Here is a 55567-nt window from a genome sequence, read left to right as displayed (position 1 = left end):
TGACTGACATCAGCATACCATTCTGGAACTTTGAGTGTTCATGACAAAGCCCCTCTAGGTCAATAAGATCTATTTGTATCTCATACAAAAAGTCAGCTGCAGCCCGAGACTGTCGGCGCGGGTTTAGCTCAGTGGTTATGACAAAGCCTAGACAAGCCTAGACGAACCACGGGCGCTGTCCAGCGTATGCAAAAGGTTTCCAAAACGGATGTTGATTAACTACTAATTCAGAAATGACTTGACATCGAATTGCAATGAGTTGAACTCACCTGTACGGAAATGCTTGCAAGGGGAAAATGTGTAACCTAGGCCTACTGTTAGATTCAGGCTACACAACCTTTTTTAACTTCATTATCGTGAATGGTGCTTAAAAGTGAGCTATTTTTTTATGCTGCTACCTGTGTAGTCTGCTGTTGATAGGCAACCGGTAGACTTTGTTATTTTACAACTAGCCTACGCCATAAGAGTAAAGGCCCATTGTAAGGTCACACCGTGGTTGTGCAGGTGTAGAATAGGCCTACTTCCCGTGCCAGTTTAGCTGAGTGGTTTCTTCTTATGGACATACACCTTGAGGCGTCAAACCGCAGGTGCTGCCGGGCGTTTTTTCTCCATCTCTTTTAATGTGACATACATTCGCTTTCAGTCCACTATTGACAACCACTATGTAATCTATGGGATGTATAGTAGCCGAGAACTCGTTTTTAAAGATTTGTATTATTCTTATTATTCGTGGAAAACGCTATGCCACAAATAGAAACAAAGATTCCAGAAATAATTTATGATTGATTGATTGATTGATTGATTGAGTCGTTCATTCATTAAGACTGTAGGCCTTGGTGCACGTTTTGTGCACACTAAAAGGACTTTCATTAGGCGAACGAACATACAGTGGGGTCTATCATTATTGACACCCTTGATAAAGATGAGCAAAAATTACTATATCAAATAAATCGTTCAAATACTGAGCTATATATTCTTTATGCAAAAAAAAAGAGAAGAAGTTTCAATCATATTATCTGAGCTCTATTTTAATGTCACCTGACCAATGCACCAGTTCCAATGTCATTTAGCAAACTCCAGGAGTCTACATTTGTTAGATGACATTAAACAGAGCTTTTTGGCCACGCAAACCAGTGGTGGGTTTGGCGTAGAAATAAGAATGCACGAGCAGAAGAAAAAAAATCACATGCCTACTGTAAAATATGGTGGTGGAGCTTTGATGTTAAGGGGCTATTTTGCTTCCACTGATCCTGGGTCCCTTGTTAAGGTCAACAGCATCGTGAACTTTACCCAGTACCAGGATATTTGAACCCAAAACCTGGTTGCCTCTGCCAGGAGGCTGAAACGTGGCTGCAAGTGGATCTTCCAGCAAGACAAAGAACCAAGCACACATCAAAATCCACAACGAAATTGCTAACTTAGTCCCCGGACTTGAAACCCATTGCAAATCTGTGGTTTGAATTGAAGAGGGCAGTCCAAGAGTGCAAACAAAGGATATCAAGGATCTGGATGGATTCTGGATGGAGGACTGGTCTAAGGTTCCTCCCAATGTGTTCTCCACACTCGTTACACTCATAAGGTGAGATATTGAAAACGGGGGTGTTTTGGCCCATACCTTTTCGAGGATGAAAAGGATTGCTTGTTTAAACAATCTTTCTCTGATCAATTGTATTAGTACAAAATAGAATTTCCTCAAATGTTTTAGTATACAATATTGCTCAGTATTTAAGGTATTTATTTTGCACAGTAATTATAAAAAATAAAATAAAAATGTTTTATCAAGGGTGTCAATAATTTGACCCCACTGTATCTAGGCTTACCCTGAATGTTTTTACAGGTCACCGGATGAAGGTACGGTTGCAGTTGATAGTGACAAATGCACATGCTGGATCGTACTCACATTCCCGTGGTGTGGTGCTGCAATATACCGTATCCCTAGTGTTCTCTGGGCTGTAGAGCTTTTGATAACGGTGCACCAGCTCAGCGCAACGGTTACTATTTACTCCAAAGTTGCGACTCCTTGTCGGTTCGCCGGCTGAGGGCTCGAAATGTGGGCGGTTCTTTTATTTTTTATAGATTTTTCTGTTACACATTATTACATCAGTTATTTTTCTTCAGTTAGGATATCCTTTAATTAGGAAATATATTAGCCTGGTTTTATTATGAGGGTGGTGTTGTCTTGTTAACTTTGTCTTTTTACACAGTGACCATCCCTGTCACTCTAATGGCACACTAGTCCCTTTAATAATGTTTACATACGCCTTAAAAAAAAAATACAAAATTTATCTGGGCACTTTAATCATTTCATATTTTCATACTGTACTTACATTTTATACTGTATTTCTTAATTCCATTATTTCACTTTTAGATGTGTGAATTGTTAGATACAACTGCACTGTTGGCGCTAGGGACACAAGCATTTCGCTACATCTGCTAAATGTGTATGTGACCAATAAAATTTGGTTTAGTACTAGGCCTATCAGAAATAAAAGTCTTAAACATGAGCAGGCTATTTAACCCACAGTTGTGTGCCTTTGCTTACCTGAAATGCCCAGAATCTCCATGTGCATTGCCCCTGTGTGTGCTACCTGAATTACCTGCATGTACCAGCAGGGGTTGCTCTGAGACCATGGAATATCAGATAATAATCATGAACAATTCCGTCTAGAATGACTTCCTGCAGGTGGCTTTCAGGCACATTTTAAACCATTTCAAATTAGAGGCCAAATTAAACCACCTTTAACAATATAGGGCCTAGTAATGATGAAAACAACTAATTATAATGGTCATATAAATAGAAACTTCCCTTTTCAGGGCACTGTCTTTCAAAGATCATTTGTAAAAATCCAAATAACTTCACAGATCTTCATTGTAAAGCGTTTAAACACTGTTTGCCATGCTTGTTCAATGAACCATAAACAATTAATGAACATGCACCTGTGGAACGGTCGTTAAGACACTAACAGCTTACAGATGGTAGGCAATTAAGGTCACAATTATGAAAACTTAGGACACTAAAGAGACATTTCTACTGACTCAAAACACAAAGAAAGATGCCCAGGGTCCCTGCTCATCTGTGTGAATGTGCCTTAAGCATGCTGCAAGGAGGCATGAGGACTGCAGATGTGACCAGGGCAATACATTGCGATGTGAGACGCTTAAGACGGTGCTACAAGGAGACAGGACAGACAGCTGATCATCCTCACAGTGGCAGACCACGTGATGGTCGGATTCGCCTTGATCATCAAAGGAATGATCGTTACACCGAGGCCTGTACTCTGGAGCGCGATTGATTTGGAGGTGGAGGGTCTCTTAAGGTCTGGGGCAGTGTGTCACATCATTGGACTGAGCTTGCTGTCATTGCAGGCAATCTCAATGCTGTGCATTACAGGGAAAACATCCTCCTCCCTCATGTGGTACCCTTCCTGCAGGCTCATCCTGACTTGATCCTCCAGCATGACAATGCCACCAGCCATTCTGCTCGTTCTGTGCGTGATTTCCTGCAAGACAGGAATGTCAGTGTTCTGCCATGGCCAGCGAAGAGCCCGGATCTTAATACCATTGAGCACGTCTGGGACCTATTGGATCTGAGGGCCCAGAAAAATCCAGGAACTTGCAGGTTCCTCGGTGGAAGAGTAGGGTACCATCGCACAGCAACAACTGGCAAATATGGTGCAGTCCATGACGAGGAGCTGCACTGCAGTACTTAATGCAGCTGGTGGCCACACCAGATACTGACTGTTACTGTTACTTTGGATTTTGACCCCTCCCCCTTTGTTCAGGGACACATTATTCCATTTCTGTTAGTCACATGTCTGTGGAACTTGTTCAGTTTGAGTCTTGTCACGTTCATACATATATTTACACGTTAGGTTTGCTGAAAGTAAACGCAGTTGACAGAACATTTTTTTTTTGTTGCTGAGTTTATATCTTGAATTATGTCTGCAGCCTATTTATGCCTAAGTGATTTAGTAGGAACTTGGCTAACAACACACTTGGTTAAACATGTTGGTATTTTGACCTCAATTAATGTTTATAAGCCTGTTCATGTATAATCTCACTGGTTGCACAATGCACATCCAGCCTATATATAGATGTTTTTCTTCCTGGTTAACTGTGCCAGCATAGCTCAGTGGTTACTTCTGAATGTTCTCAGTTTGCAATCTCTCAGTCTGTGGACTGAGAAGTTCAAACCCAAAGCTACTGTCTGGTGTTCTTTTTTATTTCAATATAATTTGGTTCACAAAAGTTAGCCTATAAATCAAGAAAAATTGGTTATTGATCAAATGTATCTTCTTAAGCCGTATCCACTATAATAAACTATAGCCTAGGAAACGAATCTGCAACACCTAGTCAGTTCATTATGACTTGAAATGCATACTCAATCATTTATTTATTTATTTCACCTTTATTTAACCAGGTAGGCTAGTTGAGAACAAGTTATCATTTGCAACTGCGACCTGGCCAAGATAAAGCAAAGCAGTTCGACACATACAACAACACAGGGAATAAAGAAACATACAATCAATAATACAGTTGAAAAATAAAAATATATACAGTGTGTGCAAATGAGGTTAGATAAGAGAGGTAAGGTAATAAATAGGCCATGGTGACAAAGTAATTACAATATAGCAAATAAACACTGGAATGGTAGGATGTGCAGAGGATGAATGTTCGTTCCAGTCATTGGTAGCAGAGAACTGGAAGGAGAGGCAGCCAAAGGAAGAATTGGCTTTGGGGGTGACCAGTGAGATATACAGTACCTGCTGGAGCGTGTGCTACTATGGTGACCAGTAAGCTGAAATAAGGCAGGGCTTTACTTAGCAGAGACTTGTAGATGACCTGGAGCCAGTGGGTTTGGCGACGAGTATGAAGCGAGGGCCAGCAAACGAGCACATGCAGGTCGGGGTGTTGGGTAGTATATGGGGTTTTGGTGACAAAATGGATGGCACTGTGATAGACTGCATCCAATTTGTTGAGTAGAGTGTTGGAGGCTATTTTGTAAATGACATCGCCGAAGTCGAGGATCGGTAGGATGGTCAGTTTTACAAGGATATGTTTGGCAGCATGAGTGAAGGATGCTTTGTTGTGAAATAGGAAGCCAATTCTAGATTTACTTTTGTACCTATCCAAAATCCCTAGTTTTGCAGTCTATGAACGTAAGCTTTATATCAGGTAGATGGCGCTCTAGAATCACGAATGAGAGAAGTGAATGCTTTGTTTTGAAAATAGTGTGGCCTGTATGCTAACTCTGAAGCAATTTTAATGGATCCTTCAATTCTTTGCAAAACCGTCTAAACTAATAAAACGAAAACGAAACCTGGCAGGGGGCATAAAAAAATGATTTAGGTCTACCAAATTATCTTAATAATCTAACAATTATCAATTTTTTTACCAAAATATTTTCTGACTCACTCACTGGTAACCTGCAGTTCCGTCTTGAATTTTGTTTGTATTTGTTAATCTTTATTTTTACTAGGCAAGTCAGTTAAGAAAAAATCTTATTTCACAATGAAGACCTATCACGAATAGGTATAACCGCCTCCCCTAACCCGGACGACGCTGGGCTAATTGTGCGCCGCCCTACATAGGTTAAAAGGAAGACTTGTGCAATACAATGAGTAACGTAGCCTAGATCATAGCAGAGGTCTTAAATCGTCCTGCAGCCTCGCCTTCTCGGCGCAGGGTTAGCTCCGAGGTTACTTCAGCTGTCTAACTATCTAATGTACCCCAGGTACGAAAACATAGCGTTTTTGGAAAAAATAATCAAAATACAAAAATGAGTTTTTTTTCCTTATTGATGAATGAGGGTTCAACAATTAGGATACCTTCCCTATTGAGAGTTTACATGTTGAACTTTCATTCTTATATTGTAGCCTACAATGAGGCTTTAAAAAAAAAAATCATCAATAAAACATATTATTTAAATTAATGGGTATAATTGTGTGCTGAATTAAAGTAGTTTGTAAATCAGCTTATAGGCTACCATTTGTAGGCTTCAGGTAGCCTTTGCCTTGACATTTCGCAAACATTTGACAAATTAAAATGTAGTCTTTGGTTTGAGTATATAGTTTAATATTGAACTAGTTTTATTGTTGCAATGTAAAAAAAAAAAAAAAAAAGGATAATGTTTGTAGGCTACAGTATTGCAGTCCTATCTGCCCGGTCATTTCTTCACCTTAAATTATACGCTAGATGGCGCTCTAGGATCATGAATAAAATAAGGATTTTCAGTAGGCCCATAGATAATCAACTGGGTTCCCAAACTTCCCACACGGCTTAAGGTCCAGTCCCTTTCAATTCAATTGGAAGAATAGGTTATGACAATAACAACATGTTTTGTTATAGAACATGTTTTTGCAAAGTTATCTTCGGCTTCATGTCATGTTAAAAAAAAAGTATAGTTGCTCTCATGAAATTGTATTAGTTGAACACTAGGCCCACTCTTTGATGGCATGCACATCTTGCCGCTGTCCACATAGAAAATAACAAACGCTGCGGCCCAAATTCACAAAACCTTTCTTTAAGGAGAAATGTAACATGTTTTAAAACATTAATCTTAGTAATAAATATTTTTACGTGATTACCATTGCTAGCTAGATATCTATCTAAAACGGCTGCCTAGCAACAAACATCTTAAGAAGATTTCAAATCAAATTTCATTTGTCACATTTGTCACATACACATATTTAGCAGATGTTATTGCAGGTGGTTGATGTCCTTGGTGATCTTTTTGACCTTTTCTGTGACATTGGATGCTGTAAATGTCTTGGAGGGCAGGTAGTTAGCCCCTGGTGATGCATTGACGCACCACCCTCTGGAAAGCCCTGGGGTTGCGAGCGGTGCAATGGCCGTACCAGGCGGTGATACAGCCCAACAGATGCTCTCAATTGTGCATCTGTAGAAGTTTGAGGGACCAAGGACCAAGCTAAATTTCTTCCGCCTCTTGAGGTTGAAGAGGCGCTATTGCGCCTTCTTTACACACTGTCTGTGTGGGTGGACCATTTCAGATCATAACTGATGTGTTCACCGAGGAACTGTGCTCCCTCTGCTGTTTCCTGAAGTCCATGATCAGCTCCTTTGTTTTGTTGACGTTGAGTGATAGGTTATTTTTCTGGCATCTCTCTCCCAGGGCCCTCACCTCCTCCCTGTAGGCTGTCTCATCATTGTTGGTAATCAGGCCTACTACTGTTGGGTCGTCTGCAAACTTGATGATTGACTTGGAGGCGTGCATGGCCACGCAGTCATGGGTGAACAAGGAGTACAGGAGGAGGCTGAGCATGCACCCTTGTGGGGCCCCTGTGTTGAGGATCAGCAAAGTGGAGGTGTTGTTTCCTACCTTCACCACCTGGGGGTGGCCCGTCAGGAAGTCCAGGACCCAGTTGTACAGGGCGGGGTTCAGACCCAGGGCCCCGAGTTTAATGATGAGTTGGAGGGTGAGCTATAGTCAATTAACAGCATTCTTACGTAGGTATTCCTCTTGTCCAGATGGAATAGGGCAGTGTGCAGTGCGATGGCGATTACATTGTCTGTGGATCTATTGGGGCGGTAAGAAAATATAAGTGGTTCTAGGGTGTAAGGTGGAGGTGATATGACCCTTAACTAGCCTCTAAAAGCACTTCATGATGACAGAAGTGAGTGCTACGGGTCAGTAAATTTAGTTCAGTTACCTTTGCTTTCTTGGGTACATGAACAATGGTGGATATATTGAAGAAAGTGGGGACAGCAGACTGTAATAGGGAGAGATTGAATATGTCCGTAGGTTGCGACTACGGATGCCATCTGGGCCGGCAGCCTTGCGAGGGTTAACACGCTTAAATGTGTTACTCACGTCGGCCATGGAAATGGAGAGCCCACAGTCCTTGGGAGCGGGTTGCGTCGGTGGCACTGTGTTATCCTCAAAGTGGGCGAAGAAGGTGTTTAGCTTGTCCAGGAGCAAGACTTGGGTGTCAGCGATGTGGCTGGTTTCCCCTTTGTAGTCCGTGATTGTCTGTAGACCCTGCCATAGAAGATATTCAAATTATTTTCATATGAACTGCAAACTTAAGGAATTGCAGTTATGAACCACTTAGGAACTTCTTTTTTTTTTTTCTTAAAAAAGCTTCTTAAGTTTTTGCGTAAGAAGTGCTTTGTGAATCTGGGCCCAGCTCCGCCATTCAACCGGTTAGCAGGGCACTGTGCAGGACGAGACCCCCCCCCCCCCCATGTCTCTCGCTCTCCTCTTTCTCTCTCTCTGCGTGTGAGGGAGAGAAATGACCGCTGTGTGTGCTCGGCCGGGTCAGTCAGGTGATTGTTGGTGAGTGTGAGCAAGGTGAATTTGCCCTCGGACAATGCAGTGGGGGTGCAAGGAAATGCGGGGGGCGGATGAAACGATCGTAATGCTCCGTGTAATGCATGTTAATGTAACAGGCACCGAGGGACTGTCGGTACATCCAACTGAGTGCTTAGGGATTATTTATCACAAAACATTTGTATTATGTTGGGGAACGGTTGATCCCGGATAGCTACACACTAATCCTCCACTCCGTTAATTAAAAAGACGATGAAACCAATGGAAATTGTGTTTTTTCAGAAATGTAATCATTTCTGGAGAAGCTTAACCATCTGCTGGAGGTTAAGTCTGTGAGCAGATTGTGTTTTCTGGTTATTTAAACCTGCGGATTTAACTTTTTTTTCTAGAAGAAGGGCGGGTGAAGGGTTTCTGTGGGTGAGGGGGAAGGAGGAGGGAAGAAGGGGGTCGTCGCTAAGGAAGGGTGTCCAACAAGCTCTCACAGTTTCATGACAGAATTAGACCTTCATGTTTCTCAAATATCACATTTCGAAGATGTTCCAAACGTCAAATTTCGAAGTGTTTGGTTACTTAAATTGTATCGTTAAATTAAGCATTACCTCCGAATTTGGACGTCGAAGACAGATTTGTATCATGGTGATCTGCCTGGGGTTTCGGGAAGATAATTTGGTGTCAGTGGCTGTGTTGTCAGCTCAAGTGGAGAAATTTGAGCTTGAGCCACGGCGTTTAATTGGAATGCGACTCGAGTCTGTCGAGAGAGGAGGCCTAGCGCGCGGAGGGATTCTATAAACCTAGTGTGTCTGCGTGTGTGCGCGCACGTGGTTGATATCTGACTGACTGGCCAGGATTAAAGGGGAAACGATTAGATGTGCGCAAACATGTACCGCACTCTTAACAGACCCGGGCCGTCCTCTTGGTTTTATCATAGCCAGACCTGCCAGCTCCATCATCTAGTCAAGTTATTCCATCCTGTTGACATCTGTTCATATGACTTGGGCTAACATTTAGCCTTGTCTGTACAAATAACCTCTGTCTTTTGTCATGCTTTTATGTTATCTAGGGTAACCTAGTGGTTACAGCGTTGGACTAGTAACCGGAAACCCCCGAGCTGACAAGGTACAAATCTGTCGTTCTGCCCCTGAACAGGCAGTTCAGTTAACCCACTGTTCCTAGGCCGTCATTGAAAATAATAATTTGTTCTTAACTGACTTGCCTGGTTAAATAAAGGTAAAATTAAAAAAGGACCGCAATTATCCCTTCAAATTATAATGTAAAATGTAATTTTGATATAATCCGAACAGTAATACCTTAATGTGATTAAAGGGCGTGATTGTGGTTTTATGAAGTTGCTTTTATGATGATTGTGTTGATACATGTTCAGGTCTGCTTACACGGAGAGAGGAGTTGTAATGCGTGTTTGTACCAGAGTATCAGTTCCTCTTTGAACGATTGTCATTATTTTTTAGATGGGAAAATAGATGCTCACAAACAACTTTTAAAATTGAATAACCCATTAAGGATAATTTTTTTGTAAACCCCAAATTCTCTATGCTGATTTAATCATCAATGTGGTCATTTGGGTTTTCATTTTCTAGGAAGCTATTGGAGGCACAGTTTCATATACTGGCCAGTAGCTATATGAAACAAGAAGAGCCTTTTTTAGTGTCTTTTATTTCCAACTCTGTGTCTATGTAAAGTGTTGTCTTTAAAGGCCTGAAGGACACTTTGCAGTGCGAGATCTCTGAAACCTCCGTCAGCTGCGCAGCGCAGTAACTAGAAAACGACACCCTCGATGAAAAGCAATTAGCTATTAATCCAGATCAGCCCCTGATGTCTCGACTGAAAGCTACGCTGCTTTCGCGTCTCTAATCGCTCCGAGGAGCTGCACCAGAGAAAGGGTTAACCGTGCTACTGTAATTAGAGTCCCTGCTCTCGTGTCTTCGTTCTCCAATACAGTGCTGCTCGCAACTACGGAACCCCTCCCTCTCCTTACACACACACACACACACACACACACACCCTCCTCCCCACCAGCCCGATTGTCTAATAAACTGGAAATTCAGAGCGCGAGCCTCCCGCGCTCACACACTGCCGGTATTGCGCGCGGGGAGCACAACACATAGAGACGCTCAACTCCTCTCCTCCCCTCCAAGTTTACATTCTTGTTTTTATTATTCTAAAGAGTACTACTTTGATGAAAGTAGGTTACATTGTAAGTGCGTAAAGGAGCAACACGCTCTGAAGTGTTTGCTTGTTTGTTTTCTACAACAACTGGAAACGAATCCACGAATCATTTTACAAAGCGCATAATGTCAGTTACGGGTAAACTCATTCTGTGCTGTTTTCACGGTTGATGATTTTCTTGGGAAGCATTGAGATGGAGCACAGGCTCACGAGCACGCGGTGGACACCGTTAACCGGGCTGGTGGTGTGCCTGCTGGTGTGCGCGTGTGTGGTGGACCTGGTTCTGGCACAGATTCGGTACTCCATCCCCGAGGAGTTGGACCACGGGGCTTTTGTCGGTAACATCGCTGAGGACCTCGGTTTGGACGTGGCCAAACTGTCCGCCCGTCGCTTCCGGATAGTCTCCGGTGCCAAGAAACAGTACTTAGAGGTGAATCTGGAAAACGGTATTTTATTTGTTAACGAGAAGATCGACCGCGAGGAGCTGTGTGAACGGAGCCCGACCTGCTTCTTACACTTGCAAGTGGTGATCGAGAATCCGTTAGAACTGTACAGAGTGGAGGTGGAGATTTTGGATGTGAACGACAACTCTCCCAGCTTCCCGTGGAGCGAGTTCAATCTGGAGATTACAGAGTCAGCGGCGCCCGGGTCCCGGTTCCCGTTGGAGAGCGCGCAGGACCAGGACGTGGGCACCAACTCGCTCCGATCCTACCAGCTGAGCTCCAACGAGCACTTTGTACTAAACATCCAGACACGTAATGACGGGAGCAAGTTTGCCGAGCTCGTGCTGGGGACCCCGCTGGACAGGGAGCAGCAGAAGACGCACGAGATGGTGCTCACAGCCGTGGACGGGGGGTCGCCAGAGCGTTCGGGCACGGCTCTCATCACCATCACGGTGCTGGATGCCAACGACAACGTGCCAGTTTTCGACCGGTCTGTTTACCGGGCGAGCCTGGTAGAAAACGCACCGAGAGGGACTTTAGTGCTGAAGCTAAATGCCACTGATTTGGACGAGGGTGCGAACGGAGAGGTCTCATACGCGTTCAGTGGGCACGCACCGCTCAAAGTGCGCGAGCTATTCAGCGTGGACCAGTATACGGGTGAGATCCGAGTGAAGGGGATTGTGGACTATGAGAAAGCGAGTGTTTATGAGCTGTACGTGCAGGCTAAAGACAGGGGTCCCTCCGCAGTGGCCGTGCACAGTAAGGTACTGGTGGATGTCTTAGATGTGAATGACAACGCGCCGGAAGTCATCCTCACCTCCGTGTCCACACCTGTCCAGGAAGACGCGCCACCGGGCACGGTGATAGCCGTTATAAGTGTCATGGACCGGGACTCGGGAGAGAACGGGAATGTGGACTGCCAGATCTCCAGCAACGTCCCCTTCCAGCTCCACTCCTCCTTTAAGAACTACTACACTCTGGTGACTAGCGAGTTTCTCGACAGAGAAGCCGTCTCCGAGTACAACATCACCCTCACGGCCCGGGACCTGGGCTCCCCGTCTCTCTCCACGAGGAAAACCATCCTCGTCCAAGTGTCTGATATTAATGATAACCCCCCGCGCTTCGCACAGCCATCATACACAGTTTATGTGACCGAGAATAATGCCCCGGGCGCATTCATTTGCTCAGTCACTGCTTTCGACCCTGATTCTAATCAGAACGCCTATCTGTCCTACTCGATTCTAGAGGGTCAGATCCAAGGCATGCCCGTGTCCACTTACGTCTCCATCAACTCGGACAACGGAAACATTTATGCGCTGCGATCCTTTGACTACGAACAGCTAAGGAACTTTCAGATACGGGTGCAGGCGCAGGACGCCGGTTTCCCTCCGCTCAGCAGCAATGTCACGGTAAATGTGTTCGTTTTGGACCAGAATGATAATGCTCCGGTTATCGTGTCCCCATTGCCCAAGAACGGGACCGTGGCGACAGAGGTAGTCCCGAGGTCAGTGGATGCGGGGCACTTAGTCGCCAAGATCACTGCGCTAGATGCGGACGCAGGACAGAACTCGCGCCTCTCCTACCAGGTGCTCCAGGCTACGGACCCGGGGCTGGTCAGTGTCGCCCTCTACACGGGAGAAATAAGGACGATTCGCCGGTTCGTGGATAAGGACGCTACGAGGCAGAGAGTCGTCATTCTGGTCAAGGACAACGGGCAGCCGCCTCTCTCCGCCACCGTCTCTATCCTCCTCTCCGTGGTTGACAATGTGCCGGAGTCCCTGTCTGATTTCGGCGACCTCACTCTGAGCCCCCAGCCCCCCTCCAACCTCGCCCTCTACTTGATCGTGTCACTGAGCACCATCTCGCTAATCTTCCTGGTGGCTATTATCGTCCTGGCTGCGGTCAAGTGTTACAAGGACAGAGAGACCATCAGTGGGTATAACCTCCCCCCCTTCGCCTGCTGCTGTTGCGGGGGCTTCCAACCAGAGCCGCCCCCGGAGGTGTTCAAGAAATCTAACCTAAACCTGCAGATCTCCACCGGGGCGAAGGTGCCCACCAACTGCATGGAGGTAAATGGCAACGGTACTCTGTCCCAAGCCTACTGTTATAAAGTATGTCTGACCCCCGAGTCAGCTAAGAGTGACTTTATGTTCCTGAAGCCATGCAGCCCCATTAGCACCCCGAGGAACAACGAGGCAAAGGGGGCTGATAACTTGGCTTGGAGCGCGCACCACCGGAGCTCATCGGTGAATAACCATTCCGGAGCCACCACTCCAAATGAGGTAACGTGAGAGTAAATGTGTTGGCTTTCAAATAATTGATTTTGATAATCATCAAGTACACGACATTCCACCTAATGAAGGTCAAATCATACAAGCGAAAGTGTAATATGTTTGCCTGGACTTGAACGATATTCATATCAACGTAAAAATAAATCTGACTTGGTAAACTTTCTCCTAATGCAACCAACACGTATTTAGTTTACATTTCTGTTGGTGTTTATATTTGACAAACCACAACCTTGATTATACAGTAATGGCATGTGAGTAAATGAAAAGGAAGTGAAATAATTAGAGAGTGGATATTCTATTCACAAAGGCTATGACAGAAAGCGGAACACGCCACAGTATATTTTACGCTGAGCATGTGTTGTGGAGCGCATTTCTCTCCTCTCGCACACAGAACTGAACAGTCTGCCAGAGATCTCCGTTTCACAGAGCAACGGAGAGGAATAAACCTCAGTCATGTTTTCATCGATGCTTGTATTTCGATCCCCGATCCACGTCTTGTTTCTCATCTATAATCCTCATTTGCCCATTGTTTGTTTATTTGTAAACATGTTTGGAAAAATAGGGGGTTTTGAGAAATCCCATAACGTTTGTATGATTGAGTATTGTGGGTACAATGTCATTGTCTGTTCTGTCTGCTGCTATGTGATACGAGAGAGAGACAGACATTCAGTCTATACTTTCCTATAAAGAAAACACCAGTTTGAATTGATTTCTTGTAGCGTCTGCGAATTTTTACCGGGCTACAAGGTGAACGGCTGACAGACACGTAATGACGGGAGCAAGTTTGAAATAGAACCTCGCTTGTCTGGGCTGTAGTATTCTATCAACGACCGTTCTGAAGAAGTCTGCACCTCTACTCATTTTCATTCTAACGGTTTTGGGCCAATAACCCCACTAACTATGCCTCAAGGGCACAGACACGGCCGAGACATTATACGACCCACAATGCCGTGCATACGAAAGGGGTCGCGTCCATTATTGATGAAAAATGCAAAGAGATCATTTTGGGGGACGGGTGAAGGGGTCCAAGTACCAGGCTGGGACGTGGCGCGCCTGTAGAGTGCCCTGGCGTTGTCCTCGCGGAATGAGAGAGGAGAGAGCTGTGGATCCTGTAACCCGGACTCAGGGGCAGACATAACATAGTAAATGTAAATCAGGGACACTCCAACTAGTATAATATCTACAGTTTCGTACGGTGTGTATTAATTTGTGATGTCCACCATCCATCTTGTATGATATGTTAGAAATTACATTTTGTACGATATGTTAGAAATTACATTTTGTATGATATGTTAGAAATTACATTTTGTATGATATGTTACGAATTATATTTTGTATGATATGTTACGAATTTAAATTCGTACAAAATGTTACAAATTCAGAAAAACGTATGATATGTTACGAATCACAATTTGTTGTGGGAATCGTTAGCTAGGTGGCTAACGTTAGCTTGGCTAGGGTTTAGGGTTTAGGGTTAAGGTTAGTAATTAGGTTAAAGGGTTAGGGTTATGCTAAGTAGTTGCTAATTAGCACGTGATGAGATCCGAACACGCAACCTTAGGATTGCTAAATGTTTCGTTATACACCTGCACCATCTACCCTGACCAGGCCCTTTATCTACTTCCCCAGAGTCAGATGAACTTGTGGATAACATTTGCATGTCAATGTGTTCAGTATGAAGGAAGCTCAAGGTAGTTTTCCAAGCCAATGCTAAATAGCGCTAGCAAAATGACTGGAAGTCTATTGGAATTTGCTAGCATGTAACCATACCAAACGTAACATATCATACTAATTTGACTGTCCCAGATTTACCTTTACAATGTTACGTCTAGTCTATGAGACCAGGCTGGTAAAACCCGTGTTCTGAGCAACTGTGAAGGATGGGGGAGGGAGAGAGAGGGGGAGGCGATGTCGACACCGCTGTTGCCGGAGTCACTAGATGGGACCGGCAGACCGTGAATGTGATGTGTGCGTATTGCCTTTTGTCATCTCTATAATCTGGTACAATGTAGGCAGACAGTGTGACGGATAAAGGGACACACTTTTTCCCTGGAACATCTCCATCTCCGTGTAGACGAAGACTAAAAATGTCAGTCCCGTTCATAGCAAGAACACCTCTGGCCATATAAAGAACTTGATTCTAGGTCATGATGATTGTTCTGCTAGCAGCTATGTCCCTCCAGGGGCTTGGTGTCCTTGATGACGTTAATTGGTACCCTTAAATCACCCCTGTGTTCCCCGAGAGTCATGTCGCGGATGAAAGCAGAAAACCTCAAAGACTTACCAATGAAACAGTGGGATGGTTATATAGCCTAGTTGTCAGCCATAACAATGTTGTATGTAGGCCTGCGTGTAGTGTAATTTCAGCAGGGTGATACAAAAAAAAAATACAGAAATTGAGAAGGTGAAAAAGTGGAGTGGTCTGTGAAACAGAGATGACCTACAGTGTGTAAAGCTGCAAGGACTGCACAACTTTTCCCGCTTCTCAGCAAGACAGTAATTCAAAGCATGTTCTCAGAGCATCAGAGTAATAGGAACATTAAAAAATGATGCATAAAACCCACAAAACAATTACTTGTGTCATTTTCTTAATTTCCTGAGTGGCACGGTGTTCTTTGAAGATTAAAATCGTGTTTTCGTTTCATCCCGGTGGGGTTCTAATTGAGTTTTGTGTATTACTCCCGATGAATGTATTTTGAATACCGATTCCAATAATAGCTTACGTCGCATTCTTCTTGTTAACAGCTCTTAGTCAATTAATAGAGCGTGGAATCCATAGGCTACTATGAGATTTATACCCGGAATAAATATCACTCCGCGGTGTCGGTCCCCTCCCCTGCTGTGCTGCGGTGGATGAAAGCGAAATAATTGACAGGCAAGTCATTGCTTATGGCACGGCGCACTTCCTCACTGCGTTCTGAAATAAGGCCACAGGGTGGCAGTCAAGCTCCATGGAAAAAGATATCCGGATATGATGAAGCCTAGAATATGGAAATGAAAAATGTATACAATTGGATATGTATCCCTACTCTTCGGCAAAGTCGTTGAACCAGTAGGCTATATTACTGCTGGGTGATTTCAGAACGGTTGTTTGGTGGTTTGTAAGACAGGACATGTTTTAAGATAGTATTTTCTCTCCTTTATCTATAGCTCAAGCAACCAAACACAGACTGGACCCTCACAAAGAACCAGAACTCCTCTTTGAAAAGGTAACCATTGCTTTTGACATTACACTTACCTCAGCATACCGGTCTTTTGATATGTATGTTATTCATTTTTGGCCGGTGTGTGTTCATGCCATAAAGCATTATGTGATCATTTATGGTATGAATCTTTATCCTCTGCAGCTGTAACTCTATCAACATGGATGGCACTCTGATGAGGAAGGCCATGCATGCAGACCCAGAGAACTACATGACACCCATGACTGGCCAGTACTGGACCTGGGGCACCCACATGAGGGGTAGGTGAAGGCCTGGGCCTGAAACACACAGGCATGCACGCACGCACGCACGCACACACACACACACACACACACACACACACACACACACACACACACACACACACACACACACACACACACATCTAATGCCTCTCCCTGGATAATAGAAAACAGCCAATGAACAGGTGGCTAATGAGCACATAGGTGTACCACTTCTACGACGTACGCGTGTGTGTTTTGTGATATCCGTCTCTCCTTGATTTCAGTCACGCAGTATGTTCATTGACATAATCGCTCTACTTCCACAGACTACAAGATGTCTCCTCCTGCCACTGGGCCTCCTCCTCGCTCTTGGACCCCCCGGTGCACCCCTCCACCCCAGCAACAGCCCCAACCCCAGCAGCCTCCACTCCCGCCACACCCCCACCCCCACCCTCACCCTCACCCCCACCCACCTCCAGACTACCAGCATAACGTGTACATCCCGGGCACGCCGTCGGCTCTGTGCACCCTGAGGCCAGCAGCCACCCACCACCGCAGCGAGCTGGACGTCCACAACTCCTTCTCTACCTTTGGCAAGAAGAGACGCTTCATCCACAACTACGAGCCCCAGACAGACGCAGCAGCAGCTGTCATCAACAATGACCTGTATAATGATTAATAATGGGCTCCTGAGAGGGAATGAGTGAGTGAGTAGCCTCTATGGTATGAATGAGCCCTATGTCTGCTAACATAGTAAACAGACTAAGGATGAAAGGAATAAATTAAATAAGTGTACAAATGCCGGAATGAATGAATTAACTTTCGACCTCTATAATAAAGGAACGAGGGAGATGGGCTAATGTTGAGGAGATGAATCTAAGAAGAGTGATCTCATTTTTACATCTGCCACTGTTGGCCATTGCTATTTTTGACACATTACTGCCACATGTTTCCCACAGTCTGTTTTTCAATGGATTTGAGTCATTTACCGGACGCTCTTATCCAAAGCGATTTAAAGGAGCAATTAGGGTTAAGTGCCTTGCTCAATGGAACATCGACAGATTTTTCACCTAGTCGGCTTGGAGATTTGAACCAGCGACATTTTGGTTACTGGCCCAATGCTCTTAACTGTTAGGCTACCTGTAGCCCAGTATGATAAATCATCATTATTAATTATTAGTATTATGATCATTAGCATTATTATTTTGACAATCAGCGTGGATCAACAGTTTGACGAGAAACATACAAATAGCCTAAGATTGGACAGCGCTTTGCACATTGTTATAAATATGAATTCTATTTTTGAATGTTTAAGAAAAGGAAAATAAATACAAATAACCAGGTTGCATTCATTCACCTGAAATGTTTTAAAATGTGGGGGTCTGTCAAGCAGATCTTGTGTGAATATATATGAATATAGCCTACTTGTAGATGCAAACTGCAATTGTGATGCAGGTGATCCACAAAGACTTAAACAGTCAACTACCCAACACATATACTGTATATACATTTCTGGGAATAAAGTATTTTTTCTCATATATGGTTTTCTTTCTTATATTATGGAGCCTATTACGCATTCTCTTGTCATCACCAGCTTTCCCCAAACAGGCCTAGAGGCAGTAAAGGTTTAATTCTAAGGATGGATTAAATTGAGTGAGACACGTATTCAATGTTTAATCAGCTTGAGTCACCCATCCACTTTAAAGTTGGGAAATTGTTTTAGGGTAAAAAAGTTCCACGGCACACTAACTCCGGGGCAGGCTTTCTGCCACGGTAAGCTGTTTTCCGTGGCAAGGAATAAACATAGTAAAATGCTAACATATGCTAATTAGGGTGCTCGCATTTCCATTCGCCCGTAGAGAATAGTCGAGGTTCATTAACTGAACAAACAGAATCTCTCCTCGAAATATAATTTAATTAAAGACGGTGGGACTTGGACACAAGCCGCGGGCTAGCAGCTTCCGTTCCAAATGCCACACACCTGGATGCGATATGCCGAACCTTCTGCCCACTCTCTCCATGCCCTTTTCCTTTTAATATCCCGGGGAATGAGTTCCGAATGTCAACAGATGAGTAGTCTATCGGCCGGATTCACGGGGGTAATTAGGTCGGCGCATGCCTCAGATTGAAAATAATTTTGTTAATAAGGAAACGGTCTCCATGGAGGCAAGACGCTTCTCGAACTGGAGTGTAACCTTCTCTCTTCCTGGGGAGGAGGAGGAGGAGGAGGAGGAGAGCCATGGGGACGGTACAGCAGGGCTAGAGTTCGTTAGTTCAGCTAAACATCACTTAAATAAAGGTGATATAGTACGTAGAGCTATTGAATCGGCTTAAAAATGGAGGCATACAATTTTTCACATGTCATAAAATATGAAGTTGTGTCTATGAATATTAACCATAGCCTGTTATAACATTGTATAGAGTTTGGTACACTTAATCTGCAGCAGTGTTGTGTTCCATAGGATCCCTGACCAAAAACGTTAATATCATCACCATAATTACTATAGTGCAGGGTTCCCTAATTGGTGGTTTTAATTGCACCTCCAAGTTTTCTGAGCAAAAAAAAATATTTATGTATTTCTTATTTTTATTTGTTATTATTGGACATAAAAGACTGTAACAAAAAAAAAACAGGAGATCAGCTCCAAGTGATTTTAATTTGAGATATCTGTTCCCAAATACTCTCCACGCATAAGAGACACGTGATCGTATGCAAATGAAAGCAAGGTTTGAAATGAGTATGTGTTCGTCGAATACTATATCTGTTTGGGATTCTTGCGGTCAATTTGCCATCGGATGATTTGTCATTATGTTCGGACTTCAGCTGAATCTAGTTGATACCTGCTATAGAGGCTGTTATGCCCTTTCCCTTCAGTATCCAGTGTAGACGCCAGTGCTCCCATATAAGCCTTCTCCCACTGCCTCCGACCTTTGACCTTATTGAAGCCTAGTAAAGGCTCTATATCCTAACCTCAGATGACCATGTGTGTACCCCATGCAGCTCTGTGACCCATGGGGCTTATTCTGCAGGCTTATCCCTATACTCATCTCTTACCTCCCTCTCTAATCCCATACATTTTCCTCCAAGTCGGCTTCTCCCTTTCGCTAGATCAATGAAACACAGGGAGGGACACATTAGTTAGGTAAGCAAAATACTTATAGAATGTCAGTGTAAATGAATAAACACTCTTAAAAAGCGTGGCCAGAACACCATGGCCTAGATATGTATAATAATGAGATGGTACAGAGATAACGGAGACCCTTAGAGAACTGAATGAAACACCAGCCCTATCACAGTGCATGACCGATGTGACCAGGCATGGCCTAGTATAGATCTACTTACCAAGGTTACTATCTGTAAAGACTGTAGATCTGTAGTACATGTAGTCTGCCTGCTGGATCTCCACCAGGGGGCACCATTAAGTCACAAACAGAGGGAGAGCGGTGGAAAAGCTTTGCATTTCAAAACAAATTTCTAATCAAGTAAAGTACTCACTTAACAAAACTATTTCACAGTGCTACACGTTCAACATGATGGAATAGATCACATTAAAAAAGGGCACTAACACTCAGAAAGCATGCATGGAAGAAGCAGACAAGAAAGCACATGAGGCTTAGTTGTGTTTTAGAAATGACCGCTAGTTTAGTTGATATTAGCACAATCGTGTTGGCATTGGTTTGAGAGAAGAGATATCAGTTTGGAGATTAAGTGGCTTCCTGGTCATCTGTAGAGGTCATACGTTGGCTCTGGTTCATCAGTGGCTTCCTGGTCATCTGTAGAGGTCGTGCGTGGGCTCTGGTTCCTCAGCATGTGACCTGTGATGAAAAAAAGAACACAGAATACACCAAAGTCCCGCCTACTTCCTGGTGCAAGTAGAAAATAAAAATTTAAAATAAAAGTATAAGGGGATATGGGTGAACATATGCCGTGGTCAAGTCGACGACGGCTCCAGTGCAATGAGTCGAGCTTACTCAGGTGTTCAAAAGCGCACTTCTTACCAAGAGCCTAATGCTTCCTTAGGTAGTTCTTTATGAGTTTTAGTTTTAGAAAACGATTTCCCCGCAGAAGTGACAGTTACAGGGATGGTAAAAACAGCTTGAATATCATAACAACATCAGGGAAACGGGGCAGAACGGAACGGTGAATGAAATACAGCAGTTTTTCAACATCTTAAATTGAGCCTCTCATTCTCCTTAATGCAAAATTCCACCCCAAAACGATTCGTTTGTATTTGTTCTCATTAGTCCATTGTTGACGTAATCCCTAAAAATGTTTTGCTTGTCAGCGATCACGTTTTCAATATATGTAACTTTGAACATACAGAAATCCTCCCCATATGGTGCCCTTTGTGTCACGGGAAAATGTCTGTATTTGATTTTATTTGATTTAATGAAATGTCCCTTGAATATTGCATCTCATTTGTGAAGGCTATTAGCCAGACAAAACCCTCTGAGTTTGAATTTAGTCTCAAGCCGACTACTTTTTCCCTCAATGTTAGGCTGTTTTTTAAGTAATGTTAATTACTAGTTTATAAATAGCAACTAAATACGGTTAAATAATATATAAATAGTACATTGCATAATGAAAAAATCCCTACTAAATTAGTGTTTGGAGGGTGGACTGACTGTGTTATTTGTCCTTAATAGTCTGGTTTTACGCACAACTTTGTATCCAAGCTGGGAGAGAGCGCGTACAATCTGCAATGTTTGAATTTCCAACTTTATTTACTGAACAAGTAATGACATGATTGCCACTAGCCAGCAGTCTAAATGGCAGCATTGCAACACCTTGTATAGCTTGGTGAAATGTTAGGCTTAACATGAGACAATTACGACCAAATAGACCTACCAATAAAAATGTATACATTAGCAGAAGCAAAGATATACACAACCTGGCACCAAAGAAAGCCTATCATCGATTCGGTGGGCATGCAGCCGTATAGACATGGTTTTAGCACCATGGACAGCGATCGTTATGGTCTCTACTTTGTGAGTGGCTGTCTGGCTGTCACATTCGATTTTACTTATGAAGGTGGGGGACGGGGGACGGGGGGGGACGGGGGCGGGGGGACGAACACCAACCTTGCAGGGGTCCAGAGAAACTGCAATGATATTCTTATTCGCGGATTAATGTACCTTTACCCTATGCCTTTTTATGAAGGTTTTCTATTACCAATTTTTTTTGGAATCGAAAACCTTCATCAAAGGGTAGAAGTAAATTAATCCACGAATACTAATTTAATTTGACAAATATCTTAGATGAACACGTCTTCATGAATTTGATTATGTAAACTAGAAGCCTATTCAAAAACAGTATGGGATTTACACCAGGAATTAGGCGGGATTTTCATAGTATACAGAGGCAGTTCGGAATGTAAGAGACAGATGCATACACAACATTACAGTCAAGACTATTCATTAATTGTATGTTAAAATAAACTGTTAGTAATTTTACTGTTTTTCAACCATTCAGGCCTGCTATCCTTGGCCTTCTAAAGGTTTAGATTGAAATTAATAAACACGCTAGGTTAAAGTGATATTCAGGCGCTGTCCACTGGCGAGGTGCTGAAATCCCTGCCAACGGTCTATTGTTGTGTCAAGTTAGGTTTGTAGACAGCAAAACTGTATTTTATTCCTATTTTTCGCGGGTGATGTTATAATCATTGAGTAGAGGTCAGAGAATTCTAATAGGTGGACTTGGCGCTACATTTGATTCACTGCTAGCCCATGTGTGTACATGCCCTTCATACTTAGTAATGTGAATATCAATAGCATACTTAGCAGAATCACATCAACCAGTGTGGCCTCTCTCCCAGCCTGACTCTCCTCCTGCGTTAACCACGCGGTGTCACTGTTCACCAGTAAATGTCTCAGCTCTGTTCAGAGGGAGCCAGGACACTCACGTCCAGCCCTGCTGCAGAACAGACCTGTTTCAGCTTCAACAAACATGCCTCTTTATTTTATAACAACGATAATTCTCTGAACAACTGGCTGCTACACGGGATTTTTGTACACTCATTAATAGCATCCGAGTGTATAAGGAGTCTATGTCTGGCTGGAATTCAACGTTCAGAATGCATCGGGAAAAAAGGTGTTTCTCGGCTGTCTTTGTTTTTTGTGCGTTATGGAGCAGCACTTTGTCCGTGACTCGGTACTCCATACCCGAGGAGATGGAGAGGGGGTCCGTCGTGGCCAATTTAGCCGCAGATTTGGGTCTGGAGGTTGGAGTTCTGGCTCATCGCGAGGTAAAACTTGAAATGTTCCAAGAAAGCAATAAATATCTGGATGTCAACAAAAAGACAGGGGAGCTCTACATTGTTGAAAAGATGGACAGAGAATACCTCTGCCCATCGAAAACCGCAACAACATGTTTTGTTAAACTAGACGTTATCATTGAAAGTCCCTTGCGCATTTTCAATATCGAGTTAGAAATCAAAGATATCAATGATAATGCTCCTCATTTTCGTAGAGACAGGGTAGAGCTTGATGTTTCAGAATCGGCTACCCCGGGTGAGAGATTCTCCTTGCCAAATGCCGTGGACCCAGATGGTGGTATAAACACTGTAAAAATGTACAAACTCAGTGAAAGCGAACATTTCACAATCGAAATTCAGACTGGGAGTGATGGTACTAAATACGTTGACATGGTTTTGACAAAGGCTTTAGATCGAGAGGAGCACGCCGTTCATCATCTAATATTGACCGCTGTAGATGGCGGGGTCCCTGCGCGCTCGGGTACAGCTAATATCATTGTTAGGGTGTTAGATACCAACGACAACGCCCCTCGATTCGACCACCCGGTTTATTCCGTTAATATGACAGAGAACTCACCGATTGGAACGCTAGTAATGAAGCTTAACGCCACAGATTTAGATGAGGGCCCAAATGCAGAAATAAACTATTCATTCACACTTTACACATCAGAGAAAACACAAGACGTCTTTGCACTAAATCCAAACACAGGAGAGATAACAGTGAAGGGCACTATTGATTATGAAGACATGAAGTTTTACGAGATGCATGTTGAGGCTAAGGACAAAGGACAGCATCCCCTATTGGGGCAGTGTAAAGTTGTAGTGCGCGTTACAGATATGAACGACAACTATCCCGATATCACCGTTAAATCCTATAAGAGCACAGTTAATGAGAATATTCCCGTGGGGACAGTCATAGCCATCGTAGGGATAAGCGATAGGGACACAGGTGACAATGGCAAAGTCAGCCTATCTATAAACCAAAACCTGCCATTTGTTTTGAACAAGTCCTCTGACGTCCTTTATGAGCTCAAAGTCTCAGAGCCATTAGACCGTGAGCGAGTGCCAGAATATGACATCACACTCGTTGTGACCGATGGAGGAACGCCGCCCTTGTCTGATAATGAAACGATAACTTTACATCTATTGGATGTCAATGATAACGGGCCACTCTTCCCTCAGTCGTTCTACACTATACCCGTTATAGAGAATAATGCACCCGGGGCCTTGCTAAGTTCCCTCACTGCGTTTGATCCAGACCTCCATGAAAACCAGTATCTAGTTTATTTCATCATAGAGAAGGAGATAGTGAACACCTCCATGTCCATGCTGTTCTCCATCAATCCGGAGAACGGTAATCTTTACGCACTAAAGACGTTTGACTATGAGATAGAGAAGGAGTTCCTTTTCCACATTGAGGCCAGAGACTCTGGTGTTCCTCCGCTCAGCAGTAACGTGACTGTCCACATCATTATTGTGGACCAGAACGACAACACCCCGGTCATAGTGTCTCCGTGGCGCGCACACGGCTCCGTGGTGGAGGAGAAGATCCCCAGATCCACCGATAAAGGATCCCTGGTCTCCAAGGTGATAGCCATAGACACGGACTCGGTCCAGAACTCTCGGATTACATACCAGTTTCTACAGGTTACTGACGCCACCTTATTCAGTCTGGACCAATACAACGGAGAGATACGTACTATGAGAATGTTCAGTTACAGAGATCCGCGTCATCAACGGCTGGTTGTCATCGCCAAGGACAACGGGGATCCTGCTCTCTCTGCTACAGTTACCATAAAGCTCTCCACAGTGGAGACTGCCGTTAAAGCCTACTCTGACATGACTGAAGTGCCTCTAGAATATGACATCTTTTCAGATTTAAACCTGTATTTGGTGATTGGCCTGGGCTCAGTGTCCTTTTTGTTATTGATCACCATATTGGTCACCTGTGTGCTGAAGTGTCAGAAACCAATGCCAAGTAAAGCGGCCCCTCCCAGTAGGAACAGCGTGATCAGCGAGAGGAATTCGACTATCGCGGATTCCACCCTGGTCTCCAACGATGCCTACTGGTACAGTCTGTTTCTAGCGGAGACGAGGAAAGGAAAGCTGGTAGTCAGACAGCCTGTGCCAAAGGCAGGTTCCAGATACATCGTGTCCAGTCTACCAAGGAGCACTGGCCTGACAGAGACCAGTGACTCAGCGGCCTCTACTTTGCAGGTAATACTAAACTCTTAATTTCAGATATTTAAACAGCTGTTTTAATGTAATCTTTTGTCCGTGTCCGTGACTCTTTACGAATTCACCTTGTGCGTAAACGTCTTTACATGTATTTTATTATTAAATGGAAGATACTTCAGTGCTTATAAAATAATACTCAATCTCTATACCAAAGGTCTACGAAAACCTCTAAAAGATAAATACATGTGGCAAAATCAAATAAATCACATAAAGGCTACCTTGATCTTGCTCTATTCTTAAGGTCCATCACAATCTTTCAGGCAACAATGCTCCACACTTTTGCGTCCTTGTATGTTGCTTTAGTCAGATGTACAACCTTGTTTTATGCACAAAGTGTCGCTGTTTACCAGCGAAACACACTATGTTGCGACGCAATCGTCGCCATGACATTTCGTCATAAAGAAGACAGTGTACAATCGTGGTGGACAGCTCCCAGTGCTGAATCCGTCAAAAAATGAGATTATTCTGCCCTGATCGCCCTTAAACACCAAAGGAATTGTGCTATGCTGTTTTAAAGATCTTATTCAGTTGTATCACATTTTGTTTGACCTGACTGCTTTGTCAACAAAGCTCACAAAGATAACAATGGAGGCACGTATCAGCGCACAGCACTGGAGAAGGTACGTCTCGGTCTTCCTTATTTTCTCTGCCGCCCTGAACACGGCATATGCCGTTACTCACTATTCTATTCCTGAAGAAATGGAGGAGAGCTCGGTTGTGGCTAATCTTGCAGCTGATTTAGGTTTGGATGTGAAAACATTGAGTAGACGTAAGATGCGGTTAGACATTATCTCGAATAAAAAATATCTGGATGTGAACAAAGAAACGGGGGAGCTGTACATTGTAGAGAAGATGGACAGGGAATATCTTTGCCCTGCTAAGACATCATGTTTTCTTAAAATGGAAGCTATTATTGAAAATCCACAGCGGATCTTTTACATCGAAATAGAGATAATGGACATCAATGATAACGCCCCCCATTTCCGAAGGGACACCATTAACTTGGATATTTCCGAAGCAACACAGGGTGGTGAACGATTTTCTGTTAACAATGCAGTGGATCCTGACGTTGGCTCGAACTCAGTGAAAACATACCTATTGAGCGAAAATGAGCACTTTACCATCGAAATTCAGACAGGAAGAGACGGGTCAAAATTCGCTGATTTGATACTGAAAAGGGTGTTAGACCGAGAGCAGCAGGCGGTTCATAATCTAATACTCACCGCTGAAGACGGTGGAGTCCCTGCGCGCTCTGGTACAGCCAGTATAGTTGTTCGCGTTTTAGATACGAACGACAACGCCCCTAAGTTTGACAAAGACAACTACAAAATCGATATAATGGAAAACTCCCCTATTGGAAGCCTTGTTGTTAAATTGAATGCAACAGACTTAGATGAGGGCACCAATTCGGAAATATTATATTCTTATAGCCTGTATACATCAGAGAAAACACAACAAACGTTCCATTTAAACCCTAACAACGGGGAGATCACGGTAAAGGAAATGGTCAATTATGAGGATTTCAGGATCTATGATATGGAAGTAATTGCAACGGATAAGGGGTCCAATTCATTGACAGGTCAGTGTAAATTAACCGTTTTAGTCACAGATATGAATGATAATCATCCCGAAATATCAATCAAATCATTTCAAAGTCCAGTCAAGGAGGACATAGCAGTAGACACGGTGATAGCAGTAGTCAGTGTCAGCGATAAAGATTCAGGTGACAATGGGATAGTTGATATTCGTATAGCTGATAAATTACCTTTTGCACTAAGAGAATCTTCTGATAACTATTACGAGTTGGTAGTTTCACAACCTCTTGACCGTGAGAAGGTTCCAGAATATGAAATAACTTTTACGGTAACAGACAGGGGTTCCCCTACGCTGTCTGACAACGAAACTATGACTTTAGAACTACTAGACGTAAACGACAACGTTCCACAGTTCCCCCAGTCGTTCTACACTATACCTGTTATGGAGAATAATGCACCTGGGGCCTTGCTAAGTTCCCTCACTGCGTTTGATCCAGACCTCCATGAAAACCAATATCTAGTTTATTTCATCATAGAGAAGGAGATAGTGAACACCTCCATGTCCATGCTGTTCTCCATCAATCCGGAGAACGGTAATCTTTACGCACTAAAGACGTTTGACTATGAGATAGAGAAGGAGTTCCTTTTCCACATTGAGGCCAGAGACTCTGGTGTTCCTCCGCTCAGCAGTAACGTGACTGTCCACATCATTATTGTGGACCAGAACGACAACACCCCGGTCATAGTGTCTCCGTGGCGCGCGCACGGCTCCGTGGTGGAGGAGAAGATCCCCAGATCCACCGATAAAGGATCCCTGGTCTCCAAGGTGATAGCCATAGACACGGACTCGGTCCAGAACTCTCGGATTACATACCAGTTTCTACAGGTTACTGACGCCACCTTATTCAGTCTGGACCAATACAACGGAGAGATACGTACTATGAGAATGTTCAGTTACAGAGATCCGCGTCATCAACGGCTGGTTGTCATCGCAAAAGACAACGGGGAACCTGCTCTCTCTGCTACAGTTACCATAAAGCTCTCAACAGTGGAGACTGCCGTTAAAGCCTACTCTGACATGACTGAAGTGCCTCTAGAATATGACATATTTTCAGATATAAACCTGTATTTGGTGATAGGCCTGGGCTCCGTGTCCTTCCTGTTATTGATCACCATATTGGTCACCTGTGTGCTGAAGTGTCAGAAACCAATGCCCAGCAAAGCGGTCCCTCCAAGTAGGAACAGCGTGATCAGCGAGAGGAATTCGACCATCGCAGATTCCACCCTGGTCTCCAACGATGCCTACTGGTACAGCCTGTTTCTAGCGGAGACGAGGAAAGGAAAGCTGGTAGTCAGACAGCCTGTGCCAAAGGCGGGCTCCAGATACATTGTGTCCAGTCTACCAAGGAGCACGGGATTGACAGAGACCAGTGACTCAGCAGCCTCTACTCTGCAGGTAAGAATAAACTCTTAATTTCTGATCAGAAAACGATTTTACTGTGGTCTGTTGTCCATGTATAACTCTTCACCTAATCACGTAGTGCGTGGATGTCTATACATGTGTTGATATTTAAGAGAAAACACTTATTGGCTCTTGAAAAAAACAACTAATCAACATCATGTTGGTCTATAACAAGTTTTACAATAGAAATGTCTGGCAAAAAACGGAGATCACATATCGACTACCTTGGTCTTTTAGGTAATTATGCTTCACACATTTGCATACATCTATCTAGAATTACTGGATATATAATATCCAGACATAGTCCAACAAAGTAGAAGGGAGAACAGATGTGCAAGCTTGTTATATGCACAAAGCGTCGCTGTTCACCAGCTAAACACACTCGCTTGTGATGCAATAATCGCCATGACAATTCGTCATAGTTATTAAGGCAGTGTACCAACGCAATGGACAGCTCCCGGTGCTGAAACCATCAAAAAAGGAAATTTTTCTACTCGGCACGACATAAACGACAAAGGAGTTGAGCTATTCTCTTGTAAATATTTTTATTCTCCTTGTTCTTGTTGTGTTTGACCTGACTGTTCACTAACCAGAACACCAAAATATAACAATGGAGGCGCACAGAAGCGCAGAGCACTGGGGAAGGTACGTCTCGGTCTTTCTTCTTTTCCATTCCGCCCTGTACACGGTGTATGCGGTTACTCACTATTCTATTCCGGAGGAATTAAAGGAAGGCTCTGTTGTCGCCAATTTAGCTGCTGATCTGGGACTAGACGTGATGGAACTAAGTAGACGAAAAATGCGGTTAGACGTCATTGCCAATAAGAAATACTTGGATGTGAACAAAGAAACAGGAGAGCTGTACATTGTTGAAAAAATTGACAGAGAATATCTTTGCATATCAAAAACAACATGCTTTCTCAAATTGGATGCAACTATTGAAAATCCAGTAAGAATGTTCAACATTGAATTGGAAATACTGGACATTAACGACAATGCGCCTCATTTTCGAAGAGACACAATGCACTTGGATATAGCGGAGTCTACTCCTGCGGGCGAAAGGTTCTCATTGAACAATGCAGTGGACCCAGATATTGGTACGAATTCAATTAAAACATACTATCTGAGTGAAAGTGAGCACTTCAATATAGAAATACAGACCGGAAGAGACGGGTCTAAATTTACTGATTTGATTCTGAAAAAGGCTTTAGACAGAGAGGAGCAGTCGGTTCATAATCTAATACTCACTGCTGTAGATGGAGGAGTCCCTTCACGCACAGGCACAGCGAATATCATTGTCCGTGTCCTGGATGCCAATGACAACGCCCCTAAATTTGATAAGGACAGCTACAACATAGATATAATGGAGAATTCTCCAATTGGACGTGTAGTAGTGAAACTGAATGCAACTGATTTGGACGAGGGCTCAAATGCGGAAATAGTATATTCATATAGTCTTTATACATCAGAGAAAACGCAAGAAACGTTCAGTTTAAACCCTAACACTGGTGAAATAACAGTAAAGGACATGATCAACTATGAAGATTTTAGGATATATGATATGGAAGTTATAGCAACGGACAAAGGAACACATTTTTTATCTGGACATTGCAAACTCACTATCTTAGTGACAGATATGAATGATAATCATCCCGAATTATCGATCAAATCCTTTCAAAGTCCAGTCAAGGAGGTTATAGCATTAGACACGGTGATAGCAGTGGTTAGTGTCAGCGATAAAGATTCAGGAGAAAATGGAAAAGTCGATATTCACATTGCTGATCAATTGCCATTTGCACTAAGAGAGTCTTCTGATAACTATTATGAGTTGGTAGTTTCACAACCTCTGGATCGTGAGAAGGTCCCTGAATATGAAATCACTTTTACGGTAACAGACAGGGGTTCCCCTCCGCTATCTGACAACGAAACTATGACTTTAGAACTACTAGACGTAAACGACAACGTTCCACAGTTCCCTAAGTCGTTCTACACTATACCCGTTATGGAGAATAACGCACCTGGGGCCTTGCTAAGTTCCCTCACTGCGTTTGATCCAGACCTCCATGAAAACCAGTATCTAGTTTATTTCATCATAGAGAAGGAGATAGTGAACACCTCCATGTCCATGCTGTTCTCCATCAATCCGGAGAACGGTAATCTTTACGCACTAAAGACGTTTGACTATGAGATAGAGAAGGAGTTCCTTTTCCACATTGAGGCCAGAGACTCTGGTGTTCCCCCGCTCAACAGTAACGTGACTGTCCACATCATTATTGTGGACCAGAACGACAATCCCCCGGTCATAGTATCTCCGTGGCGCGCGCACGGCTCCGTGGTGGAGGAGAAGATCCCCAGATCCACCGATAAAGGATCCCTGGTCTCCAAGGTGATAGCCATAGACACGGACTCGGTCCAGAACTCTCGGATTACATACCAGTTTCTACAGGTTACTGACGCCACCTTATTCAGTCTGGACCAATACAACGGAGAGATACGTACTATGAGAATGTTCAGTTACAGAGATCCGCGTCATCAACGGCTGGTTGTCATCGCCAAGGACAACGGGGACCCTGCTCTCTCTGCTACAGTTACCATAAAGCTCTCAACAGTGGAGACTGCCGTTAAAGCCTACTCTGACATGACGGAAGTGCCTCTAGAATATGACATATTTTCAGATTTAAACCTGTATTTGGTGATTGGCCTGGGCTCAGTGTCCTTTTTGTTATTGATCACCATATTGGTCACCTGTGTGCTGAAGTGTCAGAAACCAATGCCAAGTAAAGCGGCCCCTCCCAGTAGGAACAGCGTGATCAGCGAGAGGAATTCGACTATCGCGGATTCCACCCTGGTCTCCAATGATGCCTACTGGTACAGTCTGTTTCTAGCGGAGACGAGGAAAGGAAAGCTGGTAGTCAGACAGCCTGTGCCAAAGGCGGGCTCCAGATACATCGTGTCCAGTCTACCAAGGAGCACTGGCCTGACAGAGACCAGTGACTCAGCAGCCTCTACACTGCAGGTAAGAATAAAACTTGTCATTTCAAATCTGCAAAATATTGTTATAAACTGTAGCCTACTGACCGTGTTTGAGTCTTTATGCGTTCGCCTGGCGCGTAAATGTTAATCTATCAGTGCGTACTTTAATATGCAATGGAAGACACTCAATGTCAAAACATGACACTCAATCAACAACAGATAAGGTCTACAACAAATTTTAACATATAAATATATTGGGTGAAACCACTTCACCGTTCTAATAATGACTGGACAGCGCGTAATCTACTAGAGCTGGTTAGAGCTGGGTAAATAACACATGGGCTACCCTATACGTTTTCATTATTTACGTCGATTAAAACCTTGCAGCTAATGGTGCTACAACCGTTTGGATGCTTGTGTCTGGTTTTAGTTATATTTTTCAAGTATAGTCCGCCTAAATGCAAAGAGAAATGTCTCCAAGCTTGTTACATGCACAAAGCGTCGCTGTTGACCAGCTAGCAAAACAGACTCGCTTGTGATGCAATGGTCGCCGTAACAGTACGTCATAATGAAGGCGGTGTAGCCCACAAAACACAGTGGACAGCTCCCGGTGCAAAATACCTTCAGAAAGGACATTTTAATTCCCTGCTCCTTCTAAAACGCAAACGGAGTTCTGAAGTATTATTTTACATATTGTCTTCGGCTGGCTCACGTTGTTTTATTTCACCTGACTGCGTAGTAACCAGAGTCTACAAATACAACAATGGAGGCGCATATCAGCGCACAACACTGGGGAAGGTACGGCTCGGTCTTTCTTCTTTTTAGTGCCGTCCTAAACACTGCGTCTGCCGTCACTCACTATTCTATTCCCGAGGAAATGGAAGAAGGTTCCGATGTTGCTAATTTAGCTGCTGATTTGGGTCTGGATGTAAAAACGCTGAGTAAAAGGAGGATTCGATTAGATGTCATAGCGAATAAGAAATATCTGGACGTGAACAAAGAAACGGGGCAGCTGTATATCGCAGAGAGGATTGACAGAGAATTCATTTGCACTACTAAGACATCTACATCTTGTTTTCTAAAAATGGAGGCTATTGTCGAAAACCCACAGCGGATATTTTATATCGAATTAGAGATAATGGACATCAATGATAATGCACCAAATTTTCGAAGGGACACCATAAACTTAGATATTTCTGAAGCAACGCAGGCCGGTGAAAGGTTCTCTGTCAATAATGCAGTTGACCTTGATGTTGGGGCTAATTCCGTGAAAACCTACCATCTAAGTGACAGTGACCATTTCAATATAGAAATTCAGACCGGAAGAGATGGGTCAAAGTTTGCTGATTTAATCCTGAAAAAGGCTTTAGATCGAGAGCAGCAGGCGGTTCATAATCTAATACTCACCGCTGTAGATGGCGGGGTACCCACGCGTTCCGGGACAGCCAGCATTACTGTTCGTGTGCTTGATACGAACGACAACGCCCCTAAGTTTGACAAAGACAACTACAAAATCGATATAATGGAAAACTCTCCAATTGGAAGTCTTGTTGTTAAATTGAATGCAACAGACTTAGATGAGGGCACCAATTCGGAAATATTATATTCTTATAGCCTGTATACATCAGAGAAAACACAACAAACGTTCCATTTAAACCCTAACAACGGGGAGATCACGGTAAAGGAAATGATCAATTACGAAAATTTCAGGATCTACGACATGGAAGTCATAGCAACAGATAAAGGACCCAATTCCTTAACAGGTCAGTGTAAATTAACCATTTTAGTCACAGATATGAATGACAATCACCCTGAGATATCAATTAAATCATTTCAAAGTCCAGTCAAGGAGGTTATTGCAGTAGACACGGTGATAGCAGTGGTTAGTGTCAGCGATAAAGATTCAGGTGACAATGGGATAGTTGATATTCGTATAGCTGATAAATTACCTTTTGCGCTGAGAGAGTCTTCTGATAACTATTATGAGTTGGTAGTTTCACAACCTCTGGATCGTGAGAAGGTCCCTGAATATGAAATCACCTTTACGGTAAAAGACAGGGGATCCCCTCCGCTATCTGACAACGAAACTATGACTTTAGAACTACTAGACGTTAACGACAACGTTCCACAGTTCCCCCAGTCGTTCTACACTATTCCCGTTATGGAGAATAACGCACCTGGGGCCTTGCTAAGTTCCCTCACTGCGTTTGATCCAGACCTCCATGAAAACCAGTATCTAGTTTATTTCATCATAGAGAAGGAGATAGTGAACACCTCCATGTCCATGCTGTTCTCCATCAATCCGGAGAACGGTAATCTTTACGCACTAAAGACGTTTGACTATGAGATAGAGAAGGAGTTCCTTTTCCACATTGAGGCCAGAGACTCTGGTGTTCCCCCGCTCAGCAGTAACGTGACTGTCCACATCATTATTGTGGACCAGAACGACAACACCCCGGTCATAGTGTCTCCGTGGCGCGCGCACGGCTCCGTGGTGGAGGAGAAGATCCCCAGATCCACCGATAAAGGATCCCTGGTCTCCAAGGTGATAGCCATAGACACGGACTCGGTCCAGAACTCTCGGATTACATACCAGTTTCTACAGGTTACTGACGCCACCTTATTCAGTCTGGACCAATACAACGGAGAGATACGTACTATGAGAATGTTCAGTTACAGAGATCCGCGTCATCAGCGGCTGGTTGTCATCGCCAAGGACAACGGGGACCCAGCTCTCTCTGCTACAGTTACCATAAAGCTCTCAACAGTGGAGATTGCCGTTAAAGCCTACTCTGACATGACGGAAGTGCCTCTAGAATATGACATATTTTCAGATTTAAACCTGTATTTGGTGATTGGCCTGGGCTCAGTGTCCTTTTTGTTATTGATCACCATATTGGTCACCTGTGTGCTGAAGTGTCAGAAACCAATGCCAAGTAAAGCGGCCCCTCCCAGTAGGAACAGCGTGATCAGCGAGAGGAATTCGACTATCGCGGATTCCACCCTGGTCTCCAATGATGCCTACTGGTACAGTCTGTTTCTAGCGGAGACGAGGAAAGGAAAGCTGGTAGTCAGACAGCCTGTGCCAAAGGCGGGTTCCAGATACATTGTGTCCAGTCTACCAAGGAGCACGGGATTGACAGAGACCAGCGACTCAGCGGCCTCTACTTTGCAAGTAAGAGTATACTCTTAATTTATTATAACATACTTCAATGCTATGCTATATATACAGTTTGCTGTAGTCCCGTGCGTAAAACCAGGGCACAAATATATACAGATAATGAATAAAAGTTGTATTTAAAAAACAAACATATTTGGACATATGTATTTCCTTAATCCAACAGTTAGTCTCACCAGAAAGGTGAACATATTTCCAATTGTAAGGTGGTCTGGTAAAATGCGCAAAGCGTCGCTGCTCACCAATAAAACCCACTATTCTGTGATGTAACAGTCGCCATGACAGTTCGTCGCTAGCAAGACAGTAAGGCAATTTCATGTGAACAGCTCCCTGGTCCTGAATCCGTCTTTGACAAATGATAATTTAAATTGCATTGCATTACAACGCCGGAATTGTCGTCGTCTCGTCTTCTCATATTCAAAAAGGTCCCATTTTGTTGCATTGCGGAAAACAGTCAAACGATGGCTGAACATCGCATCGTTCAGCCCTGTAAAAGGTACGTATCGGTCTTTCTTCTTTTCTCTGCCACCCTGAACACGATGTATGCGGTTACTCACTATTCTGTTCCCGAGGAAATGGAGGAAGGCTCCGTTATTGCTAATCTGGCCTCTGATTTGGGGCTGAACATGAACAGTCTCAGTAAACGCAAGATGCGCTTGGATGTTATTGCCAACACAAAATATCTGGACGTTAACAAAGAGACTGGCGAGCTGTATATCGTCGAAAGGTTGGACAGGGAATCTCTTTGTCCAACTAAGACAGCAACATCATGTTTTCTTAAAATGGATGCAACAATTGAAAATCCAATAAGGATGTTCAATATAGAATTAGAAATCATGGATATAAACGACAACGCGCCACATTTTCGACGGGACACAATGGATTTGGATATATCAGAGTCTACTCCCGTGGGTGAGCGATTCTCTCTGAACAATGCAGTGGACCCGGACGTTGGTAGCAACACTGTTAAAACCTACCACCTAAGTGAGAGTGAACATTTCAATATCGAAATACAGACTGGTAGAGATGGAGCAAAATTTGCTGATTTGATACTGAAAAAGGCTTTAGACCGAGAGCAGCAGGCGGTTCATAATCTAATACTCACCGCTGTAGATGGCGGAGTCCCCGCGCGCTCCGGAACAGCCAACATCATTGTTCGGGTTCTGGATACAAATGACAACGCCCCTAAGTTTAATACAGACACGTACAAAATCGATATAATTGAAAACTCTCCAATTGGAAGTCTTGTTGTTAAATTGAATGCAACAGACTTAGATGAGGGCACCAATTCGGAAATAACATATTCATATAGTTTGTATACATCGGAGAAAACGCAAGGCACTTTCAGTTTAAACGCTAACAATGGAGAAATAACGGTAAAAGAAATGATAAATTATGAAGATTTCAGGATTTATGACATGGAAGTCATAGCAACAGATAAAGGAGCGAATTCCTTGTCAAGTCAGTGTAAATTAACACTTTTAGTTACAGATATGAATGACAATCATCCAGAAATGTCCATAAAATCGTTTCAAAGTCCTATAAAGGAAAATGTAGCCATAGACACTGTGATAGCAGTTGTGAGTGTCAGCGATAAAGATTCAGGTGAAAATGGAATCGTCAATATTCACATTGCGGATCAATTACCTTTTGCGCTTCGAGCTTCTTCTGATAACTATTATGAGCTGGTAGTTTCACAACCTCTGGATCGTGAGAAGGTCCCAGAATATGACATAACTTTTACCGTAACAGACAGGGGTTCCCCTCCACTATCTGACAACGAAACCATGACTTTAGAACTACTAGACGTAAATGACAACGTTCCACAGTTCCCCCAGTCGTTCTACACTATACCCGTTATGGAGAATAATGCACCTGGGGCCTTGCTAAGTTCCCTCACTGCGTTTGATCCAGACCTCCATGAAAACCAGTATCTAGTTTATTTCATCATAGAGAAGGAGATAGTGAACACCTCCATGTCCATGCTGTTCTCCATCAATCCGGAGAACGGTAATCTTTACGCACTAAAGACGTTTGACTATGAGATAGAGAAGGAGTTCCTTTTCCACATTGAGGCCAGAGACTCTGGTGTTCCTCCGCTCAGCAGTAACGTGACTGTCCACATCATTATTGTGGACCAGAACGACAACACCCCGGTCATAGTGTCTCCGTGGCGCGCGCACGGCTCCGTGGTGGAGGAGAAGATCCCCAGATCCACCGATAAAGGATCCCTGGTCTCCAAGGTGATAGCCATAGACACGGACTCGGTCCAGAACTCTCGGATTACATACCAGTTTCTACAGGTTACTGACGCCACCTTATTCAGTCTGGACCAATACAACGGAGAGATACGTACTATGAGAATGTTCAGTTACAGAGATCCGCGTCATCAACGGCTGGTTGTCATCGCCAAGGACAACGGGGACCCTGCTCTCTCTGCTACAGTTACCATAAAGCTATCAACAGTGGAGACTGCCGTTAAAGCCTACTCTGACATGACTGAAGTGCCTCTAGAATATGACATATTTTCAGACTTAAACCTGTATTTGGTGATCGGCCTGGGCTCAGTGTCCTTTCTGTTATTGATCACAATATTGGTCACCTGTGTGCTGAAGTGTCAGAAACCAAAGCCCAGCAATGCGGCTCCTCCCAGTAGGAACAGCGTGATCAGCGAGAGGAACTCAACCATCGCAGATTCCACCCTGGTCTCCAACGATGCCTACTGGTACAGTCTGTTTCTAGCGGAGACGAGGAAAGGAAAGCTGGTAGTTAGACAGCCTGTGCCAAAGGCGGGCTCCAGATACATTGTGTCCAGTCTACCAAGGAGCACTGGCCTGACAGAGACTAGTGACTCAGCAGCCTCTACTCTGCAGGTAAGAATGACTTACACCCATTCTTTAATATAAATAGCAATACATTTGATAGAGTTGTTTTCTTCAGTGCACAATTATCGTGCGTAAAATTGATGAATAGGTTGACTCAAGTTCGACCACGTGTTGATTGCACTTTTTTTTTGCAATCAACAGTTCCAGCTACACATTCAATGTACTTATATGCAACCACATCATTCAATTCACAAGTTGAAAAGTCACTGTTGTCCCGTTGCAACTGTTCTCACAGAATACTTCAAGTTTAAACGCACTAATAATAAAACCTAAACGTTTGCAATGTTTGCAATTTCAGAGCTGCATAGGCTGGCAAAATGCGCAAAGTGTCACTGTTCACCAATAAAACGCACTATTATGTGATGTAATCGTCGCCATGACAGTTCCTCATAGTGATAGACGCAGTGCCGCTTGTGTGTGAACATTTTCCGGTCCTGAATTTCGATTCCTTCGATATAATTTTTGTCCATCTTCAAAACGTTACAAGGTCGTCTCGTTTTCTTGACGTAAATTCAACACAACTTAATATTTTCGTTGTGGTGCATTACGCACAGAGATAAGCAATACAACAATGGAGATGCACATCAGTGCACAGCACTGGAGAAGGTACGTCTCGGTATTTCTTATTTTCTCTACCGCCATGAACAAAGCATGTGCGGTTACTCACTATTCTATACCCGAAGAAATGGAGGAAGGCTCTATTGTTGCTAATTTGGCTGCTGATTTGGGTCTTGATGCGAAAACCTTAGTTAAGCGTAAAGTACGGTTGGATGTTATCGCCAATAAGAGGTATCTGGAGATAAACAAAGAAACGGGAGAGCTATTCATCGCGGAGAAGATTGACAGAGAATACCTATGCAACAGCAAAAATCCATCTTGTTTCCTCAAAATGGATGTTTCGATTGAAGAACCAATACGAATGTTTAATATTGAAGTGGAAATAATGGACATAAATGACAACGTGCCCCATTTTCGCAGGGACACCATGCACCTGGATATATCTGAATCCACCCCGGCAGGTGAACGATTCTCGCTAAACAATGCAGTTGACCCAGATTTCGGTACAAACTCTGTAAAGTCGTATCACTTAAGTGATGAAGAGCATTTTAGTATAGAGATTCAAACCGGGAGAGACGGGTCAAAGTTTGCTGATTTGGTTCTAAAAAATGCTTTAGACCGAGAGGAGCAGGCGGTCCATAACCTAATACTTACCGCTGTAGATGGCGGAGTCCCCGCACGCACAGGCACAGCCAACATCATTGTTCGCGTTCTAGATACGAATGACAACGCTCCTCAATTTGACAAAGAAAGCTACACCATCAATGTGATGGAAAACGCCCCAATTGGAAACCTTGTGATTGAATTGAATGCAACTGACTTAGATGAGGGAACCAATTCGGAAATAATATACTCATATAGCCTTTATACATCAGAGAAAACACAAGCAATTTTCAGTTTGAATTCTAATAGTGGTGAAATCAGAGTCAAAGAAATGATTAATTATGAAGATTTCAGGATTTATGATATGGAAGTCATAGCAATGGACAAGGGACACAATTCCTTGACAGGGCAGTGTAAATTAACTATTTTAGTTACAGATATGAATGACAATCATCCAGACATGTCCATAAAATCGTTTCAAAGTCCTATAAAGGAAAATGTAGCCATAGACACTGTGATAGCAATTGTTAGTGTCAGCGATAAAGATTCAGGTGAAAATGGTATAGTTGACCTCCATATTGCTGATCAATTGCCATTTGCACTAAGAGAGTCTTCTGATAACTATTACGAGTTGGTAGTTTCACAACCTCTGGATCGTGAGAAGGTTCCTGAATATGAAATCACCTTTACGGTAACAGACAGGGGATCCCCTCCGCTATCTGACAACGAAACTATGACTTTAGAACTACTAGACGTAAACGACAACGTTCCACAGTTCCCCCAGTCGTTCTACACTATACCCGTTATGGAGAATAACGCACCTGGGGCCTTGCTAAGTTCCCTCACTGCGTTTGATCCAGACCTCCATGAAAACCAGTATCTAGTTTATTTCATCATAGAGAAGGAGATAGTGAACACCTCCATGTCCATGCTGTTCTCCATCAATCCGGAAAACGGTAATCTTTACGCACTAAAGACGTTTGACTATGAGATAGAGAAGGAGTTCCTTTTCCACATTGAGGCCAGAGACTCTGGTGTTCCTCCGCTCAGCAGTAACGTGACTGTCCACATCATTATTGTGGACCAGAACGACAACACCCCGGTCATAGTGTCTCCGTGGCGCGCGCACGGCTCCGTGGTGGAGGAGAAGATCCCCAGATCCACCGATAAAGGATCCCTGGTCTCCAAGGTGATAGCCATAGACACTGACTCGGTCCAGAACTCTCGGATTACATACCAGTTTCTACAGGTTACTGACGCCACTCTATTCAGTCTTGACCAATACAACGGAGAGATACGTACTATGAGAATGTTCAGTTACAGAGATCCGCGTCATCAACGGCTGGTTGTCATCGCCAAGGACAACGGGGACCCTGCTCTCTCTGCTACAGTTACCATAAAGCTCTCAACAGTGGAGACTGCCGTTAAAGCCTACTCTGACATGACTGAAGTGCCGCTAGAATATGACATATTTTCAGATATAAACCTGTATTTGGTGATCGGCCTGGGCTCGGTGTCCTTTCTGTTATTGATCACCATATTGGTCACCTGTGTGCTGAAGTGTCAGAAACCAATGCCCAGCAAAGCGGCCCCTCCAAGTAGGAACAGCGTGATCAGTGACAGAAACTCAACCATCGCGGATTCCACCCTGGTCTCCAACGATGCCTACTGGTACAGTCTGTTTCTAGCGGAGACGAGGAAAGGAAAGCTGGTAGTCAGACAGCCTGTGCCAAAGGCGGGCTCCAGATACATCGTGTCCAGTCTACCAAGGAGCACGGGCCTGACAGAGACCAGCGACTCAGCGGCCTCTACTCTGCAGGTAAGAAATACGATGCCTACTGGTACAGTCTGTTTCTAGCGGAGACTAGGAAAGGAAAGCTGTTTGTCAGACAGCCTGTTCGAAAGTCGGGTTCCAGATACATCGTGTCCAGTAGCCTCTACTCCGAGTCGCTGCTTTGAGCCTCTACCCCAGGCATCGTCATCTAGATTCAGTCATGGACCAATTTTGTTATTGAGCGCATGGTCGTGGGAACGGAACATAATTGCAGATCATTTGTAGACTGCAAATTGACTAGAAGAAGCCCAAACAGATATAATGTTTGACTAAAACAATTCTTTCAAACTTTACCTACATTTGTATACCACCATGTTTCTCTCTAAAGTCCTGGTAACAGATTTCTTAAATTAAAATCTCTTCGAACTGATTTCCTGGTGTTGTTACAGTCTTATGCTCAGAACACTTTGGGGGCCAAACAAAACCACTGGACAAATTCGTCCCGCGGTCCTGCTCTACTCGGACTCTACTGGTTTAACGTAATGTGCAACAACTTTACGTGTTGGTTCGCTACAGCACGCAGTTGCCATGCGTAAAATTGTTGGCTGAAGTTCTACCATCATTTGAAAGTGTTCACAATAACAACAACCATTTTACTTTCACATCCCATTCGTTGACCATTGACCAATCAATTCACCTCGAACAGATAGCTAATATTTCTGTCCACAACGGCTGGTATTGTTACCAGAAGGAATCACAATTACCCAACAATAGGCCTAAGTAAAGCAATGTTCATCATGTATTCTTTACCTCACATTCTAGCAATATTGTTGTGCGTCGTCTTTTTTCGTCGCATAAATTATGTCACCAAAAAGTGTGCAATAAACACGTATTAAATCCAACGTTGCAAAGGGCTGCTAAAAATGCGCACAGGGTCGCTGCTCGCCAATGAAACGCACTCTTCTGTGATGGAACGGTAGCCATGACAGTTCACCATAGCGATAAAGGCAATGCGTATTCTGTATGGACTGCTCGCGGGTGCTGACATTTATCTGCTTCTGAGAAGGTCGTTTTGGTCTATATCTTCAAAAGGTTACAAATCGAATTTTCTTGACACAGATTCGCCACCAACGTTACGTGCAGTATGAGGCACATCCCAACAATGGAGGTGCATATTAGTGGAGCGCCCCGGAGAAGGTATGTCGCGGTCTTTCTTCTTCTCTCTGCCGTCTTGAACACGGCATCTGCGGTTACTCACTATTCCATTCCTGAAGAGATCGAGGAAGGCTCCGTTGTTGCGAATTTAGCTGCTGATTTGGGTTTGGATGCTAAAATCATGGCTCGACGTAAAATACGGTTGGATGTTATCGCCAATAAGAGGTATCTGGAGATAAACAAAGACACAGGGGAGCTACTAATAGCGGAGAAGATTGACAGAGAATACTTATGCAACGTTAAGACATCATCTTGTTTCCTCAAAATGGATGTTACCATCGAAAACCCAATTAGACTATTTAATATTGAAGTTGAAATAATGGACATAAATGACAACTCTCCCCAATTTCGCCGGGACACCATGCACCTGGATATATCCGAATCCACCGCTGCAGGAGAACGATTCTCGCTAACCAATGCAGTAGACCCAGATTTTGGTGCAAACTCTATCAATACGTATCACTTAAGCGAGAGTGAGCATTTCAGTATCGAGATTCAGACCGGAAGAGACGGGTCAAAGTTTGCTGATTTGATTCTTAAAAAGGTTTTAAACCGAGAGGAACAGGCGGTTCATAATCTAATACTCACCGCTGTCGATGGTGGAGTCCCCACGCGCTCCGGTACAGCCAACATCATTGTTCGCGTTATAGATACGAATGACAACGCCCCTCAATTTGATAAAGAAAGCTACAACATTAATGTGATGGAAAACTCTCCAATTGGGAGCCTTGTTGTTAAATTGAATGCAACAGACTTAGATGAGGGAACCAATTCGGAAATAGTATATTCATATAGTCTTTATACATCAGATAAAACCCAACAAACGTTTAGTTTGAATACCAAAAATGGTGAAATCAGAGTCAAAGAAATGATTAATTATGAAGATTTCAGGATTTATGACATGGAAGTTATAGCAACTGATAAGGGGCCTAATTCCTTGACAGGGCAGAGTAAATTAACTATTTTGGTCACAGATATGAATGACAATCACCCTGAGATATCAATTAAATCGTTTCAAAGCCCTGTCAAGGAGGATATTCCAGTAGACAGTGTGATAGCAGTGGTTAGTGTCAGCGATAAAGATTCAAGTGAAAATGGGATAGTTGATATTCGTATTGCTGATACATTACCTTTTGCACTGAGAGAGTCTTCTGATAACTATTATGAGTTAGTAGTTTCACAACCTCTGGACCGTGAGAAGGTTCCAGAATATGAAATAACTTTTACGGTAACAGACAGGGGTTCCCCTACGCTGTCTGACAACGAAACTATGACTTTAGAACTACTAGACGTAAACGACAACGTTCCACAGTTCCCTAAGTCGTTCTACACTATACCCGTTATGGAGAATAACGCACCCGGGGCCTTGCTAAGTTCCCTCACTGCGTTTGATCCAGACCTCCATGAAAACCAGTATCTAGTTTATTTCATCATAGAGAAGGAGATAGTGAACACCTCCATGTCCATGCTGTTCTCCATCAATCCGGAGAACGGTAATCTTTACGCACTAAAGACGTTTGACTATGAGATAGAGAAGGAGTTCCTTTTCCACATTGAGGCCAGAGACTCTGGTGTTCCTCCGCTCAGCAGTAACGTGACTGTCCACATCGTTATTGTGGACCAGAACGACAACACCCCGGTCATAGTGTCTCCTTGGCGCGCGCACGGCTCCGTGGTGGAGGAGAAGATCCCCAGATCCACCGATAAAGGATCCCTGGTCTCCAAGGTGATAGCCATAGACACGGACTCGGTCCAGAACTCTCGGATTACATACCAGTTTCTACAGGTTACTGACGCCACCTTATTCAGTCTGGACCAATACAACGGAGAGATACGTACTATGAGAATGTTCAGTTACAGAGATCCGCGTCATCAACGGCTGGTTGTCATCGCCAAGGACAACGGGGACCCAGCTCTCTCTGCTACAGTTACCATAAAGCTATCAACAGTGGAGACTGCCGTTAAAGCCTACTCCGACATGACGGAAGTGCCTCTAGAATATGACATATTTTCTGATTTAAACCTATATTTGGTGATCGGCCTCGGCTCAGTGTCCTTTCTGTTATTGATCACCATATTGGTCAGTTGTGTGCTGAAGTGTCAGAAACCAATGCCAAGTAAAGCGGCCCCTCCCAGTAGGAACAGCGTGATCAGCGAGAGGAATTCGACCATCGCTGATTCCACCCTGGTCTCCAACGATGCCTACTGGTACAGTCTGTTTCTAGCGGAGACGAGGAAAGGAAAGCTGGTAGTCAGACAGCCTGTGCCAAAGGCGGGTTCCAGATACATTGTGTCCAGTCTACCAAGGAGCACGGGTTTGACAGAGACCAGCGACTCAGCGGCCTCTACTCTGCAGGTAAGAATGACCTACACCTCCGCTTCCAGGAAAACAAACGCTTACATCAAATCAACCAGCAACAATCAGAGGACGACCTCGAGCAGCTGTCTCAATACCTTTGTGGGTTATCGTCCTATTTATATGTGTCTCTATACGTTGTGTTCTTCAGAGGTATGCGTAGGCCTAATTGTGACCCAAACAGATGAAAATAGCACGCCAGCCTTTGCTCACCTCAAACATCTCCTCAAATACAGTCAGTAGCTTGCCCCTTGACTAAGAGCATCACAATGCCAGTTCAAGACACTTGAGGTCATTTGGGTCAATGGGATCACTAGGAGAGAGGGTCTTGATTCACATCTCGAGCAGCGGTCTAAGTACCTGTGTGGGTTAAAGGCAGTTAACCCACTGTTCCCCGGGCACCTGAAGACGTTGATGTCGATTAAGGCAATACCCCCACACCTCTCTGATTCAGAGGGGTTGGGTCAAATGCGGAAGACACATTTCAGTTGAAGGCATTCAGTTGTACAACTGACTAGGTATCCCTCTTTCATATGTTAAACTCAGTGGGTGGCTTGCCCCTTGACTCAGAGTACCACAGTGTAAAGGTTGAGACAGCTGAGGTCATCTCGGTCAATGGGGATCACTATGAAGGATGAGCTAAGCATCTGCTGATATTGTCAGGAGCTTCTCTCGCAGGCAACATACTAATCTATTAGGTCTCAAAGAAATAATGAAACATGCTCAATTTGGTTTAAATAATGCAAAAACACAGTGTTGGAGAAGAAAATAAAAGTGCAATATGTGCCATGTAAAAAAGCAAACGTTTAAGTTCCTTGCTCAAAACATGAGAATAAAAGCTGGTGGTTCAATATTCCCAGTTAAGAAGTTTAACTTGTAGTTATTATAGGAATTATGATGCGTCAACTATTTATCTCTATACCATTTGTATTTAATATACCTTTTGACTATTGAATGTTCTAATAGGCACTTTAGTATTGCCAGCCTAATCTCAGGAGTTGATAGGCTTGAAGTCATAAACAGCCCTGTGAAGCAAGCATTGCTAAGAGCTGCTGGGACAACGCAGTCAAGTTTGATTGAATGATTATGATCCTGCTGCCTCCTACCACCACTCAGGCAGACTGCTCTATCAAATCATAGACTTAATTATATTACACTGCTCAAAAAAATTAAGGGAACACTTAAACAACACAATGTAACTCCAAGTCAATCACACTTCTGTGAAGTCAAACTGTCCACTTAGGAAGCAACACTGATTGACAATACATTTCACATGCTGTTGTGCAAATGGAATAGACATCAGGTGGAAATTATAGGCAATTAGCAAGACATCCCCCAATAAAGGAGTGGTTCTGCAGGTGGTGACCACAGACCACTTCTCAATTCCTATGCTTCCTGGCTGATGTTTTGGTCACTTTTGAATGCTGGCGGTGCTTTCACTCTAGTGGTAGCATGAGACAGAGTCTACAACCCACACAAGTGGCTCAGGTAGTGCAGCTCATCCAGGATGGCACATCAATGCGAGCTGTGGCAAGAAGGTTTGCTGTGTCTGTCAGTGTAGTGTCCAGAGCATGGAGGCGCTACCAGGAGACAGGCCAGTACATCAGGAGACGTGGAGGAGGCCGTAGGAGGGCAACAACCCAGCAGCAGGACCACTACCTCCGCCGTTGTGACCTCCAGCAGGCCACAAATGCGCATGTGTCTGCTCAAATGGTCAGAAACAGACTCCATGAGGGTGGTATGAGGGCCCGACGTCCACAGGTGGGGGTTGTGCTTACAGCCCAACACCGTGCAGGACGTTTGGCATTTGCCAGAGAACACCAAGATTGGCATATTCGCCACTGGCGCCCTGTGCTCTTCACAGATGAAAGCAGGTTCACACTGAGCACATGTGACAGACGTGACAGAGTCTGGAGACGCCATGGAGAACAGAACGTTGCTGCCTGCAACATCCTCCAGCATGAACGGTTTGGCGGTGGGTCAGTCATGGTGTGGGGTGGCATTTCTTTGGGGGGCCGCACAGCCTCCATGTGCTCGCCAGAGGTAGCCTGACTGCCATTAGGTACCGAGATGAGATCCTCAGACCCCTTGTGAGACCATATGCTGGTGCGGTTGGCCCTGGGTTCCTCCTAATGGAAGACAATGCTAGACCTCATGTGGTTGGAGTGTGTCAGCAGTTCCTGCAAGAGGAAGGCATTGGTGCTATGGACTGGCTCGCCCGTTCCCCAGACCTGAATCCAATTGAGCACATCTGGGACATCATGTCTCGCTCCATCCACCAACGCCACGTTGCACCACAGACTGTCCAGGAGTTGGCGGATGCTTTAGTCCAGGTCTGGAAGTAGATCCCTCAGGAGTCCATCCGCCATCTCATCAGGAGCATGCCCAGGCGTTGTAGGGAGGTCATACAGGCACGTGGAGGCCACACACACTACTGAGCCTCATTTTGACTTGTTTTAAGGACATTACATCAAAGTTGGATCAGCCTGTAGTGTGGTTTTCCACTTTAATTTTGAGTGTGAATCCAAATCCAGACCTGCATGTGTTGATAAATTTGATTTTCATTGATCATTTTTGTGTGATTTTGTTGTCAGGACATTCAACTATGTAAAGAAAAAAGTATTTAATAAGAATATTTCATTCATTCAGATCTAGGATGTGTTATTTTAGTGTTCCCTTTATTTTTTTGAGCAATGTAGTTTGCAAGCCCTGCCACATCTGACAAGCGTCAGTGCCGGTGTTGTAGGATTCAATCTTAGTCCTGCATAGCGTGATTTTTTTTAGAAGTGTCCGGATTCGTGTCCTGCTTCTTGAAAGCAGCAGCTCTAGCCTTTAGCTCAGTCCAGATGTTGCCTGTAATCCATGGCTTCTGGTTGGGATATGTACGTACAGTCACTGTGGGGACGACATCATCGATGCACTTATGGATGAAGCTGGTGATTGATGTGGTATACTCCTCAATGCCATAGGATGAATCCCGGAACATATTCCTGCCTGTGCTAGCAAAACAGTCCTATAGCTTAGCATCCGCGTCATTTGACCACTTCCGTATTGAGCGAGTCACTGGTACTTCCTACTTTAGTTTTTGCTTGTAAGCAGGAATCAGGAGGATATAATTAACGTAAGATTGCCAAATGGAGGGTGAGGCAGAGCTTTGTACACATCTCTGTATGTGGAGTAAAAGTGTTCTAGAGTTTTTTTCTCCCCCTCTGGTTGGACATGTGACATGAGGTAAACAGATTGAAGTTTTCCTGCATTAAAGTCCCCGGCCACTAGGAGCGCCGCCTTTGGATGAGCATTTTCTTGTTTGCTTATGGCCTTTTACAGCTCGTTGAGTGCGGTCTTAGTGCCAGCATCGGTTTCTGGTGGTAAATAGACAGCTACGAAAAAAATATAGATGAAAACACTCTTGGTAGATAGTGTGCATATTGTGGAAAATGTAGTGTAAGAGCTGTTAGAAAAGACCGCCTGAAGTTTCAGCCTGTTTTGGTGGGATGGATTTTAGTCCTGCCTGGTGAAATCACCAGGCAGGTAAGTTACTGTAGTTAATAGACCAGTAAGAATGAGAGTTCCAAACCTCTCTGCCAATAACAGCTCTTTGTCTGTTTTCTGTTCCCCACTCAGACCACTCCCAGACCGTCATTGCAAAATTCTCGCTTGAGAAATTGCTCTTTGCTTAGAAGCAATTCTTGTTTCTTTTTTGACCATTTTAACTTAAAACAATCCCAGTAAGGTACTTAATTGTTACCCAGAAATGTTTTGATATAAAAAAAAAACATCTGCATTGGACCTTTAAGACTACTGAGAGGCATCGAAAGTTAGAGCTGTGTGCTGGTACATTCAAATGACAGCTTGGCTGGCCATCCTCATGAAGCCATTTTCATAACCTCTATTACGGAGTAGCAATTTGGGAAACCAGGCCAATTCAGACCGTGATAATCTATCATAGTTCCCCAAAGAGATACAGTGAAACAATGTGGTGTGGTTTCAGAGAGCATAGCCCATATATTTTGCGGGAAGCTTCCTGTGGGATGGTTCTCATCGCGTGAAACATGATACGTTATTGTCTAATACAATTCTAATAGTTATCAATCAGCCACCTTGTAGACATCTCAAGCAGAATGGCTGAACCAACAAGTGGCTTGTTAACAATGTAATATTTTGTAGCCAAATGATGTCAATGCTATTCTAATAAAGCTAGACCTATTTTGAAGCGTGCCTTGCTTAACTCCTCTATTTCAATTCACTCACTGGCATGGCCATTAAATATATAATACTTTAAGCGGTGTTCCAATTCCAGAACAAGCGAAGCAACATCGACTCAGAGAAGCTGTCTGGAAGTTACCGTAACATATCCGATGAGCGTGCATCACCAAATGCACATTAAAACCATATTACTGTGCCATAACAACAGGCAACTGCAGGTAAAACCAAGATGGCACCGTGACTAACCAAGATGGCGTCATGAAAAACCAAGATGGCCTCATAAATAACATAAATATAAATCTTTGGTGAAACGTTTATTTCTGAGAAGAAGCCATGATGATTTCATGTGATATTGTCTGATATCAGCAACCTGGCAAATTACTGAACAGAAAAGTGTAACAATTTGTTTTCTTTTCGGCATCACATAAGCTACCTAAAATTAAGAAGGTCACACAGTTAAATCTCAGAAACTATTCACCGAAACATATTGAATACTGTTTACCCAGATACACAGTATATAGAAAGTGTCAGGTGCAGAGAGGGAGCAGGGGTAACATTTCCACTTTCCACCTCATTACCAGTCTAAAAACAGGTCACCTTCTGACGTTGCAGGGTAATCCTTATGACAGGCCTAGTTCCTTTCTCTCTAGAAACCGTTCACCTGTCATTCATTCATATCACTTCCCTCTAGCATCTCAGTAAACAGCTGCAGCACCTGCTGTGGAGAACAAAAAAGCCTTCTAATTTGGTCTGACAGGTTGAGTGGTGTGTTGCTGTGTGGCCTGTGGCCTGTATTCCACTGCACTGACTGTGCCTGCATACTGCAGCCATTTAGCGGTATACTGCATCCTTTTTCGAGGTAACACAGTGATGAAGATTACACAGTGATGAAGATTAGACAGTGCCAGAAGCAATTTTATTTATGTATGTTCTACTAGAATATGAGGAGACAGTAACCCCTCGAGCTTTCAAAACAGACCAGATATGTTTTCACATTAGTGGAACATTAGAGGAGTCTATTATTAGTCTAGAGGCATCCGCTTATCATTGACATCATTGGTTCTTATTTCATGTTTGATATGCTTATTGACTTCCTTCGTCAAATATAGTCAACTGCAGTTGTAAATGCATTTGAATAAACCCTTCTCTCTCCCACAGTGAGCCCAGTCAAGCTGAAGGCCTAGCTTTGTGTACAGCTTTTCAGTGCAGCCACTCCCCCTCTATGCTGCAGAGGTTATCTCTCCTCCTCTTACACCATTCAGTAAGAGAAGGAGAGCAGGGAGGAGATCTGCAGTAAGAGATGGGCCAGGGTTGTAGTGTTGCTTGTTTTGCTAAGCACCTCTCGCTCTATACCAGTGGCCATGGCCTTTCCAGGGCTGTTCTCCTGCTATTATACATTTGCACACTCATTACAATGGACAGCGTTTTCAGAATGCATTCAGACCTCTTGACTTTTCCCACATGTTGTTACCTTAGAGCATTCATTTTAGAACGAGGCTGTAACGTCACAACATGTGGAAAAAGTCAAGGGGCCTGAATACTTTCCGAAGGCCCCTGTATAACAAATGTTTTCCTTGATCAAGGCTAGTTCTCGTTAGAAGGTAAGTTTTACAGAATAAGTGATTGCGTGCAGTCTTGTGTGTGAGGATGAATGGTGTTTGTGTGCGGTCTTGTGTGTGAGGGTGAATGGTGTTTGTGTGCGTACGGATTGCTGAAAACTGTCATTTTCCTAACTAACTCATGTTACCCTTTTCAGACTGTCATGCAATTCTTCCTGCTATGCTGTGCTGTCTGTTTTATCTTAAGCATCTTCTGTTTTGGGCTATACTATTCAAAGTTCAGACTGTTTCTCAGACGTATAAGATCATCTCTTTCGTAGAAATGCAATGATTAAAACGGGGAAAAAAATGGGAGATTGTAGCCATAGGCCATAACCATGCATACAGAAAGAGTTCCTCTTCTTCTGTTCTGCAATGTCTTGACCATTGAAACGCTTCTTTCTTTTCTCCCTGTTCTTAAGTACCCTAAGTGAGGGAAGTCCACTCTGCAGCTGGAGGTACGCAGGAGTCTCACTCACCCGCCCCGGAACCCCTTTTTGAATGACCTTACAGAAATGATGTGTTTTAGTTTTTTTGTGTCATTCTTTTGTTTTTTTTTCAGTGGAAATCCTGTTCTCCTGTCGTTGTTTTCTTCCTCTTGGAGGAGGAGCTGTGGTTTTGATGACAAAAACATCACTTGGCCACGTTGATACCAATACCCCATCCCTCCTGACCTGTTCCCCATGGCTTAATTGAGTCTGGCCTGCACCGACCTTTTGTCCTGTTTAACTGAGCCTCATCCCAAAACAAACCACTGCTGCCCATATTAGACTCTCACCCTCAAGGCCTATTGAGCCTGTCTCAAGCTCTAGAAATGCTACTTTTATGATGCTGATGTCTAGGTCATACTGACCTAGTTTCCTAACTATACAGTACATTGGGTCTTTCTCCTCTGCCAGAACAGTGACTTATGGGCTCTTTCCTGTCAGGGAAAAAAAACAAATGGCATTGATTGACCTCAGTAGACATCAGACAGAGACGGAGTAATAATCATAACGCTGCTGATAGTAATAATCTGGGATCTATTTGACAGAAGCTCTGGCTTTAGTTGTAATCCAGATTAAAGAGGGGGATCGATGAAGGTATGTCCTCTCTACTGCAATCGCCTTTTGGTTTTTCGGGCACACACCTGTCTGTCACACCTGACTGCATCCAGTCACTGAGCCCTAAGCCCAGCACCTGGTCCTGGGGCCGCAGAATGACAGCCCAAAAAGGATGAAAAACTTAAACATGTCCTGCTTACACTCACCCACAACTATGGACTCCCTTGACTGATGCATCTTACAGTATCATGCCAGGCCCTCCCTGAAACCACCACAGAAGCTCTCTAACCAAGCTGTCATACATTTGTTTTTTTACATGAACAGAACTATACAGCTAATAAGCTTTGACACAGTCCTCTGCATGGGATATTAATTTGTGTTCATCTCCTTCAGTCCCATTGCTAAGGCAGATCAGGCACGTCCTCTACTGCATCTCAGACTGTTTGTTTGGTGGATTGGACTGTGGTGTTTTTGGTGTGATTGGTTGATTGTTTGACTGACTGTTGATGAGTTCACAACACGATTGACCCTTGTGAATTCCTGTTTACTGGGATGTGACGTGTGACCTAATTCTTCGTGCAGAGGGACGGGAAAGGAAACTAATCGCCCAGTTACTTAGCAACCACTCTCTCTCCCTCACATAATCTTGGAGCATGGTATTCATTAATAGTCCCTCCCCTCCCTCCCACCCAGCCACCCACCCCACCACCACCACCACTACAAGTCCCACTCTGTCGTTCTGCCTGATGCCCTGTCTGACTGACAGACCTCGGCTGCATGAGACATGTCAGAGTTTGGCCAATCATAAGGCTGTGAATTTCCCAGATGACTCCTACTTTTGTCTAATTCTCTCCTCTCATTTGCAGGGGTCGACCACCACTGGCAGCAGTTCCTCGTAAGGCTCCATCCCCATTGGTCCGCTGAAGTGACATCAGGAGGAATCCCCGTCCACTGAAGAAAGGAACCCCATCCTTACCCTACTCTGCCCCCTCCCCTAAACGCCCAGCCCCTCAGTGACACTCCAACTGCACCCCCTTGGCCCCACAATAACTGTACCCCAAGGATCTAAAGGACACTATAGTGACCCCGTCCCCCATCCCCCGTCCCCTAGCCATGCCCCAATCTCTTTTTAAGCACACACTAGCCCCAATCAACTTCACAAGTCTTTCAACGTCCATTCAACATGCATGATTCTGCATGGCTCTGGCCCATCACTGAGGGCCCTTCGTATTTCAAGAGAAAAGACACTAGAGACACAGAATGAACAAGTAGAGGTACCACTGGACATACGAAAGGAGTTCCAAACAGCCACTATGAACTAACAGAGACGGACATGGGAATGTGGAGTTGTCTTCAAAGATCTCAGAAAAAGATGTTAGGCTTTCACTTCAGTGTTTCTTCTTGTTCTGGCAGCGTAAAGGTGTGGAGATGTATAATCAAGCAAACAAAAAACGTGTAAACAAATATGTCAGATAGCTAAGTAGCTGCAGAGGATTAATAACAGTATAGGACAAAAGGGAATTAGTGTTGTGTGAGGTAATGTGATGTAGAAGTAGGTCATTTAGTCGTTTTCTATAGTGTACAAAGACCTTGTGCTACATGTGAGTGAGACACTCTTTAGAATACTTTTATCATCCAATTTATCAAACAAGGAAATAGGGGAGGTTAATTAGAAATGTCATGATGCTTAGGTTGTTACAAGTGTACTGATTTAAGTGTGAGGCACGTGACATCCCGGCAACTTTGAGAGAGAAGAAAAAACACTTTTACGTTCCTTTTCATTTCTTATTTTTCAAACTTTGTACAAAATGTGACTGCTAAACAAAATGAAATGCTAATATTTACAGTACTACAGTAACTACTATTATCTCTGCTTTAAGTTATGATCAAGGCAAGTCTATAATTAGTGCTTTGTGTAGCCTATATTATCTATCGATGGTGCAATGTGTAGTCATTCTTTTTTTATGTATTGTATGTATTGTACCATTGTATCCTATGGTGATTTGTTATATATGGGTACCATTACATCCATGATGAATTATCTCTTTTTCTCTGTGAATTACTGGTTATTTTAGCTTTCCCGAGGTGGGCCCACTCTTCTTTAGCACATCAAAGATGCCCCTAACCACTGATACAAGGTCAGATCACTTTCAGCGCTCTAATGGTTCAACAAGGTTAGTAGGGTGTCTGACGATCCTAGAGCTGTTGTTTAGGGGCAACGTCTACAGTAGGCTAAGACTAGGGCGGCTGACCAGTTCAGGCTCCACGGCAGCTCGTCGGTTGACACGCTAGCTAATGTAGCTCCTGTAGCTACAGCTGCTGCAATCAATTTGACTTTTGATGTAGCTGCTCGTTATCCAGTTGTACCAGAGAAAAGCTTCACAGTCGAACTGATCATTTGAATGTATTATTTTTTGTTTTTTAACCTGGCGGTGGAAGTGGGTGAGACAGAAGACAGAAGCAGGAACATCAAAATGATCATCGGAAACGAGCCATTTTAAGTGATAGACTATGAATCTCCTTGGTTAATTCTTGGCGTATTGATGGTAGGTGATAGGTGGGTATTGAAGGTGTGTAACGTCATGCAAATCTCGCTGGTATTGTAACTGTAGAACTTCTGTAATCCTCATTAGGAATGATTTATGCACGCAATAAGTTGAAATGGGAACGATATCAGCTGGATATGAACTTAATAATTCATTGAACTGTAAGTTCGGCCATATGAGGAGAACAACACGTTTTTACTGCAAAGGTAAGCAAGAACGCCGTTCAATTAGGCCGACAGTGACCAATTCAATGTAGTTTTGAATCGAAAAATTTGGTAAACCCAGCGCAGAGAATATGAGGGAGTTCTATTAACCGCGAGTCGCGTGCACCAGGCTATGGCCCGTGACGTGAACGGGCAGAAGCGACGAGGGAGTAGCGCCCTTCTCAAATCAAACAGTAATGCAAACCACTCAGCCATGTTGTCAACAAGGCAGAATCGTGCATGAATGGTCCAGAAAAATACATCAAATCAAATGTTATTTGTGACGTGTGTCGAACACAACAGGTATTACTGTGAAATACTGACTTTACAAGCCCTTAACTCTATTACTTGAACTGCATTGTTGGTTAAGAAAATATTTACTAAATAAACAAAAGTTAAAAATAAAATAAAAAGTAACACAATAAAATTAAAATACAGTGGCCATATACAGGGGGTGCTGGTACCGAGTCAATGTGCGGGGGTACAGGTTAGTCGAGGTAATTTGTACATGTAGGTAGTGGTAAAGTGACTATGCATAGATAATAAACCGTGAGTAGCAGCAGTGTAAAATCAAAGGTATGACTTGGGTGACTGGAGTCTTTTTTGGGCCTTCCTCTGACACCGTCTAGTATAGAGGTCCTGGGTGGCAGGAAGCTTGGCCCCTGTGATGTACTGGGCCATACGCACTAACCTCTGTAGCGCCTTACGGTCGGATGCCGAGCAGTTGCCACACCATGCGGTGATGCAACCGGTCAGGATGCTCTCGATGGTGCAGCTGAATACATTTTTGAGGATCTGGGGACCCATGCCAAATCTTTTCGGTCTCCTGAGGGGGAAAAGGTGCCATCGTGCCCTCTTCATGACTGTCTTGGTGTGTTTGGACCATGATAGTTTGTTGGTGATGTGGACACCAACGAACTTGAAACTCTCTACCCGCTCCACTACAGCCGATGTGAATGGGGGCCTGTTCGGCCCTCCTTTTCCTGTAGTCCACGATCAGCTCCTTTGTCTTGCTCAAGTTAAGGGAGAGGTTGTTGTCCTGGCACCAGGTCTCTGACCTCCTCCCTATAGGCTGTCTCATTGTTGTTGGTGATCAGGCCTACTACTATTGTGTCATCAGTAAACTTAATGATGGTGTTGGAGTCATGCTTGACCACGCAGTCATGGGTGAACAGGGAGTACAAGAGGGGACTAAACACGCACCTTTGAAGGGTCCCAGTGTTGAGGATCAGCGTGGCAGATGTGTTGTTGCCTACCCTTACCACCTGGGGGCGTCCCGCCAGGATGTCCAGGATCCAGTTGCAGGGGCAAGTGTTTAGTCCCAGGGTCCTTAGCTTAGGGATGAGCTTTGTGGGCACTATGGTGTTGAACGCTGAGCTGGGGTCAATGAACAGCATTCTTACATCTCTTTCCCACATGAAAACACAGAATCCTACTCCTCATTCCACTTGCTTAACCTAGCCTAGGCTACGTCTCTTTTGATTTGAGCTGACATCTGCCCTGGGCTTTGAACGGTGAACCTGGCTCACGCCCATGAGGCACCCCGGTTCCAAAACAAATGCAATTGCTTTTCACTGGATACAAATTCCTCCCATCCAGGTAACCCGGGCCAAATAATCGAATCCCCTTACTGTCAACAACGCATGCATGGTGATGTTTGCTATGCTCTGAGAAGGCTGGGCCTATTTCTGCTAATAGCAAAACGAATGGTTAGCTAGCTTGCTATTTATTTCATTGACGTTTATTCTGCTATTCACCACTTAGTGGCAGGGTAGATTTAGAGTGAGAGAGACAGGTCATGACCATACAGTATGCGACCCTGTCCTTGACTCCTTTCCAAGATGGCCAGAGGGGTCCTGATGCTGCTTGCGTTGGTGCTGTGTAGGGCGAATGTTAATGTGCAACCACACAAATAGTGTAGCGAATACTATTACAGTAATGCGGGTGGACAAAGAGAGAGGTGTGTGTGATTATGTGTGTGTTACTGTCCTACGTGGCCAATAGTAACGACACAGAGAGGGCAGCTACATCACAGACTGCTGAGAGTAGGACGTTGTGTCCCCTTGACTGTGTGGTATAGAGACATCCATGGTTCAGGTAGATAATCAGCACTATGCTTCAGAACGGAGTGCATGTCTCCTTCTCACAGGCCCCTGGCCTGCTGCTGGTTTAAGGTGCTGACTGAGGAGGACATCGCTTTTATGTAGGGCACTTACCCACGTCTTATGAAACACCCAGTTATTCATGTCAGGAAGAAAAACCTGCCTGTGGGAGGAACGGAATGGTCGCGCCTATTTTTAACTAA

General features: G+C 43.9%; 2 protein-coding genes across 14 annotated transcripts; both read left to right on the top strand.

Moving 5' to 3' along the window:
* The first annotated feature begins 10358 nt into the window (after positions 1-10358).
* Positions 10359-18173, top strand: si:ch73-233f7.1 (protocadherin). Its single transcript, XM_021561013.2, has 4 exons — positions 10359-13199; positions 16359-16417; positions 16556-16671; positions 16962-18173. Exons 1-4 carry the CDS (start codon positions 10644-10646, stop codon positions 17312-17314), a joined length of 3084 nt encoding a protein of 1027 aa, XP_021416688.2. The 5' UTR covers positions 10359-10643; the 3' UTR covers positions 17315-18173.
* A 4354-nt stretch (positions 18174-22527) lies between these two features.
* LOC110487718 (protocadherin alpha-C2) lies at positions 22528-52556 on the top strand. Of its 13 annotated transcripts, none has more exons than XM_036942837.1 (3): positions 22528-25106; positions 49893-49928; positions 51380-52556. In XM_036942837.1, the coding sequence occupies exons 1-2, from the start codon at positions 22683-22685 to the stop codon at positions 49902-49904; spliced, it is 2436 nt and encodes an 811-aa protein (XP_036798732.1). In that variant the 5' UTR covers positions 22528-22682; the 3' UTR covers positions 49905-49928; positions 51380-52556. The 13 variants fall into 13 exon arrangements, 12 of the variants coding, with proteins under 12 accessions (XP_036798732.1, XP_036798728.1, XP_036798731.1 ...); XM_036942839.1 differs by lacking the exon at positions 22528-25106 and adding an exon at positions 25510-28118; XM_036942838.1 differs by lacking the exon at positions 22528-25106 and adding an exon at positions 31657-34272.
* Positions 52557-55567: the final 3011 nt, after the last annotated feature.

This window comes from Oncorhynchus mykiss, chromosome 14 (genome assembly GCF_013265735.2).
Source record: "Oncorhynchus mykiss isolate Arlee chromosome 14, USDA_OmykA_1.1, whole genome shotgun sequence".
Lineage (NCBI taxonomy): Eukaryota > Metazoa > Chordata > Actinopteri > Salmoniformes > Salmonidae > Oncorhynchus > Oncorhynchus mykiss.
The sequence above is the reverse complement of the archived record's forward strand: the minus strand, read 5'-3'. Positions and strand labels throughout refer to the sequence as shown.

What these genes read in the sequence shown, in the direction of transcription:
- si:ch73-233f7.1 (XM_021561013.2), top strand. Translation starts at nt 10,644, where the DNA reads ATGATTTTCTTGGGAAGCATTGAGATGGAGCACAGGCTCACGAGCACG. An exon ending in CAGAACTCCTCTTTGAAAAG is followed by an intron (nt 16,418 to 16,555) that starts GTAACCATTGCT and finishes TATCCTCTGCAG; the next exon opens with CTGTAACTCTATCAACATGG. An exon ending in CTGGGGCACCCACATGAGGG is followed by an intron (nt 16,672 to 16,961) that starts GTAGGTGAAGGC and finishes CTACTTCCACAG; the next exon opens with ACTACAAGATGTCTCCTCCT.
- LOC110487718 (XM_036942832.1), top strand. Translation starts at nt 41,240, where the DNA reads ATGAGGCACATCCCAACAATGGAGGTGCATATTAGTGGAGCGCCCCGG. An exon ending in CAGCGGCCTCTACTCTGCAG is followed by an intron (nt 43,667 to 51,379) that starts GTAAGAATGACC and finishes TCTCATTTGCAG; the next exon opens with GGGTCGACCACCACTGGCAG.